The following is a 60,948-nucleotide window of genomic DNA, read 5'->3' on the forward strand; positions in this document are numbered from 1 at the left end:
TGGCTCGGAGGCCACATCCCCCCTGAGTCTTCTCTGACCTCCCCTAGGATTTCCGCCTGCATCCTCTGCTTACACCGGTGTGTGGGCTTCGGCTTTTTTTTTTTTCAAATTGGGTTATAATTGCTTTGGCTTCCCTGATGGCTCAGTGGTGAAGAACTTGCCTGCCAATGCGGGAGACGCAGGAGATGTGAGTTCCATCCCTGGGTCTGGAAGATCCCCTGGAGGAGGAAATGGCAACCACCTCCAGTATTCTCGCCTAAGAAATCCCATGGACAGAGGAGCCTGGTGTGCTACAGTCCATAGGTTCGCAAGGAATTGGACACTAAAGTTGGACACCGAGCTACTAAACAACAGTTGTTGCTTTACAATTGTTGTGTTAGTTTCCGCTGCACAGCAAAGTGAATCGGCTATATACATACATATCTCCTCTCCCTCTTGGACATCCTCCACCATCCCACCCATCTAGGTCATCACAGAGCCCTGAGCTAAGCTCCCCGCGCTATGCAGCAGCGTCCCACCAGCTGTTTTTGCCTAGCAGCGTACACACGCTCCAAGTCTCCCAGTTCATCCCACCCTTCCACCCTCTCCATGGCCCTGTGTTTGCATTCGTTCCCTATGTCTGCATCTCTTCCTGCCCTGAAGACAGGTTCATCGGTACCATTTTTCTAGATTCCACGTACATGTGCTAATATATGGTATTTATTTTTCTCTTTCTGACTTACTTCAGTCTCTGGCATCAGCTGTTCATTTGGTCTCCCTAGCTCACCTTCAGGCCCCCAGTGGACAGGGCAGAGACCTGGTATGATCCATCTCCCCGTCTCCCACACTTGATCCAGAGCCCAGACGAGCCTCCGTATCTGCCGCTTGTTGTTTGTCGCTTAGTCGCTCAGTCGTGTCCGACTCTTTGCAACCCCATGGACTGCAGCCCACCAGGCTCCTCTGTCCATGGGATTTTTATCCCAGGCAAGAATACCGGTATGGGTTGCCATTTCCTTCTCCTGGGGATCTTCCCAACCCAGGGATTGTATCTGGGTCTCCTGCCTGACAAGTGGATTCTTTACCACTTAGCTCCCTGGGAAGCCCAACTGCTGATTAACCACATGAATAAATGAGTGAACAAATACACCAGTCAGAAGCATCGTTGTGGTTTTTATTCTCATCTCCCCACGGCACATAGGCACCTAATAATGAGTAACCCTTTCACATTCCTCGTTTGTCTCTCCCTGCAGTTGTTGTTTTTTTCATATATATATTTATTTACTATTTATTTTTGGCTGTGCTGGGTCTTCGTTGCTACTCAGGTTTTTCTTCAGTTGCGGTGAGCAAGGACTACTCTCTAGCTGTGGAGCCTGGACTTCTCATTTCAGTGGCTTCTCTTGTTGTAGAGCACGGGCTCTAGGGTGCAAGGGCTTCAGTAGTTGCAAGGGCTTCAGTAGTTGCAGGCTTAATAGTTGTGGCACATGGGCTTAGTTGCCCCACAGCAAGTGGGACCCTCCTGAACCAGGGAAGGAACCCATGCCTCCTACACTAGGGGGTGGATTCTGTACCACTGAGCCACCAGGGAAGCTGCCCAGAGTCCTTTGAGACACATAGTTGGTCAATTAGTTACTCCCTCTCGCCATCCATCCATTCACTGAAATCATCCATCATGTCCTTCCTGAGTATCCCACATTTGCCAGGCCCTCTGTCAAGGGCTGAAGGTGTAAGACACAGTCCTTGCCCGTTAAGGAGGCTCCAGTCTGATGGAAAAAACAGATGTTCAACAAGGGAAGGCATCAGAATACCCATTCATGAGCTGGGGTTTCTGAAGCTCAGAACCCGGAAATGCAGGTAGCCAGTGGCTGTCAGGACCTGAGTCTACAGTCACCGACTTGTGACTCCCGATGGTGCGACAAGAGCAGGGTCCCTCTGCCCCAGGAGAGCCCCCTCCTGCTCGAGGTGGTGACGCCTCTCAAATTCCCCAGCATGCTGACTTCCTTCTCTTCTCTCTCCAGGTTCTCTACTGGACCAGGTTGGTGGCCTGAATGTATTAGCTTCACTGCTTCTGCCCAAGAGGTAAGGGCTGTGGCTCCCCAAGCTCTGCTAATCACAGAGTCTTGTCTCCTCTCGGAAGCCCTGGCTCTCCCATCCTCGTCCCCGGCCCACCCCCGGGGCGCTGCCCTTCTTCTTCCTGCTTCCGTGCTCCACGTGGTCAGTCTGAGTGATGTGTGTTTTCATCCTCTGCGCATCCTGCGGCTTCCTGGCCAAACCCGTGGTTCTGGACATTGGCGATGGTGGGAATTTCAGCTGATGAGGGTCGGGGCTCAGGAGGAGAGGTGAGGGTAGCTTAGTGGCTCAGATCACAGCTTAGGGTCAGGCCCTCCTGTGTTGGAACCTCTTTTCTGTCCTTTCTTAACTGCAAGTGGCTTGGGACAGTCAGAGCCTCATCTGTAAAGGTGTGTAGTAACAGAACCCATCGGACATGCTGTCCTGAGGACGGAAGCCTAGGAAGGCCATTCAGGTTCCAGTTCTGGAGCCAGGGAGCACTTGCCCTGCCAGCGGCCAGCTGTGTGAACCTGTTTCCCTGTCTGTCAAAAGTGGGTGATAACAGCACCCCCTTCCCCCCCCCCACACACACACACATGAAGAAGTGAGGACGAAAGAAGTTAACTCGATGAAAGCAGGAGGTTTCAGGAAGCAGGGGCTTGAGATACGTCTGGAAGCTTCCCTGGACAAGTTGGGGTTTGCGAGACGCCTCCTTGGATACCACTGAGACCCTGAGTTGGAAGCAGGGTTTCTCCAGCCACTCAGCTTGCAGGAAGCAGAGGCTCTGGGCATCAGCTCTGGGGTTTGCTCCACCAGCTTGGTGAGGCCTCAGCAGTGTGTGTCTGGGGAGGGGTAGGGACAGGGCCTCTGAACTGGAACCCGCCCCATGCTGCCCCAACCAGAGCAGTTTAACTTACACATCTCAGGACCCCAGGGAGGCCTCTGCTTGCTTCATAGGCTCCTTGCTCTTGGGGGGTGGGGTGGGGTCACAGCCTGACTTTAAGAAACAGAGAAAGCTGTAGCCTGGGGTTGGTGATCTGGTATGGTAGGGACTGCACCAGACTGGAAAATGCATTGGCAGGAGTTGGGGTGCTGCTTTTCAGCCCCACTGACTGTCCCCCAGTAGAAACATGCCCCCCATTTGTCAGCTTTTTGGATTTCTCAAGAGAAGCCAGAAGTCCAGACTGTTATGTGAAATCTCTCAATTTTAAAATATTGGTTGCTGCTGCTAAGTCGCTTCAGTCGTGTCCGACTCTGTGCTACCTGATAGACGGTAGCCCACCAGGCTCCCCCGTCCCTGGGATTCTCCAGGCAAGAACACTGGAGTGGGTTGCCGTTTCCTTCTCCAATGCATGAAAGTGAGGAGTGAAAGTGAAGTCGCTCAGTCGTGTCCGACTCTTAGTGACCCCATGGACTGCAGCCCACCAGGTTCCTCCATCCATGGGATTTTCCAGGCAAGAGTACTGGAGTGGGGTGCCAGTAACTCTCCACAATTTCAAAAATCTCCTTGTGGTTTGAACCGCAGGTTTCAGGCAACCTTTGGTCCATGGATTTCCAGTTTTGCAATATTTAGTATAGACTTTCTCCCAGGAAAACGCATCCCTACATCTACTCAATTGTGCTCTGACCTCAGGATGCTCACAGACCCCCCAAAGCTCATCCATGGACCCCATTCTAGCTGGTAAGGAATGTAGGAGTCTGAACTACTTTCTCCAAGAACCAGAAGTGTAGCTTTCCCAGGAACTGCTGTGTCTTCTGCTGCTCTTGATGTTGAAAAGAAGGTCAAGGAGCTTCCAGGCTGCAGAATTCATCTGGGGGCTAGAGGCTGGCTTTGAGGAATGCCCGAAAGTTGGGCTAAATAGAGATGTTTAAAAAGAATTCTGTGTCAGAGTTGGTGGAGGTTACAGTCAGGGCTGTGATTTTAGTTCTTTGTGTTCAAATAGATGTTTGTTAAATAGTTAAGGTTTCACGGACAGACACATGACAGATTGGATAACACGTGCCAGAGAGCTGTTATAGTCTAATGGGGAAACTGATATTTATCTGGGGCCACCTCTATGCCAGGGCCTGTTCTGGGCACTGGCTGCCACCCTGTGAAGTGGGCATGAGTCACCTGTTGTGAAAGAAGGAAACTGAGCCATAGACAAGAGATGCCACTGGCCTCAGGTCACCTAAGGTTACCGTGGTAGCCATGATAGAGTCTGAATGTCTACCTGAACTTGACGCTTTCATTGTTCCATTTCACCAACACCTACCCCAGGTTTGGAATCTCCTCAAGGTGGCCAGTCTTTGTGCTTCGGGGATGAATTTGATGTGTGGGATGGGGTGCAGAGGGGGATACCTGAAGTCTTATTTGGAACCAACTCTGATCAATTTGGGGCTTCCCTGGTGGCTCAGATGGTAAAAATTCTGCCTTCAATGCAGGATACCTGGGTTCAGTCCCTGGATCGGGAAGAGTCCCTGGAGAAGGGAATGGCTACTCACTCCAGTATTCTTGCCTGGAGAATCCCATGGACAGAGGAGCCTGGCGGGCTACAGTCCATGTGGTCCCAAAGAGTCAGACATACTGACTAATACTTTCACTTTTCACTTTTCTGATCAATTTAGCAGTGCTGATACTAATAATGGATGATACTGTGACTGCTTGTCTGTGTGTTGATAGAAACTAGAGACAATTATATGGTAGAGATGTTTTTGCTGATGGAGTCTGTGAACTAAAGCAGACTTCAAGGCTGTTGCCAAATTACCTGAGTGGTTTGAAGATAAGTTCAACCCCCCCAGAGAGATGTTTGAAGGGAGTCACACCCTTTTAAGTCTATAATTTTGTTACAAAACAATGACAGCAAATGGCGTTCCCATCCCCCATTGTTTCTTGGGAGGTGACTAATTCCCCAAACGTGTCCAGAGGCCTCCTCAATGCCCCGGAAGGAACTGGAGCGCTGGGTCAGCCTCTGGCACCCACGCAGCTCTCCCTCCTTCACTCCCTCTGGCCCTTCCTCTGGCTTGCCTCCCATCTCAGCCCAGGGCCTTGTCTCCACTCTTGGTTGGGCTCACCTTTCCACCCTTCCATCTAGGGCTCCCCGAACCCCTGGCCCGGCCAGGCCCCTGCCTTGTTCTTCCTTCTTGCCCGCTGTCCCTGCATCTGATCATATATCCTGTGTAGTGTTTCCCCGCCTTAAACTTCATGGAGGGGACGAGAGAGACATCTCTACTTATCCAGCACCTTGACACCCAGCCCTTAGCATAGTGTAAGTGTTCAGTTAAGTATTCATTGAGGGGGCTTCCCTGATGGTCCAGCGGTGACACTCCATGCTCCCACTGTGGGGGCACGAGTGCGATCCTTGGTCAGTAACTAAGATCCTGCATGCCTCATGGTGCGGCCAAAAAGAAAGGTATTTTTTGAATGAATAAATGAGTGAGCACATAGACATTTAAACCCACATCCATCCATTTATTCCTTCAGCCACCATCTCCTGGGGGTTCTTGTGTGCTGAGCCTTGTGCTGTGATCAAGTGACGATGCAGAGGGGAGGCAGCCCCGTGTGGCCTCTGGGGGGCTTCCTGGCTGGTGTGCAGGGGGTGGAGATAGGCCCAAACGCTACTAATCTGAACCTGGGGTTCAAGGAGGGGCTGGACCCTGAAAGAAGGGGGAGTCTTTGGCAGGAGGAGGTGGGAAGGCGTCTCCTGATGGCCTTGGAAGACAAAGGGGATGTTTCAGCCCAGGTCGGGGGTGGTCACTTGTGGAGACTGTGGATGCTGGCTTGGCCTGCGTCCCCGTGGACATCTGAGGCAGGATCAGGGCTGTGGCCCTGCCTTGCCTCCCTCCCTCCTGTCCTTCCATCCTTCCACAAAAAGATACGGTGGCCTTCGGTGTGGACTCAGGCCCTGGGGGCCCAGAGATGACTCTGACCTGAGCGCCAGGGCCCACCTGGAGTGCCCGCACACCCCACAGGGGCCCAGAGTGCCCTGGAAGCTGGAGCTTAGTGGTGGGTGAAAGGCTTCTGGTGCTGGTCTGGTGGGGTGACTGGAACGGAACCCAGGACTGCATCAGGAGGAAGACATTGAGCTGCTTGGTGGGCAGGTCCTCTCTGGAGGGGGCCGGTGTGGCCTGGGACACTCCGGGATCAGAAATACCAGCCCACGTGGCCGCACAGGTGTTCTGAGAGCCAAGAACCAGAAAGTGGGGCCGGGAACTTGCTCTGATCCCTCAGGCCCGGCTAGCACCCAGGGAGAGGGCTCTGGTTCCAGGAATGGGGTGTGTGCTGTTGCAGATGTGGCCTGGAGGTTGGGGGCTGGGCCAGGCTGGAGCTTCATGGCCCTGGCTGCCTGGACGCTACTGCTTGGCCGGGCCCCAGCTGGTGCACAGGGTGCGGCTGGTCTGTGCTGGTGCAGGCAGGCCGGCTGGGCCGTGGGTGACGGCGCTCCCTTGTCGAGTGTAGAGGTGGGTTCCCTGGGGGGCTGCTGTTTGTCACTGTGGGGTGCCGTGGAGCAGCAAGAGGTCCCTTTGGTGCCTCTGCCATCCCTGGGTGGGTGGAGACGGCTGTCACCCACCCAGGACTGGGAGTATCTCAGGTGGGGCCTTACAGACGTGGAGGAGGTGAGAGGGGCTGGCCCTCTTAGCAGTTTCAGAGACCGATGAGTGCCTGGCGTCCCTGACAGTCCCAGGGCAAACAGAAGCTGGAATGCCTGCCATCCAGCAAGCGTGGAGGCCCTGGGGCTGAGGGCACACACCTGACCCTGACTGCATACCGAGGGTACCGATGAGGGCGCGGCGGCAGCAGATGCGCCACAGAGTCTGACCCCAGACGCTGCCGTGAGCGCCTGCCCCCACCAGGGCACCGTCTTGCTCCCGCTGCTCCATGACCTCTGCTCATCTCCCAGCTCCCTTCTCTCCTCTTGCTCGCCCTGGGGCTCCACCTCCGTCCTCCTCTTCTTTTTACCTTGTCTTGGTCTCCATCCATGTCTGGTCTCTCCATCCCACCCTGGTGGCCTCCTTTTCCTCTGAGCTTGGATTAGCTTCCAGTCTTGAGTGCAGGGTGCGTATGGGTCCCTGTATAGCTTTCTGTCTGCAGCGAGAACCACGGCGGGGATATGGACCTGCTGCAGGTGGGGAGAGGGGCCAAGAAGAGAGAAGGAGAAAAGGTACATGAAGGAGAAGCAAGACAGGAGGGGCGCCCCCAACTCCAGGACAGCTTCTGAGGCCCCTGAAGGGCCAGCAGCCCTCCTCCTCCTCCCCTTGGGGCGCATGTGGATGGGAGGGCGGGAGAAATGGGGTCCAGGCGTACGCCAGAGAAGAGTGGGAGAGAGACTCGCGGAGACTCAGAGTGTACCCCACAACAGAGAAAGGCCTGGAGAGAAGGGGCAGTGAAGAGCAGGTAAAGAGCCACCGAGACAGCAGGAAAGTCAGCCGGACAGAAAGAAAGCTGAGCGCGCGCACGTATGAGAGGGACAGCGCGCGCTGCTGAGGCCGCCAGGCTTGAGGGGAGGGCGCAGCAGGAAAGATGGGGCCTCGGGCCGCGGGAGAAGGTAGCAGAGCCGTGGGGCAGGAGGGACACACTTCATGCCCACCCCCCGCTAGCCTGCTGAGCCCTAGGTGAAAGGGACCCACCTGAGGACCCTGTGTGCGTGACAGGGAAGACCCAGTGGCCGGGAGCGGGCAGGTGGGGTGTGCCGCCGCTACCCGCTCTGCGGTGCTGAGCCCAGTCTGCCCTGTGCCCTCGCTGTCCATTCGGCCTGTCCCCTCCCCAGTGCCTCCATCCCTGGGGTTTTGGTTCTGTTGTGTTCTGGCCTACATGGAGCCCAGAGGGCCGTGACCACAGAGAGCGCTGGGGCATCGAGGACTTCTGACCTGGGGGAGGGGGAGAGGCGTGTGTGTGTGTGTGTGTGTGTGTGTGTGTGTGTGTGTGTGAGAGAGAGAGAGAGAGAGAGAGAGAGAGAGAGAGAGGGAGACAGAGAGGGAGACAGAGAGCTGGAGTCGCTCTGGGCTTCGCCGCCCTGGGCTCAGCTCCAGCTGTCTGTCTGTCTGTCTGTCTCTCCTGCCGCGTCACCTGCCCCCACCTCTAGCTGCCTGTGTCTCTGGAGCCCCTCTCGCCGGCCGCCGGCGTCTCTCACTTGCGGTCTCCTCTGCCCGCCCCTCTCTGTCTTCGCTCTCTGTCTCGGCCTCATCTCAGGCCCTCACTGGCGGCCGGTCGCCTCTGGTTGCCTCCCGTTCCCCTTCTCTGGCTCCCTGTTCTCTGGCTGCCCGTCCTTCTCGCGCCTCCGTTCCTGGCTCTTGGGTTTGGTCGTGCTCTGGCCCTCTGTCTCTCTCTGCTGTCTCCCCGCTCTCCGTGGCGGCGTGGCCCTCCATCGGGCCCTCCCGTCTGCCCTTCCCCGGCTCTTTCCCTGCCTTGGCCTCCTGTGTCTGCGCCTTTCTGGTCCCTTTCATGTCCTGTCTCTCCCCCTCTGTCTCTCACTCGCTGTGGGTCTCTCTCGTCCCTCGTCTCTGCAGGCCTCTGGCCGTCCATCCCTGCCTCTGTGTGTGTGTCTCTCGCTCCCCCTCCCTTCCCCCCCCTTTTTTTCTGTCTCTAACACCCACACTCACATCTACCTCAGGAGTAATTGCTTTTGTCTGGGTTGGACTGGACTTGTGGTGGGGGGAGGGTGGGGGGAGCGGTGGTGCTGGGGGGGTTGGGAGGGACGGAGGTCGCTTGGTGGAGTTGAGGTGGCTTCTGCCAGAGCAGGGGCTGCTGAGGGGCAGAAGTCCGGCCACCCAAGGGGGCTGGGGGAGGGGGCCCTGGGCCCATGCTGGCAGGGGTCTGGGGCTTCTGACGGGGAGGGGAAGAAGGCAGACAGGTCCTCACGTTCAGATTTGGAGACAATGTAGTGATGAAACAGGCTAGCCAGCGTCACAGTGGTCTCGCCTCGAGCCCTCCCCCACTCAGATACCCACACTTCCCCCACCTCCGAAACGCCATCGTGTGCCTCGAGTCACTATGACACACGTGGGGACACACCCAGAGCCTCCAGCCCACTCGTGGAAACACACACGGCCATTGGCACGCAGGGACACGCCAAGTCATGTAGACACACAGGAAGCACACTGGGTCTCTGACACTCACAAAAAGGAAGCAGCCAACATGCCAAAGACAAACACACCTACAGCCACCCACCAACACAGGCACAGAATCCACACACACACAGACACGAGGACTCGGGTTCTGGTTCCCAGATGCTCACAGATCCATCCATGCCCAGACATACTCAGCAGGGGTCGAGCACACACCCCAGCTCCCACGGGTTTCCTAGAACCCAGGAACGCGCAGGCGCCACATTCCTAGGGCCCGGGGTCACTGCGGTGCCCGCGGGCACACACCCACACTTCCGGCAGGGACAGGCAGATCCACATACATACACACACTTACACATTCGGGGACACCCAGGTGGAGGAGACTCTGGCGGAAGCGCACGCCCACAGGGCCACCGCGCCCCCTGGGACACACCCGCTGCCTCGTGGTCACACGGTATGACTCAGTGGCTGAGACACGCGGGGACACATAGTCCTGGAGTCCCAGCACCAAGCCAGAGGACTCACAGACTCACCTCTCCAGGCACGCCGGGGATGCACGCATGCCCTTCACACATGGCCGCTCGGCCACTGCAGCCTCCCCTGGAATCCCCTGTCAGATGCCTCACAAGCCTTCCCCCGCACCCCACGGTGAAGGCCAGGCCTTGGGGCGAGGCCAAGATGGAGCTGCCCACAGAGACCCCAGGAGGGAGCAGCCAAGGACTCTGTGGGTGGGCACCAGGCTGCCCGGGGGGCAGCCCCACTGTCCTTGGTATCCACTCACCCAAGCTTATCCCAGCACCCCCCACCCCATGAGCTCTGGACAATGCCTCCCCAGCCCCCAGGTGCCCACTGCCCACCTCCCAGAGGTCCATCCCTCTTGTACCTTCAGAGGGTTCCATCTCCCTGAACCGCTCCCAATTGAGCAGGGACCTGCTTTATCCCAGGAGCTCTGTCCCTCCATCTCTTCCAGCCCCCTGACCTGCCAGTGGGACCCCCGTCCCCACCTGCTGCCCTGCCCACCCCATACTCACCCCCTCTCCTGGCTGTCCAGGCTCTCCCCCTCCCGCTGTAGGGGGCTGGCACCGGGTGGGGGGCCTGGCCCCTCAGAGGCGTGGGTAAGGGGTCCATGGGGGTGGGGGTCTGGGTGCGGTTCTGGGAAAGGGAAGCAAGGCAAGGAGGGGAGAGAGAGAGAGGCAGAGGCAGGCAGGCAGCCAGCCGGCTTTATATCCCTGCCGTATTGATCTACCATGTCACAGACCCGGTCGATAGCCAGCCAAGAAGGAGAGGGAGAGAAGGGAGGGGAGGTTTGGGGGAGGGCAGTGGGACCCCTATAGTCCTTGGCCCATCTGGGCCCTTCCTGGCAGGCTGCAGGGGGTCTGTTCCAGCTGCCCCCTCCCCAGAAGGGGCCGGTTGTGTCCTCCCCGTCTCCCTCTTGATTGTGGCCCTCTTTCCCTGAAAGCCGCCTTGGTAGAAGACTTTCAGCACAGGAGATCGGCACATTTCTTTCTGTCTCTGGCGGCTCTCGGTCTCTCTCGTGGGCACAGGGAATGGGGGTTTGGGAATGGGGAGCTCTGTGTTGTTCACTGTCTCAGCTCCCCTTGGCCCTGGGTTGGGCTGGGCAGGTGGGAGGCCCAGAGACAGTGTGGGCTTAGGACAAGGATGGGATCTTCATTCTTTGCTGTGTGACCTTGGGCACGCCAGAGAACCTCTCTGAACACACTCTTCTGAAGCCATCTTTAGCACAGGAGGGTGCTAAAATCCTCCCACCTTTAGCACAGGCAGGCTCCATCCTCATTGCTTTTCTGCCCTTTTTGACTTGAAGTTCCACCTCGAAGCTGTACTAGGCCAGCGCTAGAGACAGATGGTGTTTAGAATGTCTTTCTCCTGGTCCCCCCACCCTAGCAGCCTGAGAGGAGAAAACAGCCTCTTGCTCACCTCAGCCTCCTCTTCCCTCTGAAGAAACTGCTTCCACCTGTCCCCCACCCCATCTAGGGTTCCCCTGACGGGGTGGGAAGGGAGGGGTGTCTCCCTAGACAGGAAGCGGAGAAGAGGGGGGCTCCATCTAACGAGACAGCGCTGAGAACTCTGGGCTGTGCCTCCCTTCCAGATCCAGCCCTGCCTCTGTCTCCTTTCCGGGCCTCAGTTTCCCCGCCAGCCCCAAGCTGGCTCTGGGATCCACAGGGGTTGGTGCTGCCGGGAGGCAGGGCCACCCGGAGGGTGAGACCAAGGCCGGAGGGGCGCCTGCCGCCCCGCCCTCCGCCAGGAGGGCCTGGGTCCCAGGTGCGGCCCCCTAGCCTCCAGCTCCCCGGGGCTCCGGCTCTTTGTCTGTCCAGACCCTCCTCCCCTCCCAGCCCAGCCTCCCCGAGATGTTGAGGAATCACCTTAGCCTTGACCCGAGGGGGAGGGCAGCAGAGGGGCAGGCAGGCCCCACCCCGCCTCCTGCCCACGGCCATCCCCACAGCCTCCTTCTTGCTTCCCCGAGTTCCAGGCTGCCTGACACCCCCCCAAGCGACAGGCCGCTGCTCCCTTTGTTAGGGAGGGGGAGGGGAGAGAGCTGAGCTGAGGGGACGTGGCTTGACCCTTGACCTCTCCCCTTCCCTCCTCCCATCTGGGTCCCCAGGGGCTCAGAGCCCCCTTGACGGACAGTTCTGACCATCAGCCAAATGGCTCTGGGAGTGAGCAGGGGGCCAGGTAGGGGGGAGGGGAGGAAGGGCTGACTTGGGCCCTGAGCCCCCCAGAGGGGGGTGTCATGTCATGGGTGGCGGGGAGGCCCTTAGGACGAGGGGCAGGGGATGATAGGCACCCATATCTTGGGGGGAGCCTGATTTGACTGGGGGCTGTGGAAGCAAAGCGGGGCTCAGCCCAGAGACAGCAGCTCTGGACTCCCGATGGGTAAGGGCCTGGCCGGGCAGATGCCCCCACCCCACCCCCACCCGGCCTGCGGCTTTGGGAGTACAGCGAGGGTTTTAAAAAAAAAAATTAAAAGAAAAAAAAATAACAGGAGCAAGAGAAGCTGGGGGAAAAAATATATAAGAAAAAATATAATAAGAACTAAGCGGTGGCTGCAGGAGAGAGAAAGGGCAGGAGGCGGGGAGGGGGGCGCAGGGGGGAGGGCGGCTCGGGCCCTGGTCGCTGCGGAGGCCCGGCCGACGGCCTCCGCGCTGAGCCCTCCGCGTCCCCCCTGCCGGCCCCCTCCAGCCCCGATCGATCCAGTTTCTTGGCAATAAAGCATTTTTATTGTCAGCTGCCCTGAATGCCAAATGTGAGCCTGGTCCTGCTCCCCCCTCAACCCGCTTCCTCGCCACCCCTCCCCCAGCCCTCCTCCACCCCCTCTCCTGCCGCCCCCCACCGCAGAATCCGCCTCGTCCGTCACCGCGACCCCCTCCTCTTCCTCCTGGTCCGTGTCAGCCGCAGTCCTGTACATGCTCAATAATCCACCAAGCCCCCTCCCCAGCTCAGCCGCTGGGCACCCCTCCCTGACCCCAAACCCAAACGGGAGCGGAAAGGTGGGCTCTGGTGGAGTGGACTGGGGAGCACAGAACGGACAGGAGGCTGTTGGGGCGAGCAGGTGGGAGCTGGTGGCCACAGGTTGAGGGAGCCCCGGCAGGAGGAAACAGGTGGGGGCGCAGGCCTGGCCCCTCTGGCTCCTGCCCCTGTCTCGCCGTCGTGATCCCCCAGGGTCAGCTCTGCTCCCTCCACACTGAACCTGGGCCCCTGTCCATCCGGCCCCTGCCACTGCGGGCAGGGAGACAGGCTTGGGGTTGGACACCCCTTGCACACACGGCCGCCTCAGCCCCTTCAGGTTCTGGGGACAGCGCCACACACCCCACAGGACCGTGGTGTGAGGGCCAGAGGATCAGGCGAAGCAGTTTGCAGAAGGCCCTGGCGGCCCCGCCGCTGCCGCCCTCCCTCCTGCTCTCTGTCCTCTCTTTGTCCCTCTCTCCGCTTTCCCCGTCTCTGTCTCTGTCTCTTTGCATCTCTCTGTCTCTGACTCTCTTTTCTGCCACCTCTCCCCCCAGGGATATAAGCACACACACCCTTCTCTGTTCCCTGCCCCCGTCTAGTCCGGCAGCTCCTCTCCGCACCCCTCTTATTCTGCCTGGCTCCCTGCTTTTGCCTTTCTCGTCCCACCCGACCCCTCTCATTTCAGTCTCTCTTGGGCTACCTCCCCTCCCACGGCTGAGAAAATAAACAGAGGCCAGGTCCTGGAGAGGCAGGAGAAGGTGGGGGGGAACAGGGCTCAGCCCTCTCTCTTTGCAGGGAGGCTGGCCCTGTCTATACAGGCTGGCCCTGTCTACACCTGCAGAGATGGAACTGGAGAACCCGGTTCTCCAGAGATGGGCTGCAGAGACGGCCTGTGTTCCAGCCACTTGCCTGCTCTGAACCTTGGTTTGCCCCTGAAAAATGCTGCCCAGAGGGCACTATGGCCCTTCCTGTGGAAAACCCGTGCCGCAAAGGCCTGGAGTTCTCTGGGGAGGGCACGGGGTGGGGGACTGAATCCTTCCACTGAGGGCATGGTTACCCCTCCACACAGGTGCCCCCAGATGGCATCTCAAGGCTGCAGGCCTGCTCTCTCCCTTCTTCTGGTAGCTGGGGATGGCGAGCTGAAGAGAACCTGGGTGCCAGGCTTTCCACTCTCTGGGCAGGGAGGTCGACTGCATCAAGGTGGCACTTTAGGGAGCAGTGCAGGGCGTGACCACTGCCCACTTCCCCTGTCAACTCTGGTGGCCAGGGGCTGCCTCACTTGTCCCCAGATCTGGGTCTTCCCACGGAAGGGTTCCGGAGATCTGTGTGGAGCCAGAGAGGAGGTGAGGAAGGACCTGCACCCTGTATAGACCAGAGGAGAGAGGGAGGGAGGGATGGAGGGGAGATGGCCGGAGGCGGGGCAGAGTGGGGGCCAGGGCTGCGGGTGGGGGGAAAGAGCAAAGGGGTTCAGACACCTGCGGGTTGAATCCATGGGAAGGCGGGGGACTCTGGAGACAACCCCCGGTCTCCTTGCCAAGCCGCCACCCTCCGCTGAGGGCTCGGTGACCCGCCGCCGTTCATCACATCCCTATGTTAGGGCATTGCTTACATCACCCCCCCCCCCAACCCCGGGGTCTCGCAGCGACCCCGTTTGCCAAGGGGAGGAAGGAGCTCGCTGTCAGTCCCTCTGGCACGTACCAGGCGGTTTGGTGTAAAGGGCTTTGTATGCACGCATGCACCTCCTTACACGTCATGTGCTCACTTATGCCTAAGACACCTCTTACTTTTCACCATGATGAGTTATTTGATGTTATCTTCAGATGCTAGTTTCCCGACTAGTAAAGAACCTCCCTAACAGGAGAGAGGAAAATCCCTGTGAGGGAGGCCAGGCCGCCCTGGGCTGGAGCCGGCCTGGGCCCTGAGATGGAGATGAGGCTTACAGGTGACTGAGGTGTGAAGGCCTGGAAAGCCTGAAGGAGTTGGGGGAGGTCTGGGGGTGGAGGGTGGAGAGGGGCAGATCGAAAGGCCCGCCTCCACAGCCAGCGCAGACTTGGGAGTCCAGTGCCAGATGCCCCTCCTTTGAGAGGACCTTTCTGGTGACCTTGTCCCCACCGGCCTCTCATCATTTCCCACATCTGCCCCCAGGCTTTGCTCACGTGGTCCCCTCACGTGGAAGAGCAACCAGGTAACAGCTGCTCATGGACCACGTACTGCGTGCTACACACCTGGCCTTCGGGCTCTTGCCGGATCCCCATCAGATGGTGGGGCATGATCATTATTCCCATTTTGCGGATGGGGACACCAAGGCTCAGGGAAGGGAAGTGGCTCACCCAAGATCACCAGCCAGTGAGTGGCAGAGCCAGGACTGCCATTCAGACCTTCTCCATTGGTCCAATCCCACAAATGTTGGTCAAGAACTCACTGCAGTGACCTCCCTGCCCCAGTGGTTAGGATTTCATGCTTCCATGGCAGGGGCCATTGGTTCAATCCCTGGTCAGGGAACTAAGGTTCCATGTTCCTACATGCCCTGCAGTCCAGGCAAAAGGGAAACAAAACAAAACAAAACAAAACACTGAGGGTGTCAGGTTTTGTTGGAGTTGCGCGGGAAACAAAACAGCCTTGATGTGAGGGGCTCAGGCCCCAGCCCTGCCATGGACTTGCTGTGACACCATGGGAAGGTGGTTTCTCCTCTCTGAACTTGGATTTCCTCCTCCGGGTCGGAGCCACCATCTCGTAAGAGCCAGAGAACGAGGAGCTGTACAGCGCCTGGCAGATAAGGTTACTTGACAAATGGCCCTGCCCTCCTCTCTTGTTCTGCCCATCCCCTAGGTTCCAGCTCTTTCAAGCTTTTATATTTGAAAGGTATTTTCCCAGGTGGCTCAGCAATAAAGAATCCGCCTGCCAAGCAGGAGACGTGGGTTCGATCCCTGGGTTGGGAAGATTCCATAGAGAAGGAAATGGCAACTCACTCCAGTATTCTTGCCTGGGAAATCCCACAGACAGAGGAGTCTGGCAGGCCACAGTCCGTGGGGTCGCAGAAGAGTCGGACTCGACTTAGAGACTAAACAACAACAACATCTCATGCCCAGTTTTGTCTCTTTTTTTCCCCAAAAACACTGTCAATGTTTTTTGTCTCTTGGAATCCTCACCACTACCCTCTAAGGGAGGCATTATATATATATATGTATACACACATATATATATACACACAAAAAGGTATATATAACTTTTGGGGGGCTACATTGCACGGCATGTGGGGGTCTTAGTTTCCCGACCAGGGACTGAGCCCTTGCCCCCTGCAGTAGAAGCACGGAGTCTTAACCGCTGAGCTGCCAGGCAAGTCCTGGGAGGTATCATTGTATTGATTTGACAGAAGGAGAAACTGAGGCTCAGAAGACTCAAGTCTTCTGCCTCGGGTCCTTGTCCCCATAAATGACTCATTTGTCTGAGCACTTGCTCTGTGCCAGGCCCTTGGAGATAAAGAAGTGAACAAAACTGGCACAGCTGACATCCACAGAGTCGACAAACAAAAGAGAGGAGACTGATCTTTAACTGTAAATATTGGTTAAATGCAAAATCAGAAATTGTGATGAAGGCCCCTAAAGGAGAGACAAGAACAGGGAGCCCGCACAGAGAGAGCAGGACGTTTAAGCTGAGCCTTGAAAGATGAATAGGATTTAACCGGGCAGAGAGCATTCGAGGAGGAGAGACCAGGACATGCAAAGGGCCTGGGGTCGGGAAGAGCTTGGTTTGAGGAGCACAGAGGAGGTGGTGGGGTTTAGAGCAGGATGGGAGAAGGGGAGAGTGGTGGGGGGAGAGGGGAGAGTGGTTGGCAGAGGCCAGATCATGCAGGACTCTAGGCTGAACTAAGGGGCTTGTTTTCTGGTTCAGGCTTTCGTTTTTGTTTTGGCCGCCACGGTTGACTTGTGGGATCATAGTTCTCTGACCAGGGACTGAACTCTCGTCCTTGACGGTGAAAGTGTGGCCTCCTAACCCCTGGACTGCCAGAGCATTCCTGGATTAAGGGGTTTGGAGTTTATTTCCCAAAGGAGAGAGGTCTCTGAAAAGCCTGAAGCAAGGGGGCAACCCAGCCTGATTAAATTTCAGAAAGACCCTTTCTGGGTGCAAGAGGGCAGATGAGACTATCGGGGTCCATTGTGGACGCCCAGAGACCAGCAAGAAGGAGGCTGCTGACGTCACCAGGGCCAGAGATGGTGGCGGCCCAGGCAAGTGGAGCAATGGGGAGAACCTTCGAAACTGTGCCAATGACAAGGCTCAGAGAAATGGAGTTGCTGACCCGAGGTCACACAGCTGGTCGGGCAGAGCGAGGGTCTGACCCAGCACACACCTGAGATTTCCTCTCACCAGACAAGTGCTGCTTTCCTCTGAGGAAGCCTCTCACAGGCAGAGACCTAGAGTGTATCCATTTGATGTTCTCTACACACACCTCAAAGTGCCTGGTGTCTTGGGCACTGATGGGGAGTCCAAGGTTAGAAAGAGGTCGTGCATGGAAGTGAGTGAGAGGGCTTCCCTGGGGAGACTCCAGGAAGGAGGTGAGCAGGCAGTGAGCCAGGTCTGAAGATGTGTGAGCCTGGAGAATGGACCAGGGCCCAGAGACATGGTTCAGTGTGCAGCCCAGACTTGCTGTGACTCAAGGTGGGTCACCATTGTGACAAATTTTAGGAAATGGCTCATATTGGCAGGAGGTCCCCCTGGGCCAAGGATGGGAGGCATGTAGCTGTCTCAGGCGGCCAACCCAGGTCCAAGTCCAGTGTTTTCTGCCACACTAAAGGGAAGAGCCGGCAGGGGTCTGGAGAGGAAGGGGAATCTACCTGCCTGAATGCTGTTCCTGTTTCCATCTGGGGGACCCCAGGCACATGGTTCAACCTGGTAGAGCATCAGTTCTTTCATCTGTAAAGTGGGCATGGTGACAATGGTTTCTCCTTGGAGAGCGTGGAGGAGATTCAATGAGACGATGCATGGAAAGTGTTTCTAACTATAGTTCAGGGTTTCACCTTGAGTCGTCTGAAACAGAACTCTTGATCCCCTGTCCCTGAGCTTTTCTGGGAGCTGTCCTCCACCTCCGTAGATGGTTGCTGTGTGTGTGTGCTCAGTCACGTCAGTTGTGTCCAGCTCTTTGTGACCCCAAGCACTGCAGCCCGCCAGGCTTTTCTGTCCATTGGGATTCTCCAGGCAAGAATACTGGAGTGGATTGCTACTCCCTCCTGCAGGGGATCTTCCCAACCAAGAGATCAAACTTGTGTCTCCTTATTGGCAGGCGTACCAGTAGCGCCACCTGGGAAGGCAGTAAACCGGTAAATGATTATCACACAAAAAACCCTTCTCCCAAGATCCTTCACTTCCTTTCAAGGGTCCAGACCCCGAAGTTTGCTTCCATGATGGCAGGGAGTATGTCTCATAGGGTCTGGGTCAACCTGATTCCATCGAGTTAAAATGTTTGTGGAGCAGGGCCCTCTGCAGATGCCGCCCAGAGACCACACAGTTCTGGAAGAGGCATAGAGAGGTTGAGTGGTTTGCATGGAGTCACACAGCAAGGACTCAGCAGGCTCCACAGAGTCTGAGAGGGGCCAGGTCACTTCTCATTTTTGAGCCTCCTAGGATGCGGAGAGTGAAAGAAAGCCAAAATGGAGTTACAGGCTGGGCTCTAAGCAACAACAGCAACAAAATGCCACACTAACTGATATTTACAAGGTCATTTCAGGATTTATTAGAACAAAATTCAGCGCGTCCTACGGCTGATGTGGTTTGGCAGTGGCACCCAACTGTAAAATCAAAAATGCACATGTCGGTTAATGAGGCCCTTCGTGACTATAATATTCGGGCCAGGTGACATCCCTGCCCCCGCCCCCAATGCCTCCCTGAACTCTGCAGCTGGGACCTGACCACTTGTTACATGACTTCAAAGTTGACACCTTTTCCATCATCCTCAGTTGCTTTTGCAGAGATACAGGAGGCCTAGGACCCCCCGGATTTTCGAGGGGAGAAGCCTGCACACGATCATGCAGGCAGCGTGCCTGGTGGTAAGGAGAGCCGGGCTCTGGGATTGACCTGTAGGCTACAGTCCACTTCAGGGTGTGCCTCTGAAAAGTGGGGGGGGGGGGTAATAACAGCACCTGCTTTAGTGAATCGCTGGGAAGATGCCAAGACAGGATGCACAGAGCCTATGGCCGCATGGAGCAGGCGCCTCTGGGTAGCTGCTCTTATAACATGATAATCGTGGGACCCTGAACGGGTCGGGTGGGGTGAGGGGAGGGGTTTGAGAATGCTCAGGGGCGTGGCCAAGGCTAATTGTCCCGGTGTCCTCAGCTGTCTCGAGCTTCCCTGGTGGGTTAGTCAGTAAAGAATCTGCAAATCTGCCCGCAATGCAGGAGACCCAGGTTTGATCCCTGAGTTGAGAAGATCCCCTGGAGAAGGAAATGACAACCCCCTCCGGTATTCTTGCCTGGGAAATCCAGTGGACAGAGGAGTCTGGCGGGCTACAGTCCAAAGAGTCGGACACAACTGAGCGACTAAACCACCAACCAACTCTCTCTCTATCTTTTTAAAATATTTTTTTATTTGGCTGCACCAGGTGTTCGTTGCGGCATGCGGGATCTTTGATCTTTGTTGTGGCTTGCAGAACCTTTAGTTGTGACACGCAGACTTCTTAGTTGCGGCATGTGGGATCTAGTTCCCTGACCAGGGATCGAACTTGGGTCCCCTGCATTGGGAACTCAGAGTCATAGCCACTGGACCACCAGGGAAGTCCCTCTGTGTCCCCAGTTCTCGGCACAGGGTCTGGCACAGTGGGCCATCTGTGAGGGTGTAGGATTGAATTGTCTTGAAGAAACTTTGGCTAGGTTGAACGAGGGTGTGGGAGCACCAGGGAGGAGAGGAGAGCTTATGGGAGGGCATGGCCTTTGGTTTCTCCTCCCCCTCCTCGTGAGGCCATGCAGGCGCTCCTGTGAGCTTCCCTTTGCGTGGTGTCCCTTACCTCCTGCAGCAAACAGATCCTCCTTGGTGGCAGGTACCGGGAACACAGCAGTGCACACGTCAGGCACGAGTCAATATGACTTGTCACAGTTCTAATCCGTATGGTGAGTGGTGGCTTAACGTGAACACATAATAATGTGCCCACATAATTTATTAAATATAAATTAAATAAACAAGCAAATAAAGAACGGAAGAGGGCTGTGCCCATCCCAGTGATGGGAGAAAGCCATGAACCACGGGTTATTATTAATGCTATTTTGTGCACCTGAGGCCCTTTTAAATACGAGGCTGAAACCGAACAGAGCAGACCTGCTCCCCGTCCTCCCAGCGTGAACATTCCAGTGGGCGGAGATGCATGATAAATGAGCACATGAACACACAGAAACTCGAATGTCAGTGACAAGTGCTGGAAGAAAGTGGTAGCCAGTGAAAGATGGAGAGTGGTGAGGAGGGGAAAGGCTGTGTGGGTTGGGATGATCAAAAAGACTTCTCTGTGGAGAGGATGTGTCAGTTGACTCCCGGAACAAGTCCTTTTTTAACAAGCGAGGGCGTGCTCCACCTCCATACCTGGGCAAAGACGGCACCAGCCAGCAGGGAGAGCGAGAGCAAAGGTCCTGAGGCACATGGGAGCTTCAGCCTGGAGGACGTGAGCGAATGGTGAGGAGCAACGGGTGTGTGCGCGAGCGTGCTCAGTCGCTTCAGTCGTATCTGACTCCTTGTGACCCCATGGACTGTAGCCCACCAGGCTCCCCTGTTCATGGGATTCTCCTGGCAAGAATACTGGAGTGGGTTGCCATGTCCTCCTTCAGGGGATCTTCCCCACCCAAGAATTGAACCCACGTCTCTTATGCCCCTTGCATTGGCAGGCAGGTTCTTTACCACTAGCGCCACCTGGGAAGGCCTGGGGAGCAACGGAAGGTGATGTGTTAGAGGCGAGCAGGAGCCGGGTCGCAGAGTGCCCAATTAGGATATCGGGTCTGGAAGCTGTCTTCATTGGCCGGCCTCCTTGAGGCTTCCCAGGCTTTGGACTTTAGCACCCTGGACAGCAGCCTTGGCCTCTTGGGGCTCTAGCAGCCTGGAGTGCACGCTACCGAATCTGGCCTTTTATTAACATCTGCTTCTGGGCAGTGAATTGGGGGTGCAGCCTTTTATTAACATCTGCTTCTGGGCAGTGAATTGGGGGTGCAGAGCAGATGATACCAAAATGAGTGGGAATTGGCCCCTGCCTGCAGGAAGCACACTTACGTGAGAGAGTTATCAATGTACAGTTGAATCAATCTTTATCAAGTGGACGTCTGTGGGATCGCCACCTAGGTTTGTATACAGGAGGCAGCCAGAGCCCAGGATCCCCCCGCCACCCTGTCCCTCCCTGCCTGCTGGAGGGGACCACTTTGCTCACTGTGGGGGATAGTCAGTCCTTTGTTTCACTTTGTAGTTTGCTGCCTGTAACTCATAGTCTAACGTTAATTCAAAAATGAATACAATCTCATTATAAAAACCAAAACCATAACAGAAAAGGTTAAAACCTCATTTGAGGGACTTAACTGGTGGTCCAGTCGTTAAGACTTCACCTTCCAATGCAGGGGATGGGGGTTTCATCCCTGTTTGGGGATCTAAAATCCCACATGTCTTGTGGCCAAACCCCCCCACCAAAACATAAAACAGAAGCAGTATTGTAACAAATTCAGTAAAAACTTTGAAAATGGTCTATGTTTAAAAAATCTTTAAAAAATCCCATTTGAGTCCATTCTGCTTTCCCAGGGGGCTTCCCAGGTGGCTCAGTGGTAAAGAACCCATCTTCCAGCATAGGAGATGTAAAAGACATGGGTTCGGTCCCTGGGTCAGGAAGATCCCCTGGAGGAGGAAATGGCACCCCACTCCAGTATTCTTGCCTGGAGAATCCCATGGACACAGGAGCCTGGGGGCTACAGTTCACGGGGTTGTAAACAGTCAGACACGACTGAGCATGCACACGCGCGCGCACACACATGTACTTTCCCACTTCTGGTCCACTCACCAGAGGTAGTTGTCATTAGCTGATTAGTTACCCTTTGGGCCTTTTCTCTGCATTTGTCAATACCTGCACACCCAAAGGAAATACATAGAGGTTTTGGTATGTGTTTTACATCAATAATGTTAAGTTGTGTCAGTCATTCTGCAGCTTGCCTTTGCATTCAGCAGAGTCTTGGAGAACTTTCCATGTCCATATTCATAGATCAGTTCCATCATCTCATGATCACATACTGTTCCTGAGTATGACTATGCTGTGCTTCATTTAGCCACTGTCCTGTGGTAGCATTCTGTGTTATTTCTGGTTTTCTCTGTTTCAAACTTCGGTGTGGTAAACACTGTGAACTTTCTGAGCTCCTTGTGCATGGTAATCAGTGTTGCATTTAAGACTGACCACAACAGAGTCCTACTCTGTAGCACAAGGGACCATTAGAAACAAGAGAAAAAAGGTTAAGAAGTTCCTGTCAGCCCATGTTGCACGCATGCTCAGTCGTGTCTGACTCTGCTGTCCCACGGACTGTAACCTGCCGCGCTCCTCTGTCCATGGGGTTTCCCAGGTAAGGATACTGGAGTGGTTTACCATTTCCTTCTCCAGGGGGTCTTCCTGCCCCAGGGATCCGAACTTGAGTCTTAGGCATCTCCTGCTTTGACAGGTGAATTCTTTACCACTGATCAGCCCATATTACTGCCCCCTTTTCAAGGATGAGGATCCTCAGAGGCTCAGAGAGGTGAAATCACCTGCCCAGGGTCATACAGCAAGTGAATGGAAAGACCAGTTTCCACGCTCTCAAATGTTTGACTCCCAGATCAGTGCTTGCATGCTAAGTTGCTTCAGTCGTGTGCAACTCTTTGCGACCCCATGGACTGTAGCCTGCCAGGCTCCTCTGTCCATGAGATTCTCCAGGCAAGAATGCTGGAGTGGGTTGCCATTTCCTTCTCCAGGGGATCTTTCTGACCCAGGGATCAAACCCGCATCGCTTATGTCTCCTGCACTGGCAGGGGGGTTCTTTACCACTAGCACCACCTGGGAAGTGCTAGTGCTTACATCCAGCTCTATAAAGTGTCACAGTCTACGGGCCAGATGTCCTCATTCAACGGGGCTTATCTGCAGATCAGTGCTGGACTCCATTCTACAAAAATGAATGAAACCCCACCGTGCCCTTCAGCCCTGCCCCGTGAGGGCAGCCTCATTGGGAAGTAACTTCAGTGCAGTACGATTAGTGCTAAGGCCAAGATGCCTGAACTGTGGGAAGACTAAGGCCACCACTATTAAGTAGGCCTCCCGTGGAGTCAGAGACAGCTTCCAGAGAGGAGAGATTCGAGCCGAGGCTGTAGAGGCCAGTAGAATTTGCCCAGCAAACACAGGAAGCTCGGAGGATTGGTACATAGGGAACCCCAAGTTGCTGAACCCAGAGGAAGAAGGTGAGCTCTGAAGGCAGTTTGCCCATGGAGATTGGCAGAAGCCCATGTCCACTTGAGCTTGGAAAGCCAGCCCTGGATTTCATCCTGTGGGCTGTGGGAGCCTGGAAGGATCCATTCATTCAACAGATAGGATCTAAGAGCGTGGTGTGTCCCTTTCAGAAGGGAATACCGCAGAAGACAAGACCAAAAACAGCACCTGCTTTCAGAGAGCTTACATTTCAGAGGGCGAAACAGTAAGGCACGGTGGCGGCGCCTGAGCTGCAGAGGGCACTGCAAAGGGAACAGCGCCGGCCACTGGCTCGGGGGCCTGGGCCCGAGCAAACGCCGGCCAGCGCTGGTGCACGGGGAGCCCGGCGTGCTGCAGCCCACGGGGTCGCAGAGTCGGACACACCGGAGCGACTGAGCGAGAGCTGGAGTGGAGCGTGGCCGAGGGAGGGCTCCTGGGAGGAAGCGGCCTTTGAGCTAAGTCCTGAAGGGTCAGAGGAAAGGGAAGAGATGGGGAACAGAGTTCTAGGGGAGGGGGTGGCAAGGTCAGAGTCTGGTGTGGCAGGCACACAGGGCTCTCGTTAGGAGAAGTGAGGTCCTGCAAGTTCCTGGAGGCCATCCATCGTGAGCAGGCCGGGCTTTCCTGGAGGCAGCAGCGGGGTTACTGGAGGGCTTCTGGACCGCTCTGAGGGCCCTTGCATTTCAGCCTTTGGACAGCTCCCTGGGCTCAGAGGAAGGAAAGCGCCATCAGCCTGCAGAGTCAGTGCTGGTGCTAGTGCTGGTGAGTGGGAAGTCTGGGCTGGAGCAGAGTCCACAGCCTAGGGATGGGCGGGGGCTCCTGTGCCCAGGGCAGAGCCTCCTCAGGGGAGGCCCAGGGCCTGGCACCTGCCTCTTCGGATGTCCTGGTGGGTCTGTTCAGGGACAGCCTACAGCCTGGGACACGTACAAGCCCAAGTAAGGAGCCGCAAACCCAGGACAGCAGTCTCGGTGCAGGCTTTGGGGTCAGAGAGACTCAGGGTCCACCCAGGCTAGCTGTGTGAACGTGGCCGCTAATGGAGCCATTGGTCCATCTTGCCTGTTCCTGTCCCTTTCAAGCCACAGAATGTTAACAGTTTGAAGGAGTCTTTGAATGCTCCTCCAGCCCACCTCCCACTTTCAGGTGGGGAAATGGAGGCCCAGAGAGTCGCAGGGGGCTGGCCCTGGGCCACCAGATGGCTAGGTTCAGAATGGGGAGCTGTTGGTCTTCTGACTTTTATCTTCTTTGGGCCATGATGCTTCCTCATTTCTTTTTGTGTGTGGTGAATTTCTGGGATTTCTGGTGGGTCTGGGAAACTGGTGGTGGGCAGGAGATGCGTGAGGAGTGTTTGTGCCAATATGAATTTATTCAGCATCTGCTGCCTTCCTGGTCCATAGACCTTGCTGACCTCCCCCCACCCCCAATCCCCAGCACTGACCTAAGCATCTTCCCCAAATCTCCTCCCCTTCCCAGTGTCCATCAGTGATGGCCTGAGCACCCACCCATCCACCCTGCTCAGCTGCCTGCTTGTAAGTCCACCAAAGTCTTCAAGACTCTCACTCAAACTCATCCTCTCATCTGCATCCCCATGGCCGCATTCTCTCCTGTTGTCTAGACCACTGTCCCAGCCGCTCCTCTGATCATTTTCTCCAGCTTCCAACCCACCAGCCTGCTCTCACACCAGTCCCCCGTGGGCCTCTCTTATACAGACTCTTCCTGCTCAGAATCTTTCCACCTGCAACATCAAATCCAGCCTCAAGTCTGTGTCTTGGGATTCATCTTTGACTAGCACTTATCGGATACTTTCTGAGTCAGTTCTGGAATATCAGAAAACTCCCATCAAATCCAGTCTCCCCCTTGTACCGTGAGCTCCCTGGGGGCAGATTTCAGATCTAGTTCTCTTCTAAGTCCTCAGCCCCCAGCTCACAGCTTGGCTCTAAGGGACACGCAGGAAATGCTTGGGGGCTTCCCAGGTGGCACAGTGGTAAAGAATCTACCTGCCAGTGCCTGAGACATGGGTTCAATCCCTGGTCAGGAAGATCCCCTGGAGAAGGAAATGACAACCCACTCCAGTATTCTTGCCTGGAAAATTCCATGGACAGAGGAACTTGGAGGGTTATAGTCCATAGGGTCGCAAAAAGACTTGGACATGACTTAGCAATTAAATAACATCAAACAAGCATCACTGATTATACTGCAGGTAAATGGTCTCAGCCAGGGGTTGGCAAACTATGGCCCACAGGCCAGATCTGACTTACTGTCTGTTTTTGTATAGCTCTGAGGGCAAGGCTGAGGATGAAGGAGGTGTGTAAATAGGAAATGAGCCCAGAAGTCCGGAAGAGGTGGACAGGCAGTGCCCAGGGGTGGGGGGGCAGGTGGGGTTTGATTCCAGAGTACTGGAGGCCTTACTGGGAGGATTGCACGACCCTGCAGCAGGGCCAGCCAGACATACTTTGGTCTGTGTGTCTGTTTGCCACCCCTCATCCTGCTTTCCTCTGTGTCTGGGTCCCTAATCAGCTTTCCCTGACCGTCCGCCCACCGACCTGCCTCACCATGCAGAGGTGGCCCTCCTTGGGCTCTGCTGAAGGCAGAACACCGAGATGCAAAGGGAGGTTAATGTTGATGAATCTCAGACCCAAGCTCACCTTCTGGCTCAGCTGTCAACTCATAGGTAACCCGGTCTCCTTGTCTCCTGCCAGCCTGGGTCCCTCTCTGAGTTCCTACATGCTTCAGCTCCAGAGATGAGGCAGCACTTCAGGGAAACCCTGCTCAGGTCCCCACGCAGAGCAGGGACATGGCTGGGGGTCCCCACGTGGAGCAGGGACACGGGGGCTGAGCGAAGAGGTCGCCAGACACAGCGGGATGCAGAAAGAGGTTTGGGAGCCAAGCCACAGAGAGGGTCCCCAGGGGCGGCTGAGAGGAAGAGGCCATGGTTGGGGGCCCTGAGGGGTGAAGAATCTCGCTCTGCTGTCCCCGGTGGGCTGGCTGCTCCCCCCACCACTCCCCGCCGGGCCCCCAGGGGACCTCGCTCTAATAATGTATTTGATCGACTCGCCGGCCGCGTACAAGCGATTATTGTCTTGTCGGGAGTCAAACGTATCGATCCGGTGAGAAATATGAGCGGAGCAATGGGGCCCGCGTGTCAGTTACCAGCCCTGCTGGCCCTGGGGAGCCCCCTACGTCTCCTTTAATTACCGCTCAGCCCTGAGCCCAGCCTGGTCTCCCCTGCGCCGCCTCCCTCCCAGGCTCCCTGCACCCCCAGTGGCCCCCGCTGCTCCCCAGCTCCCAGGCCCTACCTGCCTGGCTCAACTTGGCCTGAGGCCTCGTCTCCAGCTAAACGGCCACCATCTCCCATGCCTGGGCCTCCCCATTCCTGGCTGCCAGGCCCTGCCCACCCAGCATGCCCCTAACTCAGCCCCTCTGTCCTCTCCTGGGCAGGTGGAAGTCTCAGGCCCAAGATGCCTCGACTCCAGCTCAGGAACTCAATTCTGGTCTGCTAGAGGCGATAATAGTGGAGTCAGCTTGAGAGGCAAGAGGGGTGGGGTGATTTTACCCACCACGGGTAGGGGGGGCATGAAAGGCTGTCCCCAGCTCCACCTCTCACCCGGAGGCCTGGGAGGGCAGCACCGGAAACGGGGTGCATCTCTCCCTTCTCTGAGTTACCACCCGGAGCTCCCTCTTGACAAGGATGGTGTTGACTGTGGAGCATGGGGGGTGTTTTGGTGGGGTTTTGCTCCCTCTGTAAAGTCCTTATTACCCTCATTTCCGAGTCTTCCAAAACATAAATCCTAAGTAAAAAAAGAGTTTAGCAGGCAAATGCAGCTTCAAGACAAGGCTCCAGTGCCATCATCCACCAGATGCCAGACCCTCCCGTATAGAAATCCTGCCATCTGAGAGAGAGAGAGGCAAAGAGGTGGGCCCGGAGGCAGGAGGTCTGAGGTGAAGCCAGCGGATGCTTCAGGGTCTCCGAATCTGCTCAGAGGAATGGCCTTCACAATACGGAATGTGATGAGTGTAGCTGGTGGGGCCACTGTCCCCTCTGTGCAGATGTAAGGACCACCATCATTCTCATGGAGTGGGCCTGCCTGCCTGGGAGTGTCTGGGCTGCACAGGGCCTGTGTACAGGCAGAAGGGCACTCTTGAAGGCGCTCACACTAACCTGCGTGAGTGTGCATGGGTGTGAACGTGGGCACACATGGCCAGGAAGTATGCCTGGGTACACCTGTATAGCCGTGCCCATGTGCCCGCATGACAGAGCAGAGAGTTCTGGGCACACACGGGTAGTGTTAGTTGTTGTCAGGGCCTGGGCACCAGGAGTGTTTCCATGTGTCTGGATGTACACACGTGTGTGTGAAGTACTGGGGTCCCTGTGTAGAAACACTTGAGCGTGTGTATAGGAGTCCAGCCGTCCGTGTGCGCGCGCGTGCTCTGGGGGTCCGCCAGCGTAGGGTAGGGGCGCAGCGAGTCCTGCAGGGCCCGGAGCGAGCAAGTGGGCTGTTTAGAGGCACCAGGCGGCCCAGCAGCCTCAGACCGCGGGCGGGGAAGCGGAAGAGGGGAGCGGGCTGGGCCGCGCCTTTGTCTGCGCCGCCGCGCGCGGGGAGTCCTGCGCCTTTGTGTGACCCTCGCAGGTGTGCGCGCGGGGGCGGGCGAGGGAAGGGGAGGGGCGGAGGGCGGGGCGCCTCCTCCGCACCGGCCCCGCCCTCTGGCCCATTGGCTGGGCGCTGCCGCCCTCTGGCGGGCACCGAGGGAAGCGTTGGGCCGCGAGCGCCGCAGCGCGAAGGGCCAGCCCGTAGCCCCGGGACCCGGTACTTCCCTCCACCCCAGCCACCTCCGGCGCCCGCTTTGCCCCCTGGCGGACCTCCTGCCGCTTCAGGGCAAGGCCCGGCCCTACCACTGCCCACGGGTACCTCTTCCCAGTGGTGGCCGCGGACGCTTCACCTGCGGGCAGAGGCGCGGCTGGGTTCCCCGTTGGCCACAGTCTGCGGAAGCCTCCTCCTGCCCTGCTTCTTGGCTTCAACGCTTCTTGCCTCTGACCCCTTAGAGAGGCCACCTCACGTCTCTGGTCCTCAGTCTTTGTCTGGAAAATGGGGGCAAATAGCACCTTCAGAGATGATGCCTGTCAGCTGTGACAGGCAGGGCCTAGCATTGGGAAAGGTCCGCCCCAAACTCCTAGCCAGTGTTTTAGTGCCGTGTTCTGGGTCCACCTTCTCTTCCAGACCCACAAGCCCTGCTCCAGATGTGCCGGCCGGTGGAGGCGGCAGAGAGGCAGGGCGCACCTCCTGGGGGCACAGCTGCAGAGTCAGCTCTTCCAGCCTCCCTGCGCTCTACCCCCCCACCCCCACTTCCCCAACACACACACACACAACATGATTTGGGGTCCGCTGCCGCCTGGGGTGGGCCTTCGGGCACGGGTATTTTCCCTTCCGAAGGGGGCGGACCCTGTGGTTTCCTCCCTGGGTGACTTCCGGCAGCGAGGGCTTGGCCCCCAGAGAGGGCGGGGAGATGACACAGTTGTTCCCCCAGCCCTGCGGGGCGGGCAGCATGGTTCACTCCAGCATGGGGGCTCCAGGTAAGGGGCTGGGGCGCACAGGCAGCACCCTGGGGTTCTTTCTGGCTCGGCCTGCCCTTCCTCTCCGGCTGCTCCTCTGTTCTGTGACTCTGTGCCTCAGCAGCTGCCCCTCTCCCCATCCTGCGTGCCCACCCCCAGCTCCTCTGTCCCCTCCCCTCTCGCATCAGCCCTAGGGGGCTTCGGCCCTCTTCTCTCCTTCCTCTGCCGCTCCCTGTCCTGGGGGGTCCGGGGGCGAGGGTGGAGCCAGGTGTTGGTCCCCTGCTCTCATGCAGAGGACCAGCGGGTGGGCGGCCTGCGTGATCCTGGGAGAGGACTGCCTGGGGGCTGGACCTCCAAGTGCGCGCGTCTGTGTACGCGCGTGTGAACAGTGGTTCTGCGTTTTCTATATATGACTGTCAGGTGTGCGTGTGCGAGGGGCTGTGTTTGCGGTTCTGTGGGGATAGCCTTGGCAAGGCTCTCTTGATTCACTTCCTCACTCTGTTCACCTCCGATGTCCCCTTCTCAGGTGGCCTCCCCTGCTTTCCCCATCTAAACGGGCAGCCAGTCTCGGCACTCTTGGGCCCCTCACCCTGTTCTGTCTTTTCTTCATGGTACTCATCACCCCTGAAAATGTATGATATGTTTGTGTGTTTATGAACCGCCTCCCCCACCAAGTGTCAGTGGACTGAGCGAACATTGTCTGCCAAGGGCTGTACAAAGTGACTTGTGCCTGTTGACTCATTTGGCATAACGTGTCCATCTCTGCATGATGCTCTGGGCGGTGCGGATGGGAGAGTTAAGTGAGGTAATACAGGAATAGAGGGGCCTGGACCACGGCCAGTGTCCATACTTCAGGGGTGTTTTGTTTGCAGCCCTATAGTTCTGACCATGGGGATGTGTCCCATTTGCGGGTGTCTGTGGAGCTGAATTTTGGTTTGGCCTGCGTCTATGTGCATCAGCATTTGCGGGTGTCTTGTGATCCATCATCAACACGTATTTACGGAGCAGTTCTGTGCTGGATGTTGGAAATACTACTAAAGAAGGCAGTTCTGGGTCTGTCTTCCTGGAGTGCCCAGTTCAGTAACAGAGACAGACCTGTCACCAGATAAGGGAGGAAGCACAGGCAGACGGGTGAGAGCTGGGATGCAGGAGGCACAGGGCACTGGGCGAGCCCAGAAGACTTGCCCAGTTCGGCTAATGGGGCATCAGGAAGGACTTCCTGGAGGAGGGCATGTCTGGTCTGAGATGAAGGATGAGTGGGTGTGAGCAGGCAAGGGAGGCAAGGAGGGGGCTGAGGTAGAAGGAAGGTTACTTGCAGGATGCTGTGTGATGTGATGATTTACTGAAGTGACCGTATGTGCAGCTATGGATGTGTGTGTGTGCGCGTGTGTGTGTGCGCGTGTGTATGCTCAGTGCAGATGCAGCGACCCAGGGCATCTGCACAGGATAATGTGTGCCTACTGTCTCTTCCCTGTCTGGGGGGAATGGCGGCTTTATCAGGCACTGGGTTAGACCCTTTATTTGGCATTTCTTAGAGAACTGCCCAGCCTGCAAGGCCTGCCTGGGCTCCCCAGCCTGGATGTGAATTAACACATGTGTGGTCTTGAGCAGGTCATGCCTCCTGCTCGGTCTTGGGCTCCACATCTCTGGACTGGATTCCGGGTTGCACCCTGGCCGTCTCCCAGGAGGAGGGGACCCTGGGAGTGTGAGTAGGTGCACGTGTGTGTGTGTGTGTGTGTCTATCTGAGTGACCTGTGTGTGTGTACACATCTCTGTGTGTCTGTCTAGTGACTGTGTGTGTGTACATTTGAGTCTGAGTGACTCGGGGTGTATGTGTGTGTGTATATCTTGTGTGAGTACATCTTTGTTTGTCTATATGAGTGACCCGGATGTGTGTGTATACACACATCTGTATCTGTCTGTGTGTCTGAGAGACTCTGGATGTGTGTGTACCCGTCTGTATGTGTGTCTGAGTGACTCTGGGTGTGTGTGTGTACTTCTCTGTGTGTCTGAGTGACTCTGGGTGTGTGAGTGTGTAGCTGTCTGTATGTGTGTCTAAATGAGTCTGAGTGAGTGTGCACAGCTTGTGTATGTACATCTTGGTGTGTCTATCTCAATGACCTGGGTGTGAGTGTGTACCTGTCTCTGTTACTCTGTGTGTGTATGTATGTGTGTGTGTGTATACATCTGGTGTGTGTCTATCTGAGTGACCTGGGTGTCTGTGCATCTGTCTGTGAGTGACTCTGGGACGTGCGTGTGTGTGTGTTTGGGGGTGACTCGGTGTGCGAGTGTGTGTACAGGCAGGTGTGCCCACACACGTCTGGGTGTGCGTTTTGCATATCTGCTGGTGGCATTGTGTCTGGGCTCGCACACATTCCCGTCTGGGATCCGCGCACCTGTCCCGTGTGCGTTTGCATGGGCTCGGCCCGTGTCGGAGCCCCGCCTGGCTGAGGCTGTGGGGTGTGCTCTCCGTGGCAGCTCCTGTCAGCACAGCTGCGGGGCCACCGCTCTTGTTGTGTCTGCATCCTCCTCCCTGACACCCAGGAGTGTTCGCTCCCTGGAGGCCGCCCCAGGGACAGCTGTGGGGTGTGGGTGTGAAACGCTGCTCCCGGGGAGGCCGGGCTGGGCCAGTGGGCGCGCAGAGGTTCCCGGCAGCGCCCACTCGGCCCACAGGGGCTCCCAGGCCCCGGCCTTGCTTGAGGGCTTTGGAGGCCAGGGACCCAGGGGACAGGCCAAGCGGGGCCGGGAGGGGTGAGGGGCAGCCCTTGGGCCCTCTATATTTAGCCCCGTTTTCGGTAAGTGCTAACGAGAAGCTGGCCCAAGTCTGCTAAAACCGGCTGGGGGAACTGCAGAGGAGAAGTGAAAGTCCGGGGAGGGAGGGGAGGTGGAGGGGACCCAGGGCCCCAGGCCTGGGGCAGTCAAGCGGCGGGTGTGAGCCCAGGGGCGGGGCAGCCCTGGGCGGGTCTGACCTGAGGGCGGTGGGACCCAGGGGCCCCTCTGGGTCCTACAGGGCTTTTTCCTGCCCGGTCCTCTGAAAAGTCGCACGCTGCCTGTGATGGGAGGAGGGAAGGGTGACCCTAAGCAGCCACCCAGACTCTGTGCAGATGAATGAGGCTTTGAGGGGGCACTTCTGAAGGTGGGGGGGAACGTTAGAGCAAATTAGAGTCACATGGAAGGGGGCTTGAAAAAATTAGGACACTTAGGTTTCACCTTGTGCCATAACACTGTGCCAGAGTGTTATGGGGTGGGATTGGGCCTGAGTCTTTGTCTAGAGTTGAAAGAGAGAGGGAACGAGAGAGCCTGCAGGATGAGGTCTCAGCGAGCTTCTTGCCAGGGTCACCGTACCCTGAGTCCCCATGAAGATGTCACTGAAGCTTTGGGTCCATGGTGGAAATGGAGTCCCCCCAGTTCATCCCTGGTGGGGATGGTTTGATGAGACCCTCCTCTTAGGTTGGGCTCGATGAAGGAAGAGGAGAGGGGAGGACAGAGGCCTGGGGAACGGGCAGCTCTGGCCATTTTGCTGTCAGCCCAGCCGATGCTGCAGGGGTGTGTGGGCTGTGTGGGAGCTGGGGGCGGGGGCGGGATTGGGGAAACAGCGCCAGAGAGTTCACCTCAAACCACGTTTGCCTTTGCAGCCACCATTCCTACAGAGGGGAGGTGACCTTAAAGGGTTAAGGTCAGGTGGAAGCCCCTGGGGGCCTGGGGCTGAGGGTTGAAGATCAGGTGACCACAGAAAGAGGATTCTTTCCTGCATTCATTCATTCCAAAGAGAGTCCCAGACTGTAGTGGTGACTCCAGTCTGGGCCCCGAGGAGCCCACCATCTAGGGCAGGGGTCACCACCCAGGCAGTCAGGGTGTGTTGGGGGCAAAGGGAGCCCAGACGAGAGAGGCACTGACCACCTGGGCACTCCAGGAGGACCTCACAGAGGCGGTGACGTGGAGCTGGGGACTTAAAGAGGAGCAGGAGTTTGCTAGTCAAGAAGGAAGGGGTCGTCCCAGGCTGGGGGGAGCAGAGGCAAAGGCCTGGAGGGGAGAGAGCGGGGCGGCCCTGCTCATCCTACCCACGCAGCCTGTGAGGACCCCAGATGAGTCAGCCCTGCCCCGAGGGCTTCCTAGCCTGATGGGGGAGACATTCTGGGGCCCAGATGACTGCAGCCCTTAGGACAGTGACGGGGAGGTGGAGCCAGGGTGGAGGGAACAGGGCAGAGACCCCCACCTGAAGTCATCAGGGTGGTAACATCATAGAGGACGGAGCCTGTGCTGGGTCCTGAAGGATGAGTAGGAGGTCGCCAGGCAGACAGAGTGGGGAACAGCGTTCCAGGCGGAGGGACCAGCCCACGCCAAGGCTCTTTACGTGACAGAGAGAGAGCAGGACAGAGGCAGGATCAAGTAAGAGACAGAGGGAGCCGCAGAGAGGCCCGGACGTTTATAACCTGGGCTTCCAAGCTGGGTGATGCTGGGGACCCAGCAGTGAGTCGGCCCAGGCCTGTCCGCTGGTCAGTGGGGAAGGACAAGGGCATAGGTGACCACAGCCCTGCGGGCTCGGGGCTGGATTGGTGAGAAGAGGCTGCCTTAGTTGGCTAGGGCTACCATAGCAAAGTAACCCCAGATGGGATGGCTTGCACGATGGAAATGATTTTTCTCAAAATTCTGGAGGCTGGAAGTCCAAGGTCAAGCTGTCAGTGGGGTTAGTTTCTTCCAAGGCCTCCCTCCTTGGCTTGGGGTGGCCGTCGGCTCCCTGGGTCCTCACCTGGTCTTCCCTCTGTGCCTGTCCGCATTCCCGTCTCCTCATCTTATTAGGGACACCAGTCGACCTGGATCAGGGCCTAGCCTGAGGCCCTGATCTGTACGTGGAGCCTGATCTCATTTTGGCTTCATTACCTCTAAAGATCCTGTCTGCAAAGACGGTCACAGTCTGAGTTACTGGGGGTTAGGAATCCAAGAGAGGAATGTTGAGGGGTACAGCTCAGCACACAGCAGAGGCCGAGGATGAGCACGGGCCCTCTGGGGTGGAGGTGGGGCCCGAGACTGCCCCGGTCTGTGAGCAGGAGGGGTGTTCACCGGCGAGGTGAGGAAAGAACCTGTACGGCCTGGACCCCTGCCCCCCGCCCCTCATCAAGCAGAGGGCGATGCCAGCGTGACTGAAGAGAAGGGTGCATGAGTGCTAAGAGATGGGCAGCGGAGTGTGACGAGAGTTACACCCTGACGGCCAGGATGGGAGCCTGGGCTTTTCTTAGGAGACGGGGAACCGTGGAAGGGGTCACGGCCGGGGAAGGGGCTCCTGGTGGCAGCATGGTCACTGGCCCGAAGGAAGGGCTGCAGAGGTGGCCGCGGCATGGCTTTCCAGAGTGCTGGCAGGGCTGTAGGGCCTCTCTAGGGTTTGTGGTGGCCTGCAGCAGGGCCAAGGCTAGGAGATTTATTTGCTTGGCTTTAAAATGTCATTTATTCTGTATCTGGCTATGCTGGGCCTTCATCAGCGCACAGGCTCTTCTCGGGTTTCGGTGAGCAGGGGCCGCTCTCCAGTTGCCGTGCGCGGGCCTCTCGTTGCGGTGGCCTCCCTTGTGGTGGAGCGCGGGCTCTAGGGGACTCAGGTCTCAGTAGTTAGGGCTCTCAGGATCTAGAGCACAGGCTCAGTAGCTATGGCACACCGGCTCAGCTGCCCCTCGGCATGTGGAATCTTTCAGGACCAGGGATTGAACTTGTGTCTCCTGCAGGTGACAGGAGGATTATCGGCAGGTGGATTCTTTACCACTGAGCCACCAAGGAAGCCGAGTCTGGGAGTTTTAGAGCCAGGATCAGGCAGGACTCCTGCTTCTTGATGCCCCAGAGTCAGGAGGCGGGGGGACTCCTTCCTCGGCTCCCTTTGTGACCTCCTGGGTCTCGGGGTCCTTAACTACTCAATGCCCCTTCCCCAGTGCCCGGAAATAGGGCCTCAACTCCGGGAGCATCTGGGCACCTGCTCCCCACCCCCACCTTGTAAGCTTATGCCTTAGTAGGACTGTGTGCTGGCTTATTATTATTATCTTGTTTTATTTCTTTTTTGTGTGTGAAAACATATATATAGTAAAACGCTCAGGTTTTAACTGTACAGTTCGATGAATTTTACATACGTACAGACCCCCTCCCCCCGCCAAACCACCAAACAGATCACCTCCCAAGACATTTTTAACCCTCTGAAGGCTTCTTCACACCCTTTCCAGGTCAGCACCCCTCTAAAGGTGTCCACTAATCTGACCTTAATCACCTGAGGTTGTCCTGCCTGTTTCTGAGTTTCCCTTAATTGGGGTCCTGCTGTCTGTCCACTTCTGTCGTCTCATGTCTTTCCCTTGGCAGCAGGTTTGTGAGATTCAGCGTACGTGATGCAGGAGCTGGTTCTTTTCCGGGCTGTGGAGTATTTCGCTGTACAGATGCACCAATGTGTTGACTCGTCCCCGGTTAACGGGCAATGGGCCCTGGAGCCGTTTCCAGTGGGGGGTGGGCAGTTAGAAAAGGGCTGCTGCCCGGAACACATGTGCCCGGGGCGGTGGTGGGCAGGACGCTGCGTCCTCTGGGGTGGATGCCAGGAGAGGATGTGCTGGGAAGCGGCGCCTCTCTAACTTTGCTGGGTTGTACTTGGGTGGATTTACAGCCCCGTCAGCAGTGTGTGCCCTGGCTTTTTCCCTTTTTCCCCTTTGTTGGCGCCTGGCTCTCGTTGCTGCGCGGGCTGCTCTCGCGCTGTGGTGCACAGGCTTCTCATTGCGGTGGCTTCTCTGCTTGCGGAGCGCGGGCTTGGGAGCCCAGGCGCCAGTAGTGGTGGTGCCTGGGCTTAGCTGCTCCGAGGCATGTGGGATCTTCCTGGATCAGGGATCAAACCCATGACCCCTGCACTGGCAGGTGGATTCTTTACCACTGAGCCACAAGGGAAGCTCTGAGCTGGTTATTTAATCAGGAATTTCAAATCAGAGTGGCATTCCTTGTCAAGTGACCCTCAGTTGCAAAATATCTGGACTTCTTTTTCAGTTGCAGAGGCTCCTCAGATCTCTCTTTTCTTTAACTATCTTGGACACAGAGCATGCTAGTGTTGGATGGCTCCGTGGATAGAATGGGGTCTTGGTGGGGATTTGGAGTGAGTTGTGAGATATTAGGGTCAGAGCCAGGGTCGAGAGTAAGGTCTGAGGCCAAGCTGGGAGTCTGGGTCAGGTGAAGGACTCGGGCCGTCTGGACAAGAGCTGGGGATCAGTGCGGGTAAGAAAATTGCGAATGTGCCAGTCAGAAACCCAGACTAGGAGTCTAGGACCAGGAAGGGCTGGGTTTGAATGGCTCTCAGGGTGAGCCTGGGTTGGAGTCACTCTGGAGATGAAGTGGAGGGGATCAGAACAGGTTCATCAGACCATAGTGATACTGATTAGAAGCAGGAGCCCCGGAGTCACAAGGACCCCGGTCCAACCCGGGTGCCTCTGCTGTCTCACGGGGCTCTTGGGGAGGTGCCATCTGCCTGGAACCTCAGTTTTCTTCCCTGTAAAATGGGGGTAATATTGGCACCAGCTGCCAACGTGAGCTCTGAGTCATATCTCGCACTGTGCTGGTAGCACTCACCTTCTCATGACCAGAATTGGAGTGTTGTGAGCATGGGGTTGTTTCCCTTGCTCCGGGTCTCCTGTTTGCCACCTCCTTCCATTTCCTGTAGTGTGGGATGGGGTTCGTAGGGTGGAGGCTCCAGGTTGGATTAAGGGCTGCAGTCCCAGGTAAGGCCGCAGTCTAGGATTAGCTCTGAGGACAAGGTCAGGGCAGAAGCGGATGGGGTTGGAGTTGGAGTCACAGAGATGAGAGCGGGGCCACCCAGCCTGAAAGGGAGGTGGAGGGGGGAGTGGACGGGAAAGTGGTGGGCCGGGGAGGGGACCTGGGGCGCTGAATCACACCCGGAGATCTGAGGACTCGCTCCTGGGGGATGCTGCCGTCCCTCACACCTCCCAGGCCCTACTCAGAGTGGAAAACACGCCTCACCGAAACCTGGTGGGGCAGGACGGGCGCCTGGGCGGCCGCTGCGAGGAGGCCCAAGGCTGACTCGTTCCTTCGGAGCATCACCAGCCTCCCCCAACCCCGGGCGGCCAGAGCCGTGCCAGGACCGAGGGCCAACCTCACCTTCCGTCCTGCCCCAGGCTTCTCGGGGGGTTGGAGGCGACCCTCCCTGTGCCACCTTCCAGAGGGGCCAAGAGGCTCCTCTCCTGTCCTACTGGTGGAGGGCAGGGGCCTGGAGCAGAGGGCATGTCTCCAGGAAAGAGACACTTGCAAGGTGGCAGGGGCCTGGGGGTCTGGGGGAGACCCTGGGTGGTGCTTGGGGAGCCGCCCCAGAGCCCTGCTGGCTTCGGCACCCTCAGCCCACTGGCATCCCTCATTTGTCCTCAGAAATAAGAATGTCTAAGCCCCTGGAGGCCGAGAAGCAAGGTCTGGACTCTCCGTCAGAGCACACAGGTAAGTGGGGAACGGGGCAGGAAGAGCAGAGGTCACCACAGGCAGAGGGCAGGGGCGCTGCGGGTTTTAGGGTCAGGGGCTAGTGACAACTCACCCCTCGTCCCTCTCTTTGCAGACACTGAAAGAAATGGACCAGACACTAACCATCAGGTCAGGAGGCCGGGGATGGGTATCGGGGAGAGGGGCAGAAGGGAGCAGAGCGGAGCTCTGTTGGGCAGGGGCAGGGCGTCAGAAGTGGCTTCATCTCACGGTTCCCATCGCCTACCCCCACTTGCTCTTTGCAGAACCCCCAGAATAAGACCTCCCCATTCTCGGTGTCCCCGACTGGCCCCAGTACCAAGGTAAGCCCCGGTCAGAGCAGCCAGGGTGACCGCTCGGGTATGACATTTGATAGAGGGTCCCGGATGCCTGCTGTGGGCCCAGGGCCTGGCACCTTGGTGACAGGACTCCTCCCGCCCCTTCTCACCCTCAGGCTCCCGCCCCAGGCCTGTGACTCACCAGGGCTCCTTCCCCTTCCCTGGGGGGGTGGGGGTGGCCAGGGAAATCCCCCCCAGAGCCCCAGGGCGATGAACAACAGGAAGCTGAGGGCCCCGCCCCCATCCCAACTTCCCTGACTGAACAGGGGCCTGCCCCACCCCCACCCCCCAACGCACACACTCGAAGCCAGGCCAGGAGTGGGGAGCAGGTGGGGGCGGGCAGATCCAGTGAGGATGCGGCAGGAGAGGACAGCGGGCAGGCCGGAAGGGGCCAGATGGAGCACGTCCCACATCCAGACAGGGCCCTGCTGCAGGGCACAGCTGGGCTTCAAGGGGTGTCTGGTGCCCGGGTCTCCAACCTCCAGTCTGGTGGGGATGGCCGGCTGATCCAGAGGCCTGAAGATGGCGCAGGAGCAGAGGGAGCCTGGGCAGGACTCCTGACCCTGACCAGTGGTGGCCGGAGGATGGGGTGGGGGCCAGGAGGTGCTCTGAGACCATGGGAAAGTCACCCTCCCACCCTGGGCTCCTCAGTCTCCTCCAACCCAGGAGTGGGTGCGGGCAGGTTGGGTGACCTCCTGACAGGTGTCCGGTCCAGAGTGCACAGACATGACCCCGAGGAGAAGGCCCCTGACTCTGACCAGCTTCACTCTGATCTCAAGCTGGGCTCTGGCCTCTGCCCTCAGAGCCAAGAGCATCCATTGCCCCCCTCACCCCCCCAGCCCTGGCCCCCCTCCTCTGAATCTCTGCTGCCCAGCCTGCCCCCGCAGCAGCCCTGCTTCTCCCCTAGGAGACCAGTGGGGCCCAGGGGAGCAAAGGCCCTGCTCCCTTCCCCACCCGCCTCTGTCCACAGCTGGTCTGCATTCCCTGCCCTTGCTGCTCCATCCCACCGCATCTCTTCTGTGTCAGTCTTTCCCTCAGGGCAGTCCTTCGTGAGCTTCCATCAGGATTTCAGACATGCACACACCACCCTGTATGATTATTTACATCACAATTTTGTTAAATTGGTTCAACTAAAAAAAACTTATTATGGAAAATGTGAAACAAATACAAAAGTAGAAGGAAGACCATGGCAAAAACAAACCCCCAGGTACCTGTCATTCAGCTTCAACAATAATCAACTCATGAACTGGCTTGCTTTCTCAACAGCTAAAATAAAACTTTTTTTTTAATGGAAATTTTATGAATGGAAAACCAGAATCACTTGCCATGGAAATAAAGACAATGATTATTAAAATTACCCAGAGACTCTTGCCTGTTGTAGGGTCTAAGCCTGAGACCAGTTCTCTATTGTTAGAAGGGAAGGTGAGCCAGGTTTGGAAGGTATTAGAGACATCCTTGCACCTAATGGAGACTTTTCTTAAAAGACCCAGAGAGAAGGAAAGAGCGCCGAGAAGCCTCGGACTCTCACCATGACACACAGTGTTAGTTTTTTAAAAACCTTTCATTAAAATATGACACACACTTAGATCCTTGGCATACAACTCTGGATTTTCACAAATTGAACACCTGTGTTGTCAGCATCAGATCAAAAGACAGAACAGGACCAGACTTCCAGAAGGCCCCTAGTTTCCCCAGGAGGGCAGCTGTGGCCCTGACTTCCAGTTCTGCTGCTTCACACTGCATCCCCACACCCTAGGCTTTCTGACACTTGGATCCCACCCCCTGGGGCATGCCACTCACTCTCCGTTATTTGGCCATTCCCAGGCCTCTGTCTGTCAGTCTCAGTCTGTGTTGCAAACGCCATGCTCGCTCCTGCCAAGTTGCTGTGTTGCCTTGCACAAGTCGTTTTCCCTCTATGGACCTCCTTTTGCAAAATGTTGTTGGGAGAGTGGGCTGAAGGATGATCCCTAACATTCCCCTCTGGGCCCAAGAGTGAGACCCATCAAGCCGCACACCCCCACCCCACGTGTCTTTTACCAGCAGACCTCTTGGGCCAGCCGACCATTGTCTGGCTTTTTGTGTAGGAGGGGAGGAAGGCAGAGACCTAGGGAGCACTGTGAGCTGGTCTGTCATATGTGCTGGATGCAGATGCACCGGTACACTCCACGGAGAGATGAGGAGGGGCTCGGTGGGCTCTGGGTGAAGCTGACAGCAGACCTGAGCCATGTCTGGCCTGCAGACACCTTTTGCTGACCTTGCCGCATTTCTGCCTTAGATTTTTACTGGCAGGGAGCAGAGTGGGGGCTGGTCAGGCCCCCCCTTCAGGCAGGCGGGCACGCTCTTTCCAGCCCACTCCATCCACGCCTGCCCAAATCACCCATTTGCGCCATCTGCCTGTTTTCCATCAGCTTTGACTTCGTGACCCATATTCTAAGGCGGTGATTTTTCTTTAATACCTTAAGACCCTTTCTTCCAACAAAGTCTTGTTCCACTGGACAGACAAGAGATGTACTTTGGGCTGAAGCAGATGAGGGATGTAGTACCCAGAACCCTTGGGTCCCCCAGGCATCATTTCCCATTTGACACATGGGGAACTGACCCCCAAGAGGGTAAAAGCACTCTCCGAAGGCAGCCCTCTCCTGTCGGGAGTTTGGGTGCAGAGGGTGTGTTAACCGAGGCTAAACTGAGCGGTTAGCCAGCCCCTGCAGACCTTGCCTCCGACCCCCAGCCTGCTCCTCCCCATGCGAGCGCTGGGCTGGCGTAGCCACACACGTGCCCTCTCTTTGGTTCGCAGGTGGGCATTCTCTCTGGCCTCCACTTAACATTCTGGGGTCCCGGACCCTGCCTCTCTCCCCCCCAGATCAAGGCTGAAGACCCCAGCGGCGACTCAGCCCCAGCAGCACCCCCGCCCCCGCAGCCGGCTCAGCCACACCTGCCCCAGGCCCAACTCATGTTGACTGGCAGCCAGCTAGCCGGGGTAAGTACCGGGGTGCACAGGGACACGGGACGGGGCGGGGGCGGGGAGGACAGGCCAGCCGCCTCCTGTCTGTTACAGGACCCACGGTGGCCTGGGGTATCCCGCCAGTCCCGCGGCCACTCTGTCCGCGCCTGCCTCTTCTGCCCGGTAACCCGCTTGGCTCGAGGCGCTAACTAACCCCTCTCTGCCTTCTCCGCTCCTCCCACGCTCCTCCTGCGGCCCCGCCCCGGCCCCGCCCCCCCGCAGCTCACGGCGCTGATGCCGGCTCAGCAGCAGCTCCTCCTGCAGCAAGCGCAGGCCCAGCTCCTGGCCGCCGCCGTGCAGCAGTCCAGCGCCGCCGCCGCCGCCGCCGCCTCCACCTCCTCCTCTTCTTCCTCCTCCTCCTCCTCCGCCTCCTCCTCGACCTCGCAGCCCCCAGCCTCCTCCTCCTCCGGGGGAGGCGACCTGCCACCACCACAGTCTGCCAGCCAGCCCCCGGGGACCCCACAGCTTACCCTGTCCCAGCCCATCCAGCTCACAGCACAGGTAAGGGCAGCCCCCGGGGGAGCACCCTCCCCCTGCCGAGCACCCTAGACTGCAGGAGGCTGGCTGGTCCCCGGGCACCATTTACCATTCTGACCACCAGCCACCGGCCAGGCAGTCCCCCAGCAACCCTAGGAAGCCTTGGGACACGCCACCACCCATCAGTGGGGGGCTAGACCGAGGCTCTGAGGGAGCACACCCTCCAGGTGAGGGGAGCATCTGACTCCCCGATTTCTGTGCACCTCGCTGCGGGGGCCCAGCCACCTGGGAGGCTGACACGTCATGCTCAGTTTACAGCAGAGGAAACCGGGGGTCACCTCAGTGGGCAGGACCTGTGTGTGGGTCCCGTACGAAAGGCTGAGAATCAGAATCAGTGTCCCCATGTCCTCATGTCCTCTGGCTCATCCAGTGAGACCCTCTGTCAGAAAGAGGCTCATGGGTCAGGAAATGCCACATTCTCTCTCCCCATTCTACAAACTTCCGGTCTACGTGGAATCATGCATATGACGGGCCATATTAGCTTCTAGGCCTGCCACAAAAAGTGTCACTAATGAGGTGGCTTAAAACAACCAAAATGCATCATGTTAGACCAGAAGTCCAAAATCAAGGTGTCAGCAGAGCTGGGCTCTCTGTGAAGGCTCTCGGGGGAATCCCTCTTTGCTTCTTCCAGCTTCTGGTGGTGTGGGAGACTGCGGGCTTTCTCATAGACGGATGATTCCAATCTCTGCCCCCGTCGTCACATGGCCGTCTTCTCTGTGCTTATCGGTCTCTGTGTCCACATTCCCCTCCTCGTAAAAGGACAGCAGTCACCGAATCAGGGCCCACGCTAATGACCTCATTTTAACTTGATCATATCTGCAAAGACCTCGTTTCCAAACCAGGTCATAGTTACAGGAACCAGGGGTTAGAATTCCCGCCATATCTTTTTAGGGAACACAATCCAACCATGGCAGTGGCCAATTCAACTGTTGGCAGTGGCCCACAGACTTCCCATAAGGATCCCTGACAGGAGCTGAGTAGAAGCTGGGCAGGCCTCCTCTTCTGACAGGCTGCTGTCTCCGGCGCACCCCTTCCTTCCACACCTGCCCATGTCACCCATCTGTAATGTTCACCTGGTTTCCATATAGCATTTGAGTCTGTGACCCGTGTTGCAGGACAGCGAAGGGCCTAGGAAGCCTTAGAACAAGGGACCCTGTTTAACTCCGCACGGCCCTGAGTTTCTCACAGTGACTGTTCCTAGGACCCTCCTCTTTCCCCGCCCCTTCCCTAGGAATCCCCTGGGGGCCTCTGCTGTCTGCACCAGGGAGCTGTCCAGCCCCACGAGACTGTTCCCTTGGCAGCCGTTAGCCTCTGATGGACCGGCTCCACTGCTGGCCAGCACTCTCATTTGGGGCTTAACACCAAGCGCATTTCTGCCTTCTTAGTGCTTCCTGCCATGAGGTCTGGCTCCTCAGCAACACAGAGCAATCTGGCCTCGCTGCTCTATAGTGACTTTCCCAAACAGATCGTCCCAATGCCTGGCTCGCCACTGTTGCCCCATGTAGTCTGTTGGATGCAGCCTTGGTACCAGGCACTGTGCTAATGCGACCGCCTTGAATCCACAGACCCTCATCATGCCTGAGGCTCCAGGGAGGTGAAGTGACTTCTCCTGCCTCAGGTCATACCGTGAGCTCAAGGGGCATTGCCAGCCTGAGTCCAGAGCTGTAACCACATGATCTGGGGCTGCTGCCCCTCTCTGGCACCCCTCCCTCCCTGGCCACCAGAGAACCCTGCAATTTGCCTCGCAGCACACACCTCTCTTTACTGGGCAGTGCTGAGGCTCAGGGCTCCTCACTAGGCTCCTCCAATCTCTGTCCTCCTTTCTACCTGGAAGTCACCTGTGTTTATCTGGTCAGCTCCTCCTCTTCCTTTAAGTCCCAGCTCAGGAGTCTGCGCCTCCAGGAAGTCTTCCATGACTTCTCTTTCTCTCGCTGGTTTGATTTTCTGCTTTCTGATCACCAAAGGCTGTGTGAAAATAGGCCCTCGAAAATTTCTGAAGGAACACAGACTACAGGGAGGGCAGAGGGACAGGGCAGCCTAGTGCAGACCCAACCAGGCCATCAGCCCCAGGAGCAGCAGACGCTCCTGTTCAGCCAGTGCCTACAGGCTCTCCACAGACCCTGGGAACAGCAGGCTGACCCTCTGCCGCCCGCTGCCCTGCCCGCACCCTGATTCTCCAGGCCTGCTCCTGCCCAGCCCTCTCCCCTCGCTCTGCCTGCCCCAGCTTCCCCCAGGTCTCATCTTCATCTGTCCCCTGCGAGTGCCAAGCTAGGCTGAGGTGGTTTCCTGGGAGTTCCATCGCCCCGCGATCTCACTTCCTCAGCAGATAAATGTTTATCCCGGGCAGCCCAGGAGCAGGGAAGCAAGCTGCCTACGCTCAGGCCGCGGTGGGCACCACGTCCTCCCATGCTCACTGCCCCACTGCAGTCACAGCCGGCCGGGCCTTGGCTTGACTCTCTTCCCAGCCTGTGTCTTGTGCATGCTGGGGCCATTTAACTTCTCCTGCCTGCTCAGCTCTGTCCCGCCCTCACTTCACAGATATTTCCCTTGTGTCGAGCCCTGGCAGGAAGCAGGCATGACTCACGCAGAGCCTTGTCCCTGGAGGCTCTTGTCTCATAGAGAAACAGACACCCCATAAGCCACCAAGAAATGTTTGAGAAGTTCTCAGAAAGTTAAAGGGCTACCCAGGTGGCACTAGCGGTAAAGAACCTGCCTGCCAATGCAGGAGACCTAAGAGACGCGGGTTCAATCCCTGGGTCGTCAAGACCCCATAGAGGAGGGCATGGCAACCCACTTCAGTATTCTTGCCTGGAGAATCCCATGGACAGAGGAGCCTTGTGGGCCACGGTCCATAGGGTCCCACAGAGTTGGACACAACTGAAGTGACTTAGCAGACATGCAGGCAAGAGAGTCAAGGGCATTCATAGTCCTAGCACTTTGAAATTGTATGTAAAGTACAAAGAGAAAGTCCAGCTTCTATCCCTGTAATGCCAGCTTCCAAAAAGTCATGTTGGTCAGCTTGACAGGAACCTTCCTTGCATTTTCCTATCTTGAACAGATGAAGAGGTGATTATAATACCATTTTACCACTAACTTTTTTTTTGGCTGCACTGCATTTGTTGTGGAATCCCAGTTTCCTGACCAGGCATTGAACCTGAGCCCTTGGCGGTGAAAGCAGAGTCCTAACCACTGGGCAACCACAGAACTCCCTCTAATTTTTACACTCTGTGCGGCCAGCACTGGGCACAGTGCCTTCTCCGAGGTGGCCTCACAGATATTTACTGAATCAGTGAGGGATGTTTTGCTGCAGCTTTTCAATCAAGGGTAGGGAATACATCTCTCCTGGGGAGTCATTCAGAATGTCTGGGGTAGGAGAGGCATTGATTGAACCTTTATATTCACTGCTAAAACATCATTTTGTCTCTGGAGAGCCCGGCGAGTTGGGGGGATGGCCCCATTCCATCTTACGGCCGCAGCAAATAGAGCTCGAGAAGATCTTTTAGGCAGGCAGGACCTAGTGAAGAAAGGTGACCGGGAGAAACCTGCTGGGAGTGGTGGGGACGCAGGAAAAGGAAAGCGGTGGTGTCTGAGGGAGTCAGGGCAGGCTTCCCGGAGGAAGTGGCATCCGCACTGAGGAGGGACAAGTGGGAGTTTGCCAGGTGGATGAGTGGAGGAGGGGTTCCAGGCATGGGAAGGGCGAGTGCAAAGTGAGAGAGTAAGGCAGGCTTGGGGAGGCGGGGTGGACACGAATGAAGGATGAGGTGGGAGGAGGTGTCAGCGTGGCCACAGCTCCCGCTCTAGGCAGTTAAAGAGTAAGAGGGAATATTTGGCTCAGGCCACTGAAAAGGCCCAGCCTAGAACATCAGACCTGGCCCCAGGGGTCTGTCGTCCTTTTCATTCTGGGACGGGCACAGTGGATACCAGCACTTCTAGCCTTGCAGCCACCGTGCCCAGTGAGATAAAACACACCCACTGCCAAGTCATTGTCTCCTGACCCCTGAGAAGGTGGGCTCAGCCCCGCCTGGACTACGTGGTGTGAGAATGGGAAGGGGAGGACCCCAGGAGGAGATGAGTCCTGCCACTAGAGAAGAGATGGGAGAATGCCAGGTGAGCCCAGGCACCCATCTGGAGGTGTTCAGCCGTATACCCACAGGCCCCAGAGTCCAGGAGCCAAGCTCGCTGATCACTCCAGGACTCCTGGGCTGGGAATCTGTTGGGCCTTGTCTGTCCTGGAATTTTAGCATGAGGTAGCATGGAATGTTGGGCTCAGATGGTAAAGAACCTGTCTGCCAGTGGAGTCGATGCAGGTTCAATCCTTGGGTCAGGAAGATCCCCTGGAGAAGGGAATGGCAACCCACTCCAGTATTCTTGCCTGGCGAATCCCAAGGACAGAGGAGCCTGGCAGGCTACAGTCCATGGGATCACAAAGAGTCCAACACAACTTGGTGACTAACAACAACAGCATGGGATGTTATATCCAGTTGGCATGTAGGTGCTTTTCCTCCCTGTTGACTGGTGCTCTCATCCACGGTGTGCTGCCCCAGTCGCTGCTCCACGCGGCAGGGCCGACCTCTGGGGGATGGGGGTATACATAGAAGATCCTGTGCTAGAGACAGGCCACCTCTGTCCACCCACAACCCCAACCTTTAGAGCTTCCCTCAGTGGAGGCGACCGGAGGAATCATGGTCATTTATTCATTCAACTAACACTTACTGAGCACCTGTGTATGCCCGGCTCTCATTCGTGGCCCTGAGGGGACAGCTGGGAGCAAGGCAGAGGGGGCTGCCCTTGAGGACGTTATTATGTTCTAGTGGAGAGACAGACAGTAAACAAGTCAACAAACCAGCAAAGCAAGACGGTTTTAGCATAAGTGTAATGAAGAAAATGAAACAGGGTGCTGCCCTAGGGGGAGGAAACCACTTTTTTTTTTTTTTTTTGCAGTGCTACACAACACACTGGGTCGGGGATCGAACTCTTATTTATTTATTTTAACATCAAAAGCATTTTGTATTGGGGTATAGCCGATTAACAATGTTGTGATAGTTTCAGGTGAACAGTGAAGGGACTCAGCCATACATAGACATGTATCCATTCTTCCCCAAACTGCAGGAGAAAGTCACTTTCAATGGATAGTCAGGAAAAGCTTCACTGAGAAGGTGGCCTTTGAGAACCAAGGCCTGAATGAGTCAGGCATGAAGGCAGTGGAAGAGCTTGGGAAAGGGCAACAGCAGGTACAAGGGTCCTGAGGCAGAAACCAGCCTGACTTGTTCAGGACACAGAGGAAGGTGAAATGTGTGAAACAGAGTGAGTGGGAGACAAGTGGGAGGTGAGGGGCCGTGGCAGAGGCAGGCAGGACTGGCTTTTGCAGCATCTTGTAGGCAAGATCCAGGAGTTGGGAAGGTGTGCTGGGTATGATGGGAGGCAGTAGGGGGTGCTAAGCAGATTAGGAATGTGCCCCAACTGACCCTTTACAAAGCTCCTTCAGCTGCTCTGGGTAGAATGGACTAGAAGCAAGGAGCCGAGTGGGAAGCCCTTGCAGGCATCCCTGAAGGTGATGAGGGTGGAGGTGGGGTCCAGCATGCTCTTTTGTATGGATCCTATAGGTCAAGGGTGACTCCTGGGACTCTGGCTTCAGCGACTGGGTGGTGGCGAGGTGGTTTCCTGAGCTGGGGAAGGCAGGGGAGGAACAGGGTGTTTTGGAGGGCGGGGCTGAGGAACCAGGAGTTTCACTTTGGACATGGTAGGGTTCAGAGAGTCTGTTAATCACCCAAAAGTAGAGACATCAAATAGGCAGATGGATATTAGAGGCTGAAGCTCGGTGGAAGGTCTGGGCAGGAGCTGAAAGTTGTCAGTTTCCAGGAAGAGGATGGACCCGTGGGGCTCCTGCCCTCGAGAGCTCACGGGGTGACATGAGCGGGTGATGGGAGGGTGCAGTGCCAGCAAATGCTTGTGTTGGGGGAGTATGTTCTGGTTTTCGAGATGCTTTGATAATAATAATATTACTCAGGCCTCAAAACAACCCAGTGAAGAGTTAGACATTATTACTCTCGTTTTATAGATGAAAGAGCGATCCAGGTGGTCCTAGTGGTAAAGAACCCACCTGCCAATGCAGGAGACGTAAGAGACACGGGTTCGATCCCTGAGTCAGGAAGATTCCCTGGAGAAGGAAATGGCAACCCACTCCAGTATTCTTGCCTGAAGAATCCCATGGACACAGGAGCCTGGTGGGCTACAGTCCATGGGGTCTCAAAGAGTCAGATACAACTGAAGCGACTTAGCATGTATGTACACATATGTGAAAAACTGAGGCCCCAAGAGAAATGACTCAGTAAAAATGACTGCTGTTTAAGGAGAACCCCTTGAGTGAATCAGGATCAGGCTAAATGTTCTACATGCCTTGTCTCATTTAATTCTTTAACAGCCCCATATAAGAATTACTGAGGTGTCATTTGAATAAATTGAGGCTTAAAGAGGGTAAAGAACTGCCCGTGGTCTCAGGTGTGTAAAGGACAGTCAGGTGTCTGGCTGGCTCCAGAGCCCAGGTATTCCAGGACACCTTGCATTGTTACCCCAGTCAGTACAGCCCAGAGAGAGAGCTGGTGTACCCCCAAGTCACTCAGGAATTTGCTGGTGGTGCAGTGGTTAAGGGGTCTCCCTGGTTGCTCCGAGGTAAAAGAATCTTCCTGCCAATGTAGGAGATACAGATTCGATCCCTGGGTCGGGAAGATCCCCTGGAGAAGGAAATGGCAACCCACTCCAGTATTCTTGCCAGGAAAATCCCATGGACAGAGAAGCCTTGGGGTCTCAGAGTTGGACATGACTGAGCTGCTGTGCATGGACACACGCCAGTGATTAGGACTATGTGCTCTCACTGCCAAGGGCCCGAATTTGAACCCTGGTTGGAGAACTAAGATCCCACAAGCTGTGAAATGTGCCCCCACCCTAAAAAAGGAGGAAGCAGGCACAACATCCAAGACTCGAATCGCCACGGTTCTCAGATGAAAGGGACCCTTGCACCCCCCAGGTGACCTTCCCACCCACTGTGGAAACTCCCTCCATATTGTTCTGAGCAGGTGGGGGTGCAGTGTCACCCAGGGGGCCCCCAGGACGGATGCTTCCTGCCCCCCAAGTGGCCCCTTCCACTGGGCTTTCACACAGTCACTGCAGTGTACTCTACACGGCTCCCGGCCCCCATCCCTTCCTGTCCTCCACACCTGGCCCTCACTTCAGGCTCTTCATGTCCTGGCAGCACAGTGTCCAGAACAGGTCGTAATTTGCCCTATCAGGGAGGACAAGCCAGTGTAGACGTGCGCGCTGACACCTTCCCCTTGGGGTGGCTGTTGGTGTGTGTGGAGGCCAGTCTTGGGGGGCAGGGACGTTGGCCTGTGCGGTGGAGTGAAGCGCTGCACCTGCTGGGCTCGGCCTGGTGCCTCTAGTTCCTTCTCAAGGCTGCCTCCTCCCCACCAGGTGGAACCAGCCCAGTGGGCGATTACATTGCAGTTCACCCGTAGGTCATATAACCACCCTGTCTCAGTCTTTCTGCCCCCAGTCTGCGGCCAAAATCCTACCTGTGGCAAAACCCAGCCAGTTGGCACCCAGACACCATCAGTCCTAAGATTTATCCTATGCATTCTCTGAAAATTCGTGTATCACCTGTACCGCCCTGCTCTGGGGCAGGGGAGTGATCAGATGACAGAGATGAGCAAGAATGTGGCCCTTTCCTTCTCAGCTTTGATAGGCTGTGCTAGCCCTTTGTTCTGGTTTTTCTCGAAGGTTAGGGACAGAGCAGATAATCTACTAATATCCCAGCGAGGGTCCAGCAGGCGTGCCTCCGCTTACTCTAACTTTTCCATGGCCTGTTTCGGTTCTAACACGCCCCTAAGTGGCTTCACAGGGCGAGCCGGTTCAGATGGCGCTAGGTTGTAGAGAAATGGCGCCCCCTACTGGCTAACCCTTGGTCTTGCGGCAGCTCACTGCCCTTCCCAGAATCTTCTCTCTCGTTCTTTTTTCCCCACAGATGGATGAATGGATGTATGTATGTATTCATTTGGCTGTGCCAGGTCTTAATTGCAGCAGGCAGGATATTTAGTTGCCTCATGTGAACTCCCTGGTCAGGAAACGAAGATCCCAAAAACTGTGTGGCAGTTAAAAAAAAAATTTTGATGGAAAGTTGTGGAGGCTTTATTTTTTTGTTTGTTTTGGCTGCCACGCAGCTTGCAAGTTCTTTGCTCCTGACCAGGGATCGAACCCAGGCCCCAGCAGTGAAAGCGCAGAATGCTGGCCACCAGATTGCCAGGGAATTCCCTCTATTAATATTTAAGAACAAGAAACTGGGTTCCACAGACCATTGCAACAGGGGTCTGTGGATAGAATTCAGGGGTGAGAGTCCATGAACTTGGATGGGAAAAAATTTTGTCTCACTTTTCACTATCCTCTCACTGAAAACGTAGCATTTCCTTCTGGCATGCATAAAGGCAGCGGAGCACAGTAGTATTGGGAGGGCTTGGACTTTGCCACCTATGGAATGAACAGATATTTCCATATTCTATTACAGTTTTGTAGATCTTTTAAAATATAATTTTCAATCATTGTTTTGAAATTACAGTAGTCATTCAGCTTGTTGCTTGCTCCTGTTTAGTGGGTTAACAAAGAAACCCATTGATTACTGTTTATCACAGTCAAAAATATATTTGATGATTGTATTTTAATATAAGTGATTTGCTTTGAAGTTCTGTATATTTTACGTTGCACTTTTTTTTTAATTCTGGGAAGGAGGGTAGATTTTGGCAGATATTGAAGCATTCAAAGCACAAAAATGTGTAGAAAAAAATTTGGTAGAGGACTTCGCTGGCAGTCTAGTGGTTAGGACTCTATGCTTCCACTGCAGGGGTCATGGGTTCAACCCCTCGTCAGGGAATTAAGAACCTGCAAGCTGTGACACTCGGCCAAAAAAAGATACAAAAAAAATTTTGGTAGGACTTATGGATAGACTGGATGGATAAGAGAGGGAGAAATCAGGGCTGATCCCCCAGTTTGTGGTCTGAGTAACGGTGGGTGGGGGACTGGTTAAGGTTCTCATGCAAGTCCTCACTGTGAGACCCACGCAAATTGTGATGCATTTCCCCATCTTTTCCCTCTCCCTGCTGATTCAGAAAGAAATCTGCAGACCTCTTTTTCAGCCTTCTGGAGATAAAGGGGGATTTCTCCTGAGAGTCACACTCCCAGAGAGATAGGAGTTAGTAAATATTTTAATTCCTATTTATTTTAATAAATAAGCTGAGAGTTATACAAAATCAGAACAATACTACTAATAAGATTATTTCTGGCCTTACTTTTTGGATTCAATTCAGTGGGCACTAAACGGGGGCTTTCCAGGCTCTACTAAGGATGAGGTGTTTAGTCCCTCAGTCATGTCCAACTCTTTGCAAGCCCATGGACTGTAGCCCGCCAGGTTCCTCTGTCCCAGGGATTTCCCAGGCGAGAATACTGGAGTAGGTTGCCATTTCCTTCTCCAGCAGATCTTCCCAAACCAGGGATCGAATCCAGGTCTCCTACATTCCAGGCAGATTCTTTACTGCTGAGCCACCGGGCCTTTTAAGGAAAAGAGGACAGGGAGTTCTCTGGTGTCCCAGTGGCTAGGATTCCAGGCTTTCACTTCCTTGAGCCTGGGTTCATTCCCTGGTTGGGGAACTGAGATCCCATGAGCCACACAGCGTGGCCAAAACAATAATAAATATAAAATGAAAACTACTGAAAAGTACACAGATCATAAGTATACAGCTCAATGAGACTCACAAACCAAGCACACCCATTTAACAGGCACTCAGATCAAGAAACTGAATATGGCCAGGCCTCTAGAAGCCCCTAAAGATACCTTTTGGTCTGTGAAAGTGTTAGTGGCTCAGTTGTGTTCAACTCTTTGCGATCCCATGGACTGTAGCCTGTCAGGCTCCTCTGTCCATCAGATTCTCCAGGCAAGAATACTGGAGTTGGGTGCCATTCCCTTCTCTAGGGGGTCTTCCTGACCCAGGGATCGAACATGGGTCTCCTGCACTGCAGGCAGGTGCTATATGCTCTGAGCCACACATGCAAATGGAACTTAAAAATCCAGGTGTAGCCAAGGTTGGTTCCTCCTGAGGGCTGGAGAAAAGGATTTGTTCCAGGCCTCTCTGCTTGGCTTGCAGATGACCACCTTCTCCCTGCATCTCTTCATGTCATCTTTCCTCTATCCATGTTTGTCTCTGTCTGCAAATCTCCCCAGATTATATGGATACTAGTCATGTTGGATCAGTGCCCACCCTAATGACCTCACATTAACATGATCATCTGCAAAGACTCTATTTCCAAATAACATCACCCTCTGGGGTTCTGGGGAGGTTAGGATTCCAACATGTCTTTTTTTTTCGGGGGTAAGGGGTAACGACACAATTCAACTCATAACAATGCCAAAGAGTTTTCCTAAGTGATTGTACCAATTTAATCAGCTACTTGTTCGGTTGCTAAGTTGTGTCCAGCTCTTTGCAACTCCATGGACTGCATGTCAGGCTTCCCTGTCCTTCTCTGTCTCCTGGAGCTTGCTCAAACTCATGTCTACTGAGTTGGTGATGCCATCCAACCAATCCAACCATCTCATCCTCTGTTGAGCCCCCTTCTCATGCCTTCAAGCTTTCCCAGCATCAGGGTCTTTTCTAATGAGTCAAGTCTCCGCATCAGGTGGCCAAAGCTTCAGCTTCAGCACCAGTCCTTCCAATGAATATTCAGGGTTGATTTCCTTTAGAATTGACTGGTTTGATCTCCTTGGAGTCCAAGGGACTCTCAAGAGTCTGGTCACTGGGGGCTGGAGTATTTTAAAGCTAGTTCCAGACATGATATCATATGCCTTGGGAGTGTTTTAAAAGGAAGGAAGACTGTCTGATTTACACTTTTAAGTGATTCTATCTGTTCTGTGGGAATATAAGACAAGGCAAATATCCCACCAAGAAAGAAAAGGTAAATAAAGAGTGAGCTCTCCTGTGATGACACATGTAGGATGCTCAGGCCTCCCTGGTGCCCTCAGCTCAGGGATGTGTCCAGCGACCCGTGCTCCATCCCTTGATGACTAGTGCCAGCCTGCCCTGTGGAGCACCACTTGGGGTTTGGGGGATGCCGAGAGAGAAAGCGGGCCAGGACTCAGGCTGTCTTTCTGTCCGCCCTCCTCCCTGCCAGGACATCCAGCAGCTCCTCCAGCTCCAGCAGCTGGTGCTTGTGCCAGGCCACCACCTCCAACCACCTGCTCAGTTCCTGCTGCCGCAGGCCCAGCAGAGTCAGCCAGGTAAGACCCTCTACCTTGGACGGCCTCCCCCAATGCCTCCACACGACTCCTGCTGTCCCCCCTCACCCCGTGTGGTCCCTCTTGTCTCTCCAGGCCTGCTACCAACGCCAAATCTATTCCAGCTACCTCAGCAAACCCAGGGAGCTCTTCTGACCTCCCAGCCCCGGGCAGGGCTGCCCACACAGGTAACCGGTCTACTGAGGACTTCAGGGTGTGGGTGAAAGGTGTGAAGTTGGAGGAGTGAGGGTCTGCTTCCCATTTGGCCCACCTGCAGCCACAGGGGCCAAGATGGGGGTCGGGAGCCCCAGGGCCCAGCGCTGTTCTGCCACTGATTTGCTGTGGGACCCTAGGCAAGCTGCTCTCTCTGTCTGAGTTGGTTTGCTCCTCCACAGAATGAGGGAAGTCAGCCAGACCAGTGGCTCTTAACCCTTGCAGGCACATGGGTTCCTTGGAGAATCTGGTGGAAGATTTGAGTCTGACCTCTCACTGCCCCAAAAAAGGCACAAGTGCACAAAACAAAATTTCAGGGGGTTCACAAGCCTTTAGATTACAAATGCTTCAGATCTCCTCCAGCACTCCAAGTAGGGTGGGGGGGCGGTTCCCTGAGGAAGGCGTCTGTTGGTTCATGTCCCCTTTCCAGACCAGAGACTGCAAACGGTGGCCCACACTCACTGAAAAATTGAGTTAGTTGTCAACAAAATTCCCAGATTCCCAGCTTCTTTTGACAAAGCAGAAGCTATGGGAAGGCTGGATCTGCATTCAGAGGGTACGAGCACAGGCCCCTTCCCGCATGGTGTGAGCTCTCCAGGCCATCTCGTCCCCATGGCCTTTCTTTTAGTTTGCTGCCTGCATTCTAAACTTTGATCATGCATGTGTGCTTAGTTGCTTCCGCCGTGTCTGCCTCTGTGCGACGCTATGAACTATAGCCTGCCAGGCTCCTCCGTCCATGGGTTCTCCAGGCAAGAATACTGGAGTGGATTGCCATGCCCTCTTCCAGGGGATCTTCCCCACCCAGGAATAGAACTCCCTGCGTCTCCTGTGTCTTTTGCATCACAGGCAGATTCTTTGATACTGAGCCACCTGGGAAGCCCCCAGCTTTGATAATACTGTTTCATAATTACAATTTCAAAGTTCCCTCCTACCTATTTTTCATGACAGCCCTTTCAAAAAATATATAAATTATTTCAGAAAACCTGAAAAGTTTAGATGCTAATACAGGGCTTGGCTACAACACTAGAATCCAAAATGCTCAGAAAATCAAGCTGATCTTGTAATGTGGGCACCGGAAGTCATTTGGCTGCAAAACCTGTCTTAACCTGAATTGAGGCAGTGTGTCACTTCTTTATCCCTCTTGTGTGATGTTCACCCTTAACTAACAGCTGTTGATATGTCTGAATATAGGGTAATGCCTCGACCCTAATCGGAGGAGAGTTTACATTATCTGTGATATATGCCCCATGCAGGCTTTCTAAAACCTGAAAAATTTCTGAATTCTAAAACACATCTGGCCCTGAGGTTTTTGGATAATGGATCAAGGACTTGTGTGTCCAGCATCCCTGCACCCATCACCTGTTTAGATGTTTCATTTTTAGGGAAATGAAGCATTCCAGAGAGAACTGCTGCCTCCTTGTAAATCTCCCTAGTGTCCCTCCCTATTTTTTTTTTTTTAATTTTACTTTATTTGCAGCCTAGTCATTTTAAACCTGATTCTCCCAACAACCCCGTGGGGTAGGTAGGGTAGCCATGATTGTTTCCATTCCGCGGAGGGAGAAACTGAGGCCCAGGGAGATTAAGAAATTTCTGCTATCCTAGCAACTGGATAGCAGAGCCAGTCCTTGGATTTCCTGCCTGAAAGGAGGCTAAAACCGTGAACCCCCGTGGAAAGAGCCTTTGGTGGAAGGAGATGGCAGCTCCTTATGGGAGTCTGCAGGCCAGGAGGGAATGTGCAGAGAATTTCGGGCAGTGAGAGCGCCCTTGTGGGGCAGCAGGGGTCAGCTTGATTGGCCCTGAGTGGGGAGGAGCAACCTGGGGCGGGTGGAGGGGAGTCTGCAGGGAGAGTCTGGATGGCAGGGAGGGAGGGAGGGGACAGAAGCCAAGGCTGAGCCCCATCCTGGTCCTCGGCCCTACATCCCACCCACCTGCCCGCCCCACCAGGCCGTGACCCGCCCCACGCTGCCCGACCCGCACCTCTCACACCCGCAGCCCCCCAAATGCTTGGAGCCACCATCCCATCCCGAGGAGCCCAGTGATCTGGAGGAGCTGGAGCAGTTCGCTCGCACCTTCAAGCAACGCCGCATTAAGCTGGGTTTCACACAGGTCTGAGGCTGCCCGCCAGGACAGGCGGTGGGCGTGGGGAGACAGGGCAGCGGGACCCTCTGGTGGCGGGAGGGGTGGGGCCTCGTTTTCTGGTGGGCGGAGTAGAGGGCGTGGCCAGATGGTGGCAGGGTGAGGGGCAGGGAGCGTAGGAGTCTAGTGGGCGGTGGGCGGGGCTGAGCCTTGTGCCCAGCCCTGACCGCCGTCCCTTCCCCGCCCCACGGGCCTAGGGTGATGTGGGCCTGGCCATGGGCAAGCTCTATGGCAACGACTTCAGCCAGACGACCATTTCCCGCTTCGAGGCCCTCAACCTGAGCTTCAAGAACATGTGCAAACTCAAGCCCCTCCTGGAGAAGTGGCTCAATGACGCAGGTGGGACTTGGGCTGGGGTTCCTCTCCGGTCGGCGGGCCAGGGGAGGCTCCCTCTCACGCCCCCACCTTCTCCCGGACACAGAGACTATGTCTGTGGACTCAAGCCTGCCCAGCCCCAACCAGCTGAGCAGCCCCAGCCTGGGTTTCGACGGGCTCCCCGGACGGAGACGCAAGAAGAGGACCAGCATCGAGACAAACGTCCGCTTCGCCTTAGAGAAGAGTTTTCTAGCGGTGAGGTCCCACCCCCGGGCGGCCCCGAGGGCTGGCTGGAGGGTGCGTCCGGGGCTGACGAGCCCTCTGTCCGCAGAACCAGAAGCCTACCTCAGAGGAGATCCTGCTGATCGCAGAGCAGCTGCACATGGAGAAGGAAGTAATCCGCGTCTGGTTCTGCAACCGGCGCCAGAAGGAGAAACGCATCAACCCCTGCAGTGCGGCCCCCATGCTGCCCAGCCCGGGCAAGCCAGCCAGCTACAGCCCCCACCTGGTACCAAGAGCCCCACGCGGGGAGGAGGGGGTCTCCAAGCTCTGGCACACCCTCACCCCTTGGCTGGCCCCTCGTGTGAAGCACAACCTACCTGGTTGTCCACAGTGTTCCCAGAATGGGTGGAGGCAGGGAGAGCCACCCTTGGGGACAGGCTGTCACACAGCACACACTGCTCTGCTGGAGATCCAGGCACCACCGGCACACACTGGCATGGCCACACACACAACTGTCCCAAGGTGCAGCCACAGGGGGACGACCCAAGGTAGAGATCCCCCCTCACGCAGATTGACCACCACTCAGACCCTGGCAGGGGCGTCAGTACAGCCCTGCTTGTGCACAGGACATCCCTTTTTCCCACCTAGAGTGGAAGGTGTGACACTACAGAGAGGGGCAAGGGGCCCAGAGGATGTGAAGGAAGGAGGGACCCTCTGAGCTGAGTCATGAGGACAAGAGAGAGTGAGCCAGCCACATGATGGACAGGCAAAGAGATCTATGTGCACAAAGGCCTAGAAGCCAGAGTGTGCTGAGCCCAGTTCAGCAAACTCCAGTGCAGTTTAGTGTGGTTGGAGCTGGAATGTTTACGAATGAGTGTGGGGGAGGAGTGGAGAATAGGCAAGGGCCAGATACCAAGTCCAGTGCTGAAGGGAGCTTTATCCTGAACCACAGGCAGTGAGGCACCCAGGATGAGTTTGGAGCCTTAGAGGGACTGGCTCACATTTACAGTGAGGCTTCTGGAATTAGGATGAGACTGGAGGCAGGGAGGCTAAGAAGGAGACTGGTGAATGGTCCCCCCAAAATCAAGCAATATAACATCTCAACACTGTGATGCAGAGATACACCTTATGCTCCTAACCACCCGCACCCCACCATGAGCATGTGCAGAGACACGCATACTTCAGACCTGCAGTGGGACAGCATCAGAGGAGAGGCAGGGAATGACTGTCGGTGGCCTAGGATCACCTAGGGCAAATGTGGCGAAAGCTGATGGAAAGCCCCTGGCATGAGAGAAACACAGCCTTGCAACCACAGCCCCTTTCCCCACCCTGGAGGCACAGGTGCGGGACCCACAGGAAGCACGGGGGAGCTGCCGGAAGACAGTGCCTTCTCTCCTCTCTCCCCAGGTCACACCGCAAGGGGGCGCCGGGACCCTGCCATTGTCCCAAGCTTCCAGCAGTCTGAGCACAACAGGTCAGAGGGGGCGGTGGGCAGTGACAGGGTGCTGGGAGAACGCAGGGCAGGCTCAAGCCTGAGGTCCTCAAGAGCACAGTGTCTCAGGGCATCTATGGGCCTCGAGACGGAGCCTGGAGGTGGGGGATGGGGAAGAGGACAGACTCACCCCTACCTGCCAGAGTGGCTCAGGCTTCATCTGCTCCATAGTTTCATAGGAGAGAAGCAGGAGGCTGATAAAGGTGATGTGCCTGGGTTCTGATTCTGGCATTTAGAAACTGTGAACTCCAGGAGCAACCCTACCTCTCTGAGTCTCAGTTGTAAAACGATTGTGAATGTATCATATATACAGAAGCTACATCCACGAATACAGACATACAGAAGTGTATATGCACATACGCATATACATGCTTTTGTACCCAAAGCCTGCCTTTGTTCCTTCCTGGGCCGCGTGCGTACTAAGTTGCTTCAGTCGTATCCAACTCTGTGTGACCTCGTGGACTGTAGCCCGCCAGGTTCCTCTGTCCATGGGATTTCCCAGGCAAGAATACTGGAGTGGGCTGCCCTGCCCTCCTCCAAGGGATCTTCCCGACCCAGAGAACGAACCGGCGTCTCTTAGGTCTCCTGCATTGGCAGGTGGGTTCTTCACCGCTAGCGCCACCTGGAAAGCCCCCTTCCCGGGGGTAGGGCATGTTTAACACCATATATAAAAATAATATAAAAACAAACACCAAATTGCCCCCCCTCAGGTTAAGAAATAGTAAGTGGAAGTTTATAAAGTAGTAACGGTTTAAACTAGGTCTAAACTCTTTATAGTGAGTGTTGACTTCACACCCATTTTATAAGATAGATTATGTTATTTTCCCCATTTTCCAGATGAGGGAACTGAAGGCCAGAGAGGTGAAGGTACTCACCCAAGGGCACAGCTGCAATGTTGCAAAGCTGGCGATTGTTGTCCCAGGTGTCTGACCTGAGTCTGTGCTCTGCGCTCTCAGCCTCAGCTGCACTCCCCTTCCTGGTCCCTAGAGGGAGCCATAGGGGTCTGTCCTCTGGGCACCCCTGGTTCTTTGTACAAGGGGGCCCAGAGGTGAGATTCAGGGCTGGATAAGCAGGGTGTGAAAGCACTCTGAGCTCAGGGCAGAGGCCCAGTGGGTGGCTGCCGCTTGTGCTGGGATTACTGTCACTGTGGCAGAGGCTGTGGGACGAAAGGGCAAGAGGCCTAAATGTGTCCTGACTGAGGAGAGCTTGCGGGATTGGGTAGGCGTCGACCTCAGTGGAGGACGAGTGGAAGCTGAAGTCTCCATCTCTTTGTCTCTCTCTGGCAGTTACTACCTTATCCTCAGCTGTGGGGACACTGCACCCCAGCCGGACAGCTGGAGGGGGTGGGGCCGGGGGCGGGGCCGCGCCCCCCCTCAATTCCATCCCCTCTGTCACCCCCCCACCCCCGGCCACCACCAACAGCACAAATCCCAGCCCTCAAGGCAGCCACTCGGCCATCGGCTTGTCGGGCCTGAGCCCCAGCACGGGGTAAGTGGGCAGCAGCAGGTAGGAGGCTGTGGGGAGAAGCAGGGTCGCTGCTGCTTCCAGGGTGGGGAGCTGCGGCTCCGATCCTGCGGGAGGGTCTCTGCCCCGCTAATGCCTCTGCTTTGCCTCTTGCAGAAGCACAATGGTGGGGTTGAGCTCCGGGCTGAGTCCAGCCCTCATGAGCAACAACCCTTTGGCCACTATCCAAGGTGCGTGCTGCCTTAGGTCACTCCCATTGTCACCAGCCCCGTCCCCTGGGGCCTGGAGCCCCCCATTGCTGCTCCAGCCATGCCATCCTGCCCTCGCTCACTGCATCGCTCATCTCTTCATACCCATCTCACCTCTGGGGAAGGTGTGAGGGGTGCTGACGGGGTCCACGGGTCAGATGGGAGGACAGAGGGCACTGCGGGCAGGATGCTGGAAGGCATGCCCAGCCCAACCTCTCTCTCTCTCCCTCCCAGCCCTGGCCTCTGGTGGAACCCTGCCCCTTACCAGCCTTGACAGCAGCGGGAACCTGGTGCTGGGGGCGGCTGGTGCAGCCCCAGGGAGCCCAGGCCTGGTGACCTCACCACTCTTCTTGAACCACGCTGGGCTCCCCCTGCTCAGCGCCCCGCCTGGCGTGGGCCTGGTCTCAGCAGCTGCTGCGGCCGTGGCAGCCTCCATCTCCAGCAAGTCTCCTGGCCTCTCCTCGTCCTCCTCCTCGTCCTCCTCCTCGTCCTCCTCTACCTGCAGTGAGACGGCAGCACAGACCCCTGGAGGCCCAGGGGGACCCGAGGTAGGGTCCAAGCCCGAGTGAGGGCCCGCCATGCCTCCCCTCCGACTCCTCTGACCCCCCCAGCCCCCCCCGCCGGCTCCGTGCCCGCCTGGGAAGCAGGCGAGGAGGCCGGCGGTGGGGGCACCGAGGGTCCTCGGAGCAGGAGTGACAAGGGAGGAAAGACCAAAAAATTAAAAACAAAAGACCAACCAACAAACCAAAAAGAAAAAAAAAAGAAAAGAAATCAACCAACAGAAAAAAGAAAACCAAAAATAATCACAAAGAAACCAGCTGCCCCCAAAGGAACCAGAAGTGAAAAACAAACAAACATTAAAAACAAAAACCAAAAAACAAACAAAAAATTCCTCACCAAACCAAACAAACCAAATACCAGTCTGGAGCCAGACCTCAATGTGCTCACCCTCACTGCTACGACACCAAATAAGAACCCAGCCAGGGGCGGAGCAGCCTCAGCAGGGCGGACCTTACACGACCCCTGGCTGTAGGGCCAGGGCTCCCCCCTGGGGGGGGCGGGGGCCAGAGAAGGAAAAAGAGAATGTGCCAGCCTCCCAGCCTGTACCCCCTGCCCTGGGCCAGCCAAGACAGGGCACAGCCTGCGGTGGAGGGGGTGGGCTCAGAACCACCCACCAAATATTCTTTTCCAGAAGGTGAAAGAGAAAGGGCCTGAACAACCTTACACCAAATATTCAGTAGCTTCATCCAAAGGATGTACAGAATTTTTAGCGTCGTGCTCAACAGAATGTGTCCCTGTCCTGTGTCTCCCCCTCTCTCCCGGCCCCCAGCTCTCCCCGCCCTGGCAGGGGGTCTCGCTTTAACCTCCTCCCTCCCTGACCCAGGGGAGAGTTCAAGGCCAGGCCTGGGATGACTTTTCAGCCCTTGTACCTCCCCCGCCCTTTCCCTTTGAAGGGTGGGCTAGGCCATTTTGCCAAGCTCTAGCTCTCACATGTTCCCCCTACCCCACCCCACCCTGCCCACCTGTCACCCTCCTCTGTTCTGGAACCTTCCACTATCCCTGGTCCAAGGGAAGGAGGAAGTTTCAGGCAAGAGAGGAGAAGGTGAGGGCATTCAAGTTGTCTTTTTTCCATCCTCGTCTGTCAGTTTCCCTTAAAGAAAAAAAAAAATTCATATTCCAGTGCCTATCCGTGGGATCCTTCACGTTCTTCGACATTTTTGACCAGAAACCAAAAAGAGAACTCACCTTGCTCTTCCCGCCCTGTGCCCCTCCGATCCTGGCAGATGCCTCTCCCTCCCCCCGCCACCCCACACGCACACACGCACGCACCCCAGTGGTGGGGTTCCTCCAGATGGCGTCCCCATCAGGGTCGGTGTGGCAGGGACAGTGCCATGGCCTGTGGTCCCCATCTGAGTGGGCGCTCTGGTGACCACCACTCCCATGAGACCTCCCTCGAGTCTTGGCTGGACCTCATGTTTGCCCAGCACCGGACACATCTCGATGGAAGAGGAAAGACGCTGCTGGGAGCCACGTTGCCCTCCTGCTACTGGGGAGGCCAACAAAGTTTTGAACCAAAAAAAAAAAACCACAAAAAAACCAAACAATAAATTAAAACTAGGAAAAAAGAAAGAATTTATAGATATATATATATTTAAGGGAAAGAAGACGAGGACTCTTCAACGAATAAGAAGGAGCCGCGAGGTGGAGCCAGGCCCCTGCACCAGTGGTCCAGGCCTTTGGTCCCCAAGGCGGATGGAAGGATGGATGCTTCTTTCTCTTCACAAATACCTCATGGACGTCGTCTTCGGGAAAGCTGGAGGGGGCGGCTGGGGCCAGGCCTGTCCCTCAGCCAGGGCGGATGGAAGCGGGTGGGCAGGGCTGAGAGAGGGTGTCAGGGACGGGGGTGAAGAGCCCCAAGCTCCCCGCCCCCCCCCCAATCAACTGAAAAAGCTTTAAGAAAAAACAGGAAAAAAGAAATGAGAAAGCAAAAAGGAATGGACGAAGGAAAACTAACAAACTTTCGGGTGGTTTGATTCCTCCTTTTGAGTCCTTCTGTTCTCTTCGGTCTGTCCTCTCCCCTCTCTCCTCCTCTCTCTCGGCTGTCCCTCCCTCTTCCTAACCTCCTCTCTCACCTCTCTCCATCTCCTTGTTTCTGTGTCTCTCCTCAAACCAAAGTGTTGCTGTGAAGGACGCGAG

At 56.1% G+C, this 60,948-nt stretch overlaps 1 protein-coding gene across 9 annotated transcripts; it reads left to right on the forward strand.

Annotated features, from left to right (window-relative positions):
* The first annotated feature begins 28,501 nt into the window (after positions 1-28,501).
* POU2F2 (POU class 2 homeobox 2) lies at positions 28,502-58,820 on the forward strand. Of its 9 annotated transcripts, XM_068993229.1 has the most exons (16): positions 28,512-28,529; positions 36,894-36,959; positions 37,075-37,109; positions 37,244-37,300; positions 40,110-40,292; positions 40,539-40,817; positions 52,059-52,164; positions 52,258-52,349; positions 54,367-54,480; positions 54,708-54,849; positions 54,932-55,080; positions 55,157-55,333; positions 56,455-56,521; positions 57,826-58,027; positions 58,160-58,233; positions 58,486-58,820. In XM_068993229.1, the coding sequence occupies exons 1-16, from the start codon at positions 28,517-28,519 to the stop codon at positions 58,818-58,820; spliced, it is 2,091 nt and encodes a 696-aa protein (XP_068849330.1). In that variant the 5' UTR covers positions 28,512-28,516. The 9 variants fall into 9 exon arrangements, with proteins under 9 accessions (XP_068849331.1, XP_068849332.1, XP_068849333.1 ...); XM_068993230.1 differs by lacking the exon at positions 40,539-40,817 and having other exon boundaries at positions 28,502-28,529; positions 54,319-54,480; XM_068993231.1 differs by lacking the exon at positions 40,539-40,817 and having other exon boundaries at positions 28,502-28,529.
* Positions 58,821-60,948: the final 2,128 nt, after the last annotated feature.

Source organism: Capricornis sumatraensis, chromosome 20 (genome assembly GCF_032405125.1).
Source record: "Capricornis sumatraensis isolate serow.1 chromosome 20, serow.2, whole genome shotgun sequence".
NCBI lineage: Eukaryota > Metazoa > Chordata > Mammalia > Artiodactyla > Bovidae > Capricornis > Capricornis sumatraensis.

Coding starts and splice junctions, on each gene's coding strand:
- POU2F2 (XM_068993229.1), top strand. Junction 52,350..54,366: donor GGGCAGGGCTGCCCACACAG/GTAACCGGTCTA, acceptor TCACACCCGCAG/CCCCCCAAATGCTTGGAGCC. Junction 56,522..57,825: donor CAGCAGTCTGAGCACAACAG/GTCAGAGGGGGC, acceptor TCTCTCTGGCAG/TTACTACCTTATCCTCAGCT.